This window comes from Sceloporus undulatus, chromosome 1, assembly GCF_019175285.1.
Source record: "Sceloporus undulatus isolate JIND9_A2432 ecotype Alabama chromosome 1, SceUnd_v1.1, whole genome shotgun sequence".
NCBI classification, from domain to species: domain Eukaryota; kingdom Metazoa; phylum Chordata; class Lepidosauria; order Squamata; family Phrynosomatidae; genus Sceloporus; species Sceloporus undulatus.
The window spans coordinates 160,215,044-160,281,121 of NC_056522.1; the positions used below are offsets into that span (position 1 = coordinate 160,215,044).

The 66,078-nt window shown below is 39.9% G+C and overlaps 3 protein-coding genes across 14 annotated transcripts; 2 read left to right on the forward strand and 1 right to left on the reverse strand.

Annotated features, from left to right (window-relative positions):
- The first annotated feature begins 1,325 nt into the window (after window positions 1-1,325).
- On the forward strand, window positions 1,326-20,996 carry NEK3 (NIMA related kinase 3). Of its 9 annotated transcripts, none has more exons than XM_042446764.1 (17): window positions 1,371-1,481; window positions 2,478-2,523; window positions 3,376-3,442; window positions 4,323-4,517; window positions 5,703-5,796; window positions 5,960-6,057; window positions 6,883-6,966; window positions 8,301-8,368; window positions 8,493-8,579; window positions 10,323-10,377; window positions 11,123-11,323; window positions 14,143-14,248; window positions 14,729-14,848; window positions 15,589-15,669; window positions 17,174-17,308; window positions 19,092-19,212; window positions 20,868-20,996. In XM_042446764.1, exons 4-17 carry the CDS (start codon window positions 4,401-4,403, stop codon window positions 20,932-20,934), a joined length of 1,434 nt encoding a protein of 477 aa, XP_042302698.1. In that variant the 5' UTR covers window positions 1,371-1,481; window positions 2,478-2,523; window positions 3,376-3,442; window positions 4,323-4,400; the 3' UTR covers window positions 20,935-20,996. The 9 variants fall into 9 exon arrangements, with proteins under 9 accessions (XP_042302692.1, XP_042302695.1, XP_042302691.1 ...); XM_042446762.1 differs by having other exon boundaries at window positions 1,383-1,472; XM_042446758.1 differs by lacking the exon at window positions 2,478-2,523 and having other exon boundaries at window positions 1,326-1,481.
- A 4,098-nt stretch (window positions 20,997-25,094) lies between these two features.
- On the forward strand, window positions 25,095-52,194 carry NEK5 (NIMA related kinase 5). 4 transcript variants are annotated; one of them, XM_042445586.1, is made up of 24 exons: window positions 25,095-25,222; window positions 26,317-26,388; window positions 26,556-26,695; window positions 27,500-27,596; window positions 29,244-29,341; window positions 29,935-30,018; window positions 30,103-30,173; window positions 30,432-30,518; window positions 31,585-31,639; window positions 32,373-32,573; window positions 33,215-33,281; window positions 34,186-34,322; window positions 35,145-35,341; window positions 36,771-36,837; window positions 37,078-37,197; window positions 37,808-37,891; window positions 39,919-40,026; window positions 40,919-40,999; window positions 42,310-42,381; window positions 43,595-43,715; window positions 45,142-45,264; window positions 49,145-49,282; window positions 49,869-49,980; window positions 51,014-52,194. In XM_042445586.1, exons 3-24 carry the CDS (start codon window positions 26,579-26,581, stop codon window positions 51,234-51,236), a joined length of 2,460 nt encoding a protein of 819 aa, XP_042301520.1. In that variant the 5' UTR covers window positions 25,095-25,222; window positions 26,317-26,388; window positions 26,556-26,578; the 3' UTR covers window positions 51,237-52,194. The 4 variants fall into 4 exon arrangements, 3 of the variants coding, with proteins under 3 accessions (XP_042301520.1, XP_042301521.1, XP_042301522.1); XM_042445587.1 differs by having other exon boundaries at window positions 39,922-40,026; XM_042445588.1 differs by having other exon boundaries at window positions 37,123-37,197.
- A 2-nt stretch (window positions 52,195-52,196) lies between these two features.
- Window positions 52,197-58,569, reverse strand: ALG11 (ALG11 alpha-1,2-mannosyltransferase). The gene is made up of 4 exons (XM_042445589.1): window positions 58,500-58,569; window positions 57,074-57,307; window positions 54,935-55,860; window positions 52,197-52,573 (listed from the first exon to the last, which is right to left on the reverse strand). The coding sequence occupies exons 1-4, from the start codon at window positions 58,526-58,528 to the stop codon at window positions 52,302-52,304; spliced, it is 1,461 nt and encodes a 486-aa protein (XP_042301523.1). The 5' UTR covers window positions 58,529-58,569; the 3' UTR covers window positions 52,197-52,301.
- Window positions 58,570-66,078: the final 7,509 nt, after the last annotated feature.

Here is a 66,078-nt window from a genome sequence, read left to right on the forward strand (position 1 = left end):
AAGTGGAGAGAAGGCCCAAATCATGGATTTTGATGTGATTTGTGCATAGGTTGACAGTCCAATTTATGGGACAGAAGGTTTTAATATCGGGTTAGAAGCAGATAGTCATCAAGCGGAGGAGGAGGAGGAGAATAAAAGGGTGTAAGATCGGGTTAGAAGTGGATGGGGAAAGGGGTACCTGGATTGTCTGGGGAAATGCAAAGAGGAGGATGCAAAAAAGGAAATCACCACACACACAGCTTTCAGGAATCACTGCTGAGGCACGGAGAGTGCTTTTTAAAGGACCTTTATAAGCAATATTACTATTTGTTGTTAACTGCCATCCAGTTGAGCTCAACCCATGGCGACTGTATTGACCCATATATAAGTTGACCCCAGATTTTAGAGTCAAGGTTGGGGCATAACTTTCTTGACTTACAGTCGAGTATATAAGGTAGTGAAAACATATTGTTAATACCAATATTACGACAGTAGTGCTATAATCGGCTCCATTGTTGGGAGCTGCTCAGATTTGCAGCCTAATGCACCATGATCATCAGGGAATTCTGTCACGGCTGGAAGCATCTCTTGCTGTGGTCACTGGCTGGCTGATGTGGCAGCGCCAGCACTGTAATGGGATGTGGAGATGTGGGAAAGACAAGCTCCAGGTTGGGCATTACTAGAAATGGAACTGAAGTTGGAGAACTACCCGTATCACACTGTGTCCATGCTACAACCACATCGGTGTTGTACATTTCTGGGCACTAGGACGTTGTGGAGCTGGGGACAATCAAAATGATCAAGGCAATAGAAATAATGGTCCTCAACCGTTTGGTCTTCCAGATGTTTTAGGCTTCAGCTCCCATAATTTCTGACTGCTTCCAAGTTGAGGCCTCTGGGATTTTGGAGGACAGGAGGTAGTCCAGAGCCTAGGACTTTGCCTAGATGGTTCATAACCATAACCCTCTACTTGGCCATGGAAAAAACACTGGGCCAAGTCACACACAGCAACAAAGTTCTAAGCCTCCTTTTCCTCCCATTAGGAACTGAAGGATTGTCCTTTAGCAGAAAGGCAGGCAAAGTTTATGCCTCCTCCTCATCCTTGCCTATATCCCCTCCTCATAAAGAGCTGTTCTATATAGATAAGACAGTCCTGACTAGTTGCTGTTGATGCACCCTGGTCTCCACCTCAATTTGAATAATAATAATGATAATGATAATAGCAGTCTTGGGGAAGTCAGGCGCCTCAGAAGATGCCCATGGCAAGCAACCCTTTGCAAAATCTTGCCAAGAAACACCCATAAATAAATGATTTGAAGCCACACAACAACAACAATAGCAGCAGTAGAACAAGGAGCCCCTCCTTCCCCGACTGTAGGAGCAGCAGCCAGGAGGAGGAGGAGGAGGGCAGCAGCTGGCCTTCCCTCTCTCTTCCTGCCCGGGTTGCTGCCCCTGCTGCCCGCAGGAAGGGCCGGGAGAGCGCGCTGCTTCAAGTAAGCCAGGTAACAGTGAGGGCCCTGGGGACTCAGGCAGGGAGGGATGGGGGCCCCTGCTGCCTCTGCCTCAGGGCCAAAGACAAGGCACACCCCCTTGTCCCTTTCCCACCCCAGAGAGGCTTTGCTCGCCCCAAGGGTTTTCCCGCCACTCTGGAGACCAGGGTTTGAATCCCGCTTCAGCCCTGAGAAGAACCCACCTGGATTGTGTGTGTGTGTGAGAGAGAGACCTTGGGCCAGAAGTCACACTCTCTCAGCCTCCTCAGGGGAAGGCCATGGCAAAAGCCCTTCTGAAGAAATCTTGACAAGAAAACCCTATTATAGGGTCCGTCTTAAGGCCACCATAAATCAAAAATGAAAGCACACAACATATATATACCTGTGTGTGTGTGTATATATATATATATATATATGTTGTGTATACACATACAACATCATACATATGTACACAGATACATATACACACATATGTTTATGTATATATATGTTTATATGCATGTAATGTATACATACACACAGATATATACACAACACATATATACACACACCTATATAAACGTGTACACATCAATACATATACATAAACATGTTTCTGTATGTAATAATATACATACACATACATATATACAACATACGTACTGTATATATACACACACACATATATAAGTTTGTGTGTATATATATATACACATATATATGTATCTATATATGTTTATATGTAATTCATTTACTATATACACACACATATATAGTGCAGTATGTGGAGAGATCATCTAGCACCTCTGAGACTCACTATACCATGTTGGCTCACACACACACACACATATATGTGTGTGTGTGTGTGTGTCTTGTAGCACCTTTGAGGCTAACTGAAAGAACGAAGTTGGCAGCATGAGCTTTCCTAGACTAAAGTCTACTTCCTCAGATGCATTTGGTGGAGTAGAAAGCCAGGGTCGTGCAGTATTTATTTACTGAAAACCTGCCTACTCCATTCTTGTGTTGCAGATAGTGGCATGCTTGTTAGAGGACTGTAGGAGACATAGTCCAAAAGGTAATTTTTTCAAGTGCTGGGCATCATGCAGAACATGGATCATTTCAGATTGGTGACACTGAAAGTGGTGATCAGAGGGACAAGTAGTTCCCATTATTTTTTCCCTGTTGTTATTATTATATTTATTATTGTTATATTTCTTTATACCCCACCCTTTCCCCAAAACTGAGACTCAGAGCAGCTAGCCCCCTTTCTTTCCAAAATCTGGTATAAGGCCTGTTTCCACTCACCCATCCAGCCCCATGCAATTTGTCCCATTTGTGGTCTTCCCATAATAAACATATACATATTGTGATGCTGTCTTTGTTTATTCTGGCTCTGAGTTCTAGCGGAAGACCCACACAAATGGCCTCCAGAAAGCAGTCTTTAGTTACAGGCCTTTAAACTTTGTACCCATGTGTAATTGTTGAAGGCCTGCAATCGTATGGATGACTTCAGTCATGTGGGTCTGCAGTTTGAACATAGCACCTCACTGCCACAGAGTGCCTGTTTCATCTTAAGGAACTACGTGACTGTCACACCCAGCATAGTTACTGGCCTTTAAACTATACAGACTCATAATGGGTGGAACCACAATATAGTTGCTCCTACTGTACAGTTACAGCATTTTGAACTTACTCGAATATGCTGCCTTTCTGCAGCATAAATAATCCCATAACTCTGAAGCCCATTCCAAGTGCAAATGGACATACCAGAGCTGCATGAATCCATGTAAACATTTCTGCTTGCCTTAGGCAGCAGTGGATCATGCGGGAAATGCATTTTCATAGACTTATGGATGGGAAATGTGTGGTTCCACAGGTGCAGCTTAGCAATATCGGGAAGGTCACACATTCCCTGCTCTTGCTCTAGCCAGGTGTTTGAAGCAGCCAGTGGAACAGATGGACTTATGAAGAAGCACTCTTAAACTGATGGACAGGTGAGTTCGTGACATGAGCTTATACTTAAATTGAGCTGCAAAGAGCAGATTTATTTGTTTGTTGTGTGCCTTCAAGTCATTTCGACTTATGGCAACCTGGGGTTTTCTTGGCAAGATTTATTCACAGAATGGTTTGCCATTGCTTTCCTCTAAAGAGCAAATATTAAAGATCAGATACTCCAATAGTAATAGTAAAGAGCAAATATTCAAGAGCAAATAATGTGACTGGAAAGGCTCCTTGTTTGCCCCTTGGAACTGCAAGTGTGGCTCCTTTCCCGATGGCTGGAGCCTCACTATAGAACTGCATCATGCTACCTTTTGAAAATAAAAGAAGCTCTTTCTTCCCCAAAGACCCACAAGCCAAAGTACTCCTTCATATATAAATTTTCAAGTGGAGTGAGCTTCACTCTGCTGATCTGATGCAACTAATGAGCAGGTGAAATCATCTCCGTAAAAAGAAAGGGGAAAAGAAAGGATCTTCAGACTTGTTATTCATCTGCAGTTTGTTCATGAAATCTTGCTTATCAGTAGGCGTTTTTGCAGGTGCCCTTTATCTCACGTGTTCAACATATTTTAAACTGTTTCAAAATTTTAATACAATTGTCTATTTAATGAGGGAGAGGTTGTACCATACATATTTTTAAGTGTACTGTATTTTATTTTAATCTGTAAAACTGCCTTGGCTTCTATATTAGAAGAAAGGCAGAACAGAAATAAAATGAATGAATGAATAAAATGATGCCTTATTTGCCTGATATTTTTTGGAGGGAGAGAGATTTTAAAAAGGAGTGGGAGGGGGCTGGTAGATGGGTTTTGCTTCAAGAGGAAATGCCCAGCATCATATGACTAAGGTTGTTGCTGTTCTATTACTCTGAATTAGGAAATTCTGGGAAGTAAGAAAGTCCAGCCTACTCAGCTTTGGAGGCATCCCTGTAAACATTAAAGCAGTTTGATAACCATGGAAAAATACAGTGTGCTAAAGATACTTGGAGAAGGATCATATGGGAGAGTTCTTTTGGTCCATCATAGAAACAGAGGTCAGAAATATGCAATGAAAGAAATAAGACTTCCAAAGGTAACTGTTAGTTATCCACATATTTTGAAAGCCTGAAAATAAACTCCTAGTCATTGCCAAAGACCTTTGTGTTGGATCCTTGCAAGAAAAATATAACTGGATGAAATACAAGATGATATTCTGTGTGGAAAAATCCAACATAGTGTGCACAATGGCAAACAACTTTCTCAAAAATTACAGTGTCCTATATGACACAGCATAGTATAATGATTTCACATGCAACTATACAACAGTTGTCCACTCAATACTCCCAGGCTCAGTGTAGGGTTGGACTGGATGGCCCTTGGGGTTTCTTCCAACTGTACGATTCTGTGAACAATCTAATGAGAATCAGCATGGTGTAGTGGTTTGAGTGTTGGACTACAACTTTGGAGAGCAGAATTTGAATCCCCACTCAACAACCTGGTAACCCTGGTTGTGTGTGTGTGTGTGTGTGTGTGTGTGTATACATATATATATGTTGCTCTTGATATCATCTTTTGTTAATCACTTCATATATTCATGTATCCTTTCTTAAGGGCAGACTGCTTTAAAATGTTATGTTGCATACAAAAGACATGTACACGTTTTGAGAGAATTCCATTTGCAGATGTTTCTCGAGTTAGAAAATTACTACCAGGGTTACCAGGTTGTTGACCTAAGACGACATCATGTAATTCTGATGGTATAGCATAAAGCTTCTGCCTATAATTTCATACATATCATATCACAGGGAAAACCATAAGTGGAACATAGGTTGAGGAGCGAGAATTTCTGACAGTAAACACATGGTTTACTGGGGCTCCTTTCACCATGTGTAGATAACTTTCTATAAATTAATTAATTGCTGCCACTTTTCATATATGTTAATGGATGGAAGCCCTCCAGGAAGGAACTTTCTTGCAAGGCAACAATCAATGCAGACAATAATTGAGAATTATTTTGTAATGATTTTAGCGGAGTAGTGTCTGTTCAGATAACTACTGTATATAACAATCTGGTGTCTAGGCTCGCTTAAAGTATTTGGAAGCAAGTCCCAGTGATATCAGAGGTACTTGATTCTACATTTATATGATAAGGACCACAGCCTTAGATGTGGCAGATTTATGCCCTCCTTTAGAGTACGTAAGATAGAAATAATTTGGTCTAATAAACCAGTATTGTACTTGTTTTACTGCAGTAGCTCTATGTTTTTACTGTTTTCAGTCTATCCATGATGCAGAGAAGTCCTGGAATGAATCCATTCTTTTAGCTAAAATGAAACATCCAAATATTGTCACATTTACTGAATCATTTGAAGGCAAGTATAGGTATTTAACATATTTACATAATTCCATTTGTAGAATTCATTCTTTGTGCCTTTTAAAAAAAACTATACTATTTGTGCTGCCTAAATAATAATATACAATAGTAATACATTTAGCATAATCTAAGGAAATGTTCTTAAATTGTCTAAACATTAGATGATGGACATCTGTATATTGTGATGGAATACTGTGATGATGGAGATCTGATGCAAAAGATTAAACTTCAGAAGGGAAAGTTGTTTCTGGAAGATACAGTAAGTACATAATACCTTATAATTGAGTGTGTTTGGGGTATTTGTTTTTAAGCATTTTGTCAGCACATGGTATATTGGGGTACTGTATTTCCTGAACTCACCAGGGCTGAAGCCTTACTTAGGTCCCTCCCCATCCTCCCCCACATGAGTCTGCCTGATGTTGCTACTGCAGCTGTTGCCCCCCTCATTTACAGTCATGTTTCACCCTCTGGAGACCATGGTTCAAGTTCCCACTTGTCCATGGAAACCCACTGGCTGATCCTAAGCAAGATACTCTCATCCTCAGAAGAAAGCAAAGGCAAACCTGTTTGAAGAAATCTTGCTAAGAAAACCCCATGATGGAGTTGCCATAAGTCAGAAATGACTTGAAGGTACACAACAATAGCAATTCTACATACCTGCCTTTGTTGCCCTTCTACCTTTCCCAGCCCTACTAAAGTTGCCCAGCAGCTCCTCTTACCAGCTCCCCCCACCTTCAGCTCTCTCCAGCCCAGCACTGGTTGCTCGGCAGTCCTTCTTAGCAGCCTCTTTTCCCAACCATCATCTTATCTGACCTCTCAAAATTATACCACAAACTTCCCCACCACTTCCTAGCTAGCCTCTTCCACCCCAAACACAGCTATTGTTCAAGTTTACCAGGAAGCAGTAGCCCCCTCCCTCCATGTTTTTGAAGTTTAAACTGGCAGTTGGGCTTTCTCCCAAAGCAACAGCTTTGTCCTGCAGCTGCCTACTGTTACCTTTATTTTTCCCTCATGTAAAGTGTACACGTAAAGTACAAGTAAAGTGCAATTCCATGTGTCATATCTTTTCTTTTCTTCACCACAGATACTAGATTGGTTTACACAGATGTGCCTCGGTGTAAAATACATTCATGACAAACGTGTATTGCACAGAGACATCAAATCCAAGGTGAATGAAATAGATATTTACAGACCTTTACTACAAGAGAACTGCCAGTCCTTTCCTAAAGACACCAACATTTTTCAAAATCCTAAAGCTAGTTCCTTTGTAACATTCTGTTTTGTTTTTCTCTACACATCTCTTTCAACTATTTATATTTTGTCATTCTTCCTTAAAAAACAAACAACACTTCATATGCTAAGACTGCTTGATTCTAAGGGTCCCCACAGTCAGTCAGAGGATAAAAAAACAATATAAATAAAATAAAACTTTTATTTATATCCTGCTTTTTGTCAAGACAATCAAAGCGGCGTACATCATGGACTGCCATGTAATATTTCTTCCCAGAGGATTTGAATTCCACTCCGGTGGCACTGTAACTTTGTAAAATAGAAAGAAGCCCCTGATTCACTTGAGAAATTTCCAGTTAAGCAAAGGTGGGCAACCCGCAATCTGTAAGTAGCACTCAGCGGCTGTCTGTGTAGCTGCCGTAGGTACCCTACCCCACTTATAGTTCCACTCCCCACACTGCTGTTGTTAACACCACCACAAAGAATGTGTAAAGACCATCAACACTGTGTGCCCATGTTTCTCAGCAGAATTGGGCTCTAAATAGCAGAAACAGAATTGCTGGGGATGGAAAGAGGATTTTAATCTCACCCTTGCCTCAGTGGCCTAGATCAAGACTGCTGTAAGGAAGGATGAGGTAGAGAACTCTCTCCTCCCAAAAATCTAGGCTCAGGATATGGATGGGGAAGAAAGTGCGAGGGTGGTGTGCATTAGCTGCCTCTGGCTGTCCAGCAAACATTACCTCTGATTTATAAACTGGGAAATCTCCATTGATGAACATTGGGACATAATGTATTCTATTTTGTGTAAAACAAAAAAGTAACTATGGCCCAGTACATACCATTGAAAAATGGTGGTTTGCTGGCGTCCTATTTCTCTTCAGATGAAAGCCGCAGCCGCCAAACATTTCCATGTTCTTTTTACTGCGCCGGAGTGACATCACAAGTGCACCACTGGCACACTCGCAACATAAGCACTTACGTCACAATGGCAGCACCCATATATATTGATTGGTGCGCGATCCCTAACCCTAGTATCACCGCCGCCACACCACAAAGTGCCCATCTGTATCAGGCCTATATTAGGGAAGCCTGCTAAGTTAATAGCTAATGCATTCTGATGATTGAACTAGACATGATGTAGTAATAGCCACCTTTATTGAGATACAAAATGGGAATGCTGCCTATACAACAGTTGAATGCTGATTAAATAATGCAAAAGTTAATGTGCGGATTTAACTTTTTCCCTGTTTGTATGAACTGTTCTTCTTACAGAACGTATTTCTCACACAACATGGAAAAGTAAAATTGGGAGACTTTGGATCAGCGCTTCTTCTCACTAGGCAAGTAAATCCCATTTGGGAAACAAGATATGTTTTACTGATCAATTAAAAAAAAAACTTGTTAGCTATTTTAGAAATACTGGCCTGTTGTTTCTAATGATACCTGTATTTATTTTTGGACAAGCCCAATGGCGTATGCTTGTTCCTACATGGGAACTCCTTATTACGTGCCTCCAGAAATATGGGAGAACATGCCCTACAACAATAAAAGGTAAGGGTGATACTGAACCAGGAAAAGCATTTGCTATATTCTTATGTGGCATTAGATAAATAATGCAAAAATTAGTCGATGCCAATCTGGACAAGATTATTCAATTTGAAAATTTAGTTCAGCATCTACTATTGTTTTTGCGTTTTTGGCCAAGAAACAACAATCATGGTGACAAAAACAAGACTTTATGAAGGGGAGTAGAGATGTATACACAGAGAAACTCTGTGCTAAGTTCTTAAAACTTGTGTCACACTACTCCTGGTTCTTATCTTGTTTTTGGTGAACCTATCACAGGGTTTTCATGGCAAGATTTTTTCAGAGGAGGGTGGCCGTTGTCTGCCTCTGAGGCTGAGATAATGTGACTTCCCCAAGGTCACCCAAAAGAGTTCCATGGCCGAGCAAGGATTTGAACCCTGGTCTCCAGAGTCCTAGTTGCAACACTCATACTACTAAGCCACACTGGCTCTCTCCTTCTCTCATAGAAAACTCCTGTTGGTAGTCTGGGCACTAGATCTCTGCCTCTGCATAAATGCAACTGTCCGCTTCTTGAAGATGCTTCTCTTTGGGTCTCTGTGTTTCCATCTGATGTATGACAGCAGATTTTGTAAAATGAAGTTGTTAAGGGATGGAGACTTGTCTTTATAGTAGAGGCACTACTACGACTTCTTCCTAAGTCTATGAGGTATCATTTACCATGTGGGAAAATTAATTGAGGGTGTTGTATATTCCGCAGGTATTTAAACCAGTCATTAATAGGAATATAAGTACAAGTTGTTATTGCGTTACCAGCCTGTTTCTTGAAAAATGTAGAGTAGGGGTGGGCAAAATATGGCCCCTGAAGCCCATAGATCCAAATTTTGTTTTGTTGTTGTTTCTTTACCTACTTCCCTCCATGCCCCAAAACAGTAGTTTTGCCTCTCCATGCCCCAAAACCTTTTAAAAAAACCAAATACTAAAACTAAATAAAATGGCTGAAATGGCCAAGAACAAAACTGGAAGTGATATGGCACCGCTTCCAGTCACATGTAGAGGCAAAACAATGGTCACTGCCTGCTCTGCTGATGCCCACCCTGCTATAGAGGTAAATTTATTCTCAGTAATGGGAGAGATATAAATAGTGATTTAGGTGCATGCAGAGGGCTTAACACTCAGTGGCAGTGTTGATATTTTGCTTTGAACAGCTGACCCTTATTCAAAATTGATTTTGAAACTTCCATGAGGGCTAACCTAGGAATTAAAGTACCTAGTCTGTGTGCAGAATCTGTTCTGCATCTAAATTCCTCTAAGATGATGCAGGGTGGAGTTAAAGTGTAATATGGACTGGACCTTCCTTTCTCATCTGAAATCACTTTCTAAAATGTAATTTTTTCAAGGTGAGTCTCTTGAAACTAGAAATAACTTTTGTTGTTGTGTGCGTTCAAGTAATTTCTGACTTATGGCAACAGTAAGGCAAACCTGTCACAGGCTTTGCTTGGCAAGATTTATTCAGAGGGGATTTGTCTTTGTCTTCCTCTGAGGCTGAGAGAGTGTGCCTTGCACAAGATCAGCTGGAATACAATCTGACCATCCTGATTTGTATGATGCAAGCTATTTAAATTATCCAGCTAAATATATAACGTGTGTATAATAACATATAAAGTGCTTTTTACTGTATTCTTCCATTCACAAGATATTTCATTTGTAGCAAAGTGGACAGCATGCTATAGTGTTAAACTAACTCATGTTTCAAACCTGTCTTTCCAGTGATATATGGTCTCTGGGTTGCATTTTATATGAACTATGCACTCTTAAACATCCAGTAAGTACCATTTCATTCTTTTTTCTTTTCATTTCATTTTTTACCTCAAAGAACTGATTCAGGGCCAGTTTCTATATTATGTTCATACCCAGAGGCCAACTCTTGGCATCCCAACTCACTTGTAATATGTAAAAAGCACTGTGGCACAGCTGCTGCAGCATGTGCATCCAGATACATTAGTGTGAAGAAGCTTCATTATTGCACACCTTTCTCTTCAGAATGGTGTATTGCTGCCCCAAAGAACAATACTATATGCACTTGCTCAGACAATGATATTGTATTTTTGATGATTTCTAGGTTGCTTGGTTAATGCTGAACAGAGAGAAAGAACCTCCATACATATGCAGCTACATTTCTTTTTGGGAAATCTGGAGATCCCCCCCCCTCCCCGTCAGCTATAAAAGTTTTTTTAAAACCCAAAGAGCCAATGGGTGACAGTTTTCATGGGAGTGAGACATGGGAGTGGGAATGTACAAAATGCTCTTGCACCAAGAGATGTCATTGCACACAGTTATGTTTTCTAAAACAGCTTTAAGAATTCTGATAGGTGGCAGGATGAGCAATAGACATTGCTGGTCAGAGGTTTCCCACCTGCAGTGTTATACATGCTCCTAGTTCATTTGCATGCATTGGTATAAAGACAGCATTAATTAATTTTTGTACCATACCTAGATCTTTTAGACATTTTAAAAATGAAAACTGTCTCTGCTACCTGTAGTAAGTCATCTGTCTTCTTTCAATTCAGTTCCAGTCCAATAGCTGGAAGAATCTTATACTTAAGATATGTAAAGGATATTACAGTCCACTTCCATCACATTATACGTATGAACTTCAGTATTTGATAAAGCAAATGTTCAGGAAAGATCCCAAGAACCGTCCGTCTGCTAGCACAATTCTTGCCGGAAATTGTTTGGCAAAGCGTATGATACGTTTTTCTTCAGAAGAGGTATTTGCCTACTTTTGATAATTTCTTCACTTTCTGGCCATAAAGTTCAGTGCTTTAAAAATGGTAGCAAACCATGATGTTTTAAATTTATTTGCATAATGAGAACTCTAATGTATGTTCAAATGTAGAATTTCTACTGAGCATTTGGAATATTTTTAGAATAAACCACAACTAGAAATCAATATAACATATATGGCTTCCATCCAATATTGGATATGTTGACTTCCTCTTTGACTGCACTCCATCTCCAGATATGATCCCAAGGGCCTCCCAGTCCTTTGGAGCAGATTTGAGGCGTGTGATGGGGAGCAGCCAAGATAGGTGAAACAGGAATCTTTTTTGCTACTGGTGAATGGACACTGTTGGATATAAACTTTTGTAACAAAAATTTCAGAACAGATTTCAGCATAATTTTCATATAGCCACTGACATCTTCTGATTTTCAGATCGTAGTGATAGATTACAAACTTGATTGGTACATCATATTCTTGAGATTACAAACTTGATTGGTAATATATCATATTCTTGACACTTATGAATAGTAAACCATAATTTCCATTTAAATCATATTTATTTGTGAAATGAATATCCTGAAATGTTTAAATACAAGTGCAGTTGGCCCTTAGTATCTGCAGGGGATCTGTTCCAGACTACTCCCTTCTGCCACAGATACCAAAATCCATGGATGCTCAAGTCCCATTGACCTTAGTGGCAGTGCAGCCATGTGGGCGCACAACCCTTAGGGACAAATGCACTGAAGTCCTCCCTCCCTCCTCCTTCCTCCCCCCATTCTCTCTCTATCTTTCCTTCCTTCCTTCCTTCCTTCCTTCCTCCCTCCCCCTCTGAGGCTTCTTCCCTAGACTTGGCTTTAGGGACAGTTTGGAAGCAGAGACTGGAGTCCCATAGGCCAGAGTGAGCCAGGGCGGGGGCTTGGGTCTTGGAGCCTGGAGGTCCCATCCTGGGTGTTGGGCCTGGAAGGAGGCTCTGAGACCCTGCTCTGGCTCCCTCTGGCTGATGGGGCTCTAGCCTCTGCCTCCAAGCCTGGAGAAGAAGCCTCAGAGGGCAAGGGAGAGGGGAGATAGGAAGGAGGGAGGGAGGGAGGGAAGGAGGGCTTCAGTCCAGTTGTTCTCAAAGGCGGCATGGCTGTGTGCACACACCACCATTGGGAACAATGTGGGCTTGCCTTCCATGGATGCTCAAATTCATAGATGGCAAGTCCATGCATACCGAGGCCCCATTGTATGAATACTATTCTCAAGTAACCAAAATTTGACATAGGTTAGAAATCAGAAACACCAAAAATACAGAATTGTATTTATTTCTATGAGTCTTTAGTTCATATTTCCATAAATGTTTCAAAGTTTTCTAATCTATATAAACAAAAATGTAAATGTTGGTTTGTTCAAAATCTTAAATCTCTGAAAGTTCTTCACCGATTGCTTTGAAATTTTGACACAACGTTCCATTCTAATACACTCATGTTTTTATATACATATACCTACTATTATATAGATGTCACATCTGTGACAGGTAAACATATTTTTAAAAAAAATCAGCGCCATCTGTTAGACGTAACAGCAACCCACGCTATACTAAATATTCGATTGGCGTTTGCAATCATCATTGACAAAGCTCAGGGCCAGTCTTTAGAATTGTGCAGTTTAGATCTAGACACAGCTTGCTTCTCACATGGACAATTATATGTTGTGTGTTCTAGAGTCAGCAGATCTCTATATCTACACAGACAATGGAACAACAAAAAATATTGTATACCCAGAAGCACTGTGAAATTAAATATTTCAGAAACATACGCTTTCTTATTTCTTTCTTTTCCATTTAACCAGACTGAGCCACAGCAACGCGTGGCTGGGTACATCTAGTTCTCACATAAGTTTTCAGATTCCTCCCCATGCACATGACACTGAGAAGTATCCTCATGGATACAAGATTTTTTTTTAAATGCTTACCTGGTTATAATTTTAATAGCGATCCTTTAGTCTTGGAATTATACTGGTGAATATTGACAGTGACCCTATTTATTTATTTTTATAGTATTTATTTAATTTCTATCCCGCCTTTCTCCCCGAAGGGACCCAAAGCAACTCACAATAACAATTCTAAAAACATATTGCCATAAAACAATTAAACAATGTCAGTAGATCAGTAAATGTCATGGACAAGAGTATTTTAGGGTGTAGTTGTTTTGTGATACCTGCCAGATAAAATAAATTTTATTGCCTTGTGATTATTAATAAGAACAGCCTTTTGAATGTTTAATGTGATGTATACACTGTCTTTTCCATTTCCAAGGAGTTTGGATATAGTCCCAGAAACCAGGATTCTTTCCTGGGCTTCACAGCATTAAATATAATTATAGGATAGGTGTAACTCACAAGCCAGGGTGGTATAGTGATTTGAGTGGGGTATAAATATTATTATTATTATTATTATTATTATTATTATTATTATTATCGGAGTACAACTCCGCTCTGGAGCCAAGGGTTCGAATCCCCACTCCATGGAAACCAATTGATTAACCATGGGCAAGACACACCCTCTGACTCTCAGAAAAGGGCAAAGGCAAATCCCTGCTGAATAAATCTTGCAAAGAAATCCCTGTGATAGGTTTGCCTTAGGGTTGCCATAGGTTGGAGACAACTTGAAGGCAAGGCACACAACAAGTTGTAATTCACAAATTTGTCAAAAATATTTGCTCACTGAGTAAAGCATAGCAATACAAAAGTAGCTAGACTTTATATGTTTTGTTACATTATATTTTTGTTCAATAATGTTTTATTCTGTTCCTAAACATTTTAAAGGAGGAAGGAAAATACATCAGGAATGAGAGTAGCTATCCAGAAGCACTAGCTGTTTCCAAGAGTTCCTGTGAAGTGGGATCAGTGAAAACAGCTGTGGATAAAAAAGGTAAAATATCTAGAATTCTGATTTGTCAACTGAGGCAATTTCTGATGAAGTCATTTTTGGGGCTTCCATGAATGCAGGTGATCTATGAATTGCTTCTTTAAAGCTGCAGTTCTGTATACACCAGGGAGAAGCCATAGTAAACTTAAGAGACATTTATTTCTGAGTACAGTGGGCTCTTGGTATCCACTGGAGTTTGATTTCAGGAACCCATGGATACCAAAATCCATGAATGCTCGAGTCCCATTAAATACAGTGGATAGTAAAATGGTGTCCCTTATATAAAATGGCAAAATCAAGGTTTGCTGTTCAGAATTTATATTATTTTGGAATATTTCAAGCCATGGATGGTTGAATCTGTGGATAAGGGGGTCTGTGGAGGGTCGACTGTACATGTGCATGAGACTGAGCTGTCTGATGGAGTACAGAAATGGTTGAAGACACAAGTGAAGTATCATAAAACATATCATAAAACCTCCCCAGGAGCTGATTTACGAAAGCCACAGAGACGACAGTGGGAAACAGGAAGATCCACTACACTGATGAACATCTTGGAAAATGCACCTTTACTTTCTTCTAGTATTACAACCAAGGAAGAAACAAGTAAGAAATTATCTGTTTGTTTATGTCTGTGTATAAAACATATACACTGGTCCCCCGGGTTACGAAATACCCAGGTTACGAAATTTTCGGGATACGAATAAATCCCATAGGGATTTATTGTTTCGGCTTACGAAGGTTTTTTCGGGTTACAAAAAAACCCCGGCGCTGTTTTAAATGGAGCCGCGGCGCAGCCGCGGCTTTTTCCCCATTAGCGCCTATGGGCTATTCGGCTTACGAAGTATCCCGGGTTACGAAAGCGGCGGCGGAACGAATTAATTTCGTAACCCGGGGTACCAGTGTATGTATACACACATACAGGTTATTTGCCTTGGTGTATAATCTCTGTCTAGTTTAGTGTGTAGAAGAAATGCAAAGCTTGCTGGGGGGGGGGTTCCCCAAAAGAGGTTAAACAGGTGGTTAAAAAAAGAAGATTTTTTAAGAGGGAGGCATACCTTGCACCTATATTATCTTTTAGCCACCAGATGATCCCATGACAGTTAAAGTAGTAGCAAACTGCATTAATTTTTTAGTGTGGCAGCAGCCTAAGACTCCCAAAACAGTAGGATAATAATTTGAACCCCTTCTTTATGTATCATGGTTTTGGCTATAAAACAATAAAAAGGTAGAAAAGTAAAAAGAAGTTGCAGAGGTAAACCAGTAAAACAATCTTCTGCTAGGAACCAATTATTTCTGGAAATATTTTTCCATTATTTGTTATTACAGCCAATTATTATTTACAGGCAATTCTGACTCTGATGATTGCAAGATCCGCAGGTCGGCAGTTCGAAGCCCAAGTTCTGTCCCATCACTTCAGTGGGAAGGTAACAGTTTTCTATGTGGTCATGCTGGCCACATGGCCACAGAGTCGTCTTTGACAACACTGGCTTTTTGGCTTAGTAATGGAGATGAGCGCTGCCCCTTGTACTCGGACATGACTTGACAACCTTTTCAAAGGGGAAACCTTTACCTTTACAGGCAGTTATGGCACATTTCAGAATTTACACCCTTTTTCAAAATGGAGTGTTCATTATGGTAAGAAATTAGGCAGCTGTGGGCTGAGAGAAACTATCCTCCAAATTTCAGCTTGGCTTATAATAACTTGCTTCAGTATGACTTTTTCCCGTCTTTCCTACTAGTTGCTGTCCTTCAAAATAAAATTAGGAAAGTTGTGGAGAGAAGGGAAACCAGTTGGTGGGAAGACTGCAGTATATGGATAATATGTGAATCACGCTGCTTGGTCTTTTCTCTCCACATTCTTGGAAAAGCTGGGCCCATGCTGACCTGTGATGACTGAGTTTTGCCCATTTATAGTAATCCACAGTATACACATGGTAGAAATGGCACAGGCAAAGCAATGGGTAAACATTTAGTTTCTCAAGAAATGTTGCCTGATGTAGCTTTGTTCAAATACAAAGGGTTGATAGGTAGGTACAGAGTGAGATGGATTTATTTGGGAGATTTTCCACTATTTCATTAGGTCTTAAATGGGGTTTTAGGTTGGCTGTTCAACGAACAGCAGACATCTCAAAAATGATGTTATGCAAGTTTTTCCCAAACCTGCAAAGGCTAACATAAATAAGTTTGTCAAATTCAATAAAATTTAAATCTGTTGATTCTCAACTTTATGGGATCTATTTTTACACAGAAATGTATTATTTTATTTTTATTACACTGTTTGTTCAAGAAGCTTGAGATGACATGCATAATCCCTACCTTTGTTATTCTCACAATAACTGTGTGAGTCTAAGGAGTCTTAAGTGATAAGAGGTAGTGCCTGAACCACAGTCACTCAGTGGGCTTTGTGGGTGAGTTGAGATTTGAACATAGGTCTCTCTGATCTACTACTTTACTTTCAACCTATTCTTACTAAATCCATTTGTGAAGTACTTTGCAAGAAAAAGGCTCAATTACTGACAGATAGTCCTTTTATTTTACACATACTAAAATAATTATAAGTAGCAGCTCTATGCTTACAGTGCAGTTTTATAAAATGTTCCCAAATAATTATAAACTGTGGCCACAATACCTCACAATAGTAACTGTATTTAAACTCTTGTTAAGCTTTCCTTTGTGTTAGAATATGGCTAGCACCATGTGCAGTAATTTAAAAACTGATTAACTGAGACATAAACATTCATGGAGAGCAGTCATATTTGCACATAAAAAGCTGGGAAAGTAGTAACCTTATACCCAGACCCCAATTATTTTATCTCTGACACAAAATAACATATCCTCTTTGATTTTTTTTCTGAGTGAGTTTTACTTATAATGAATTTGTATGGGTTCCTTTTCTAGCAGTTTAATGTTTGTTGTTTTTGTGATTAGGTGGCTGTGAGAGAAAATATGATGAAAACATTGTGCGTAAGCAGTGGTCTAAGGAACCTCCTGAAACTTTGCTGAACATTCTCCACAATGCTGATATTAGTTTAGCTTTTAAAACATACACAATCTACAAAGCAGGTAAATCACAACATAACAGTACTCTAACACTGAAGACCATCATAGTTCTTTGAATATTGGCAGAACTTTAGATGCAAGACTCTATAGACATACACTGGTTGGTGTGGTTTTTATTTTAACAGCACAGATCATGACTCTGGCAAAAATAGTGGCTGGGTGATTAATCTGGTATTACCTTTTTGGACAATGTCATCAAAATGAATTGTATCCAGGTGATGTTGGTTATTTTGTAAAATAAAGTTTAGATACGATAAAATAACATTAATACTTTTACATAATGTGATATTTATTTTGTTGAAGCCTCTGAGGACACTGTTCCATCATTCACTGTTGTTCTAAATTCAGATAACTATTAAATTAAAAAGAGAAAGAGAAGTGTAATGCAACAATTCCTGAAAAAGAACGGAAAATCTGATACTCTTCACAGCACATCATAGTAGTTTTCCCTGTTTTGGCTGTAGGGTATATCCTCTTCCTTTTTTTTGGGGGGGGGGGGGGTAAACAGAAGTGAGAGTGTCAGGGATATGTGAGAGAGCAACTGGTCATAGTAAAATGTTGGGGGCTGATTATATTACCTTTGGGATACTAAATGTCTGCCAAGATTGTGCCAGCACAGCTCCATGTGTTGGATGTTGTTTCTGTGTGAATATGAGCAATTGAACTCCGTCTGAAATTGAATGAATTTTGTTAATAGAACCTCTAACTTGGGATGCCAATACAATGTAGTGGATATTCCAGGAACAGCACACAGGATTTGTGTTTCTAGCTGAAAGATTTCTTGGTTGCTGTTTCACAACTTAAATAGCTGGAGCAGTTTGTATGAAAGAAGACACTGAAGAAGAAAGTTTGATTTTTTTTTAACAGTCACAACTGTGTTCAGCACGGTTATTTCATTTCAGACTTTGTCTGTATGTTCAGGTATTTTCAATTCATATTCATTCCTCCTATTGTACTTGTGGACATTTGTTTTTTATTGATTTATATGAACTCAGCATTTGCATTACTGCTGCAGACACATTCCAATTCAGTTCAAGCCTTTTAAGCAAAATGAAAGTAATACGAGAGAAGCATCTTCTACCAAAGTGTGCAGATAATTCTTTTTTTTTTTCCCAATTAGGAGCTCAACAGCTTGCTTTCCTCCAAAACTGGCTGCCCCCCTCTAAAAATTACATTTCCCAGCAAGACTTTTCTGTGGGATCACATGCTTTTTTGTCTTTTTTCCTTCCCTCCTCTGTTTCCTGTGACCATAGTTTGCTGTTGAAGTGCTGCATTGATGTTTTGGAGCATTCTAAGATAATGCCAACAAAAGTTTGCTGTAGTTCAGACATAATGGCAAACTATAACTCTAGCAAAACTTAGAAGGGATAGAAAGAACAAACTGATAAGATAAGCATGTGTGCCAGCCCCAGTCCCTAGAGCCCCTGGCAGTTTTGGTTTAATAAGTTTTGCATTTTTTAAAAATGATAAGAAACTGTGTGCGTATTAAAATTAGGCAGGAGTTAAATGAGCCTTTGGATGTGATGGTGGAAATTTAATAGAGAAGATGGAAGTTATATATATTCTGATACTAAGATTAGGGGGGTAGTTCAGAACAAGAGATTTCTAGACACACATACAAGCTTGAACCCCTTCATGGGATGGAAACTTTTACATGAGAAAACAGGAAGTGAAAAATGAGCTGTGCATTTTCCTTATACTTTATACTGATTTTTACACCAAAGTTTAGTTTTCTTATCTTTGAGGATGGGAATCCTGTTTTTATTTCATTTTCTTAATGTTACAGCTTCAGATGACCTACTGAAAGGACCACTTACTGAAGACACAGAAGCATCTGATGAGCCAGATGGGGACATAATTATGGAGGATACAGAGAGACTTGAACCTAGATCAGATGATGAAGACACGTATGTTGACACAGAGTTTATTATTGCAGTTTCTTTTTGTTTTAACACTTTCTTTATATCAAACTTGACTAAGAAGATTACTGCATGCTGCTTTTAAACCACAATTAGACCTGGAAAAAAGCAGCTTTGGCAATACTCATCACATGCTGCTGTCTCTGACCTATGCTGCATCCCTTTTTACTGATGGGAGAAACCCATCAATGAGCATGCAGCCACTCTGTTCCCGAGGTGCGAAACACTGCTGCCAGGCCACATGTGATATTAGAAGTCACATGATGTCAATATTTCCTCCTTTCCCCCTTCCCTCTAGCTATTTCCAAGCAAGCTGATTCCCTTTATTTCATTTTATTTCTATTTTAGTTGTTTTTTTAAAAGATACCAGTCACAATAGCAGAGCTCTGGAATTGTGTGAAATTAAAAACAAAACAAAACTGAAAGGCATGCTGCTGGGTACAAGATAGGGCAGTGAGGCAGAATTAAGAGTCAGAAAGAGAACATGATGGCAGCAGCAGCCTGTTGCAGGATTGCAACCATGTGTGATAATGGTTGCTCAGAAAACCAGGACTTTTTAAAAACTGACATGATTACTACAAGAATGGAGCTTTCTAGTAATCTCTTTACATTAGTATCATATCATATTCAAACATCATTGCCTTACAAAACTGCTACAGTATTTGATGAAGGCCATGTGGAAGAGTTGGTGTGTATGGATTTTCAGATCCCCCTCTCCATAAGCCATTTCCCATTCAATCTAGTGATAAGCGTTTCCTGAAACTTGCAAACAGTATAAAACATCTCATGAGTAATCTTCAATACAGTATCACTTACTGCAATTGGAACATACAATATGGGAAGAGCATCACTAGCGGCATGTAGAAATATATGGGCCATGGAGCGCTGTGGCTGTTAGAGGGACAGTGGTCCATGCAGTTTTTGGAAGCCAAGTGCTTGGTCATCAGTTAGCGGTGGCATTGGTAGAGAATAGTACTAGCCATTTGTAGATTATGCCCTATGACTACAAACAGATGATTAAGAAGAGAATAATAAAGCAGATGTATGATGTAAAAGAATTTCTCTAAGAAGCAATTTAGGTCCAAAACACACTGCAAATATAATCCAGTTTGAGACTGCTTTAACTGCCCTGGCTGAGTGCTAGGGAATCTTGGGAGTTGTGATTTATTGTGGTCCCAGATCTCTCTGATAGAGAAGGCTAAATGTCCCACAAAACAACAGTTCCCAGTATTCCCTAGCATCGAGCCAGGGCAGTTAAAGCAGTCTTAATCCGGATTTAGACCTATGACATTGCTGTTCCTTTCAGATATCTAAAGCACTGCCCCAAGCAGAAAATAATGCCTGGTTCCAAATGTTTGTTAATTTAACTGAGACCTGAGAAAGAGGCAGTGTTTATATACTGACCTGAAGCAGCTATAGGTTGGCTAACTAAAACACTCATTTTGCTTTTATAATGGCTGCACAGCAGAACTAATTTTTCAGAAAGATTATATAGTCTATAGACTCTATAGGATTGCTGGATATTGTAGATATTGGACATTCATCCTAAGAAAGTAGAGGCCTTTCTTGTTCTGTAATTCTAGATTTATTCCCCTCCTCCAAACATTACAGTGAAATCTGACATTTCCACTTTCTTTTTGTAGGGATTTTGAAGCAGAAGATGATCCAGACTGGGTTGCTGAACTGAAAAGGATGACCAAAATGAAATGACTGAATAACTGAACAATTGAACTTTTTTAAAAAAAGTACTGTTGGTTAATCTGTAGTTGATGCAAAAATACAGGAGAATGATTGGAAAGAATATGTCATTCATAACAGTGATTCCAGATGGATTCTTCAGACAGCCAACAATTATATACTGATTAAGCTGATTTCAGGGTTTTTTTTGGCATGAAAAATACAGTATTTTAGGAAAAAATGTGAACAGTTTTCTTAATTTTTTTCCTTAAAAGTACTGAAATGTACATTTCTTACATGAAAAACATACACACAGTAACAACGCAGAAACAGCATATAATAATAGTACTGAAATTACAGTAGCCAGGTGTAGTTGGCACTAAAATAAATTAAACCTGTTTTTCGATTAGATCTATATGATGCTTTTTGAAATACAGAGTTACATTCCTTAAGACTCAAAGACACAGCTGTGTTAATCTAGTTTTGTATGCAAAGAGATGCTGTGGCACCTTTGACACTAACAGAGAAAGAGGTTAGTAGCATTAAGCTTTCTATGGCCCGATCTAGACGGGCCTATAGTGCGCCCTCGTCACGTGCTAGGGGTTGGCCAAGGGTGCACCGCCCATACGTGCCTCACCCCTAGCACGTAACGAGGGAGTCAAAATGGCGGTGCCCTGTACACACAGGTGCCGCCATTTTGATGCGACGGATGCTTAGTGTCCGCATGTCGCACCCCTTGTGACGTGAGTGTGCCATTGGCGCACTGCGGCATCACAAGGGCGCTGCAGAAAGAACCCACTTTTTGCAGGTTCTTTTTGCTGTGCGAGGAAGCTGTGCAGTTTGTCTGCTGCGGCTTCCTTGCGCGGCAAAACAAGGCACCCTTTTGGGCAGTCTGTACCCCGCCATAGACTTGGTCTACTTTCTCAGATGTGTGACACTAATTACTTTTAAATTCTACAGACAGCAGGATTACTGACAATGCAAACTGTTTTAAAATCCATGCATCTGATGAAATAGACTTAAATCTGTGGTCCAGAACACACTGCAGAAATAATTAATACTGCTTTAACTGCCCTGGCTCAATGATAGGGAATTCTGTGAACTGTATGTAGTTTTGGGAGAGCTACCAGAGAGCTTGGGTGCCACAATAAACTACAATTACCAGGATTCCCTAGCACTGAACCAGGGCAGTTAAAGTGGTTTCAAACTGGGTTATTTCTGCTGTGTGTTTTGAACCAAAAAAAGGATTATGCTACCAACTTCTTACTCTTAGTTAGTCTCAAAGGTGCTACAAGGTCCCTTTGCATCCTTCACACTCTTTAATGGTTACTGAGCTTCCACTTGGCCCCAAATCCAGTTTTCTATCAAGTGCAGCCCCCTTAGGATCAAAGTTATATTTTAGGGGGGTTGCTCAGGAATGCCCCTAAATGCACACTGGGGAGTATGGAGGTCATATCTACCGTATTTGGCAGTTCCTGGGCCCACCTGTGTTGTATAAGGTGGCTTCTATGTTTTTACACTGAATTGTTGCAGTTCTTTTGCAGTGATGGTAATTTTGTTAATCTGCACTGAGTTTGTCTGAAAAGGTGAGAGATGAATCTTATATGAGAAACAAAATCCTTCCAGTGTCCCAATAAAACCAAATAAACCCCTTTCCATATGGAACATGGGTCATTTGCATCATTCAGACACTATACTTGCCTATTTTTGCAAAATTTTTGCACCATTTTTTAAAATAAATATTGTAACTTTTATATACTGTTTTGTTTTGTGTGTCCTGTTATTGTTGCATGGTTTTGAAATGGTCAGATGTAATCGGTTTATAAACATTCTTAAATAAATAAAAAACAAAGTAACAGAAAACAGTCTCTTAATGATTGCTAAGAAGAAGACCCCTTAAGGTTGCATCTACACTGCAGAATTAATGCAGTTTGTTGTTGCGTGCCTTCAAGTTGCTCCTGACTTAGAGTGACCCTCTCATGGGGTTTTCTAATTTCAAACGCCCTTAATTTCAATAGGTACGATTTCAAGTTTTGGGGATGCTTGATGTGGGTAAATAAGACATTTGTGAGGAGGCTCTGATTCAGGGTGTCCAGATGTCCTCATCACTAAGGAGGGCAGGGCATCACAAAATGGAGGATATTCAAGAAAATGGAGGGCATTTGTATATTTATTTGGTTTTTATTCTATAAATATAAACCCATTCTTCTCAGTCATGCTCCAAATGGAGGGCATTTTATATTTGTTTATCATATCAATATAAATCCATGCTTCTGAGGATGACTGCCGAGAAAAATGGGAGGACATGACCCAAATACAAGCTGTAAATAAGGAGACCTTGGTCTGGGGAATTTATCATTAGCTCAAACAGAGGAGCGGTCTCTATCCTATGTATACGAAGGTAGCCAAGGTAAATAGGTCAACAGAGACAAGTTTTATGAAAACTGAATACTGTTTATTATTCATTCACACATAAGACAATCATACACTCGCACAATCATCCAAGAACTCAGGAATATAGTAAGTTAGCGTTGGATAGATAACATGAGGCTTTTCTAATGGTTATATTCACCTGTATTGGTGGTGCTCCAGGTCCAGATTGATGAAGACTCAGCAACACGGAGGGGAAGGAAGGAGGGGGAGTGGATTGGAACTATATCAGAACTCAGACTGACATGAAGCCTGTCTGAATTCTAACATGGAACTTCGAACAAAGGAAAAACTGGACTTTTTATAGGTTCCTAGTCACGTAGCCAGTGGAGGCTCTTCTCCTACATCAAAGTAAACCAAATTTACACATCACTTGATCCATAGGCATCCCCAGCCATGGGAAAACTATTGTTGCCGGAATGGCTTGTGTCTGTGAAACATCTCCCAGTCATAAATCTGTCTCCTAGGTGTGAAGGAATCTTTCCTGTTTGCAACTCCTAAGTAAGGCTGCTGCCTACGTGGTCTCTCCGCTTTCAGGTCATGGCAGCCAAAGGACAGCTCCCATAATGCCTTTCCATTAGGGTCATCAGGAGACATACTTCACCCTATGGATGCAGAACTTGCTTGGAGGCCTCTATGATCAAGTGATGCCAGGGAAAAGGGGCCACCTGATTACCTCCACAGATGCATTTTGGGATAGGGATTTTGGGGGTATTTTTATAAAATTCCAGACTTGATAACAAAGCCCCAAACATCCTATTAGAAATGTAAACCCAGGCTTCTGAGTCAGGCTCAAAATGGAGGGCATTTTGGAATCCCTCCTGGACAGAAGGAGGCTGAAAATGGAGGACAGGTCCTAGGGGTAAAAAGGAGGACCTCTGGTCACCCTGTTCCCTCCCCTTTGGCAGAGAGGACAGCTGAGAAAAATGGGAGGACAACCCAAATAAAAGCTCCAAACACTCCTAGAAATGTAAACATGCTTCTGAGTCAGACTCAAAATGGAGGACATTGTGGAATTCCCTCCTGGATGAAAATAAAAGCTCAAAACACTCCTAGAAATGTAAATCCCTGCTTCTGAGGCAGGCTCAAAATGGAGGACATTTTGGATTAATGTCCTCCATTAATTATTTTATTATAGTATGGTTTGGGAGGTGGGATTAATGGGATTAACTGTGTGCTGTATTTTATATTATTTTTGATGTTGTAAGCCGCCTCGATCTTGTGGGAAAGGCGGCATATAAATAAAAATTATTATTATTTATTATTAATTAAAAACACTCCTGGAAATGTAAAACCCTGCTTCTGAGTCATGCTCAAAATGGAGGACATTTTGGAATTCCCTCCTGGGCAGAAAACAAAAACTCAAAACACTCCTATAATATATAAATCCCTGTTGAGTCATGCTCAAAATGGAGGACATTTGGGAATCCTCTCCTGGACAGAAGGCTAGAACCCAGGGCATCATGTTTAATGATGGTTGTATTTTAGTTAAGGGATGAGGGATGGAATTGTAGTGTGTATTCCTTATGTACTGCTTAGGTGTTTTATTTGCTCACGTAACTCATTTATGTATTTTATGTCGTTTTGTAAACTGCTTTGACCTTTTTGGAAAGGCGGTATATAAATACATTTATTATTATTATCATTATTATTATTATCATTCCTTGAGGGGAAAAAGGACATGCCTATTAGTCAATACTTCTGCTCTGAGGTGGATCAGGTCAGCCCTTGAGGCGGGGCCTGAAGGAGGCGGGGCCTCGTGGGGGGGTGTGAATGGAGGAAGAAGGGAGACTTTATTGAACCCGCACCCGAGTCTCCCCACTTGCGACCGTTAGGACCGTTATGTGACCCCGCCCCCTCCCCTTTCAAGTCTGAAAGGGCGCCTTCAGCCGTGAGTGAACGAGGAGGGAGGGGGGAGGAGAGGAGGAGTGAGAGAGAGAGCGCGCGCTTTCCCGTCACCATGGAAACCTGCGCGTGAGGGAGCGCGAGCCAGCGGTTTCTGCTCTAGGCCTCCTTTCCAGGGAAAAGCCCCTGGGCTTTGAAGGGAAGGAGGGGGCGGGGCAACAGGTTCTTTTTATCTTTGGGTGTGACGTCATCCCTGTCTGTTGTGTGGTAAATCTCAGAAGTAAGCCCCCTTCCCCTCCCTCCCTGATGCCCAGTGTGGCTTTGTAAATAGCAACAACAACAACAACAACAACAAGGTGGGATATAAATAATAATAATAATAATTATTATTATTTATATCCCGCCTTTCCAAAAGGATCGAGGCGGGTTACAATAGAATACATACATAAATACATAATACATACATAACTAAATAAAATAAAAATTACACACACACACACACACACACACACATTCACACACACTTATCCCTTTCACCTTAAAACTAAATGCCAACACTATAGAATAAACAAACAAATAAATAAATATAAAATGCCCACCATTTTTCTCGAACTCTCTTCCTACATATGAGAGACTTGCACACTACTCTAGTTTCATGTACGTATTTTGTTTATGTTAGGAGTGAACAATCTGTGGCCTTCCAGATGTTGGACTACAAATCCCATCAGTTCTAGTCTGGTGAGAAATGGTGGAGGCAGGCTTCATCTGACAACATTTTGAAGGCCACACATTGCCTTCACTGTTTTATTTATTTAATCCCCCCCCCCCGCCACCATCATGGAACATAAGGTAATATACGAGAGGTTCCCAAAATATCTCCCATCCATGCAATGACAGATCTGTTTAGTTTCAATAGGTGGCTATATCATATACCCTCAGACAACACCATAAACCATGTGCATGTATGTATTTTTTTAAACTATAGATTAATTAAAGTTGCATGTATGGATCAACAGGATAGGATGGATTATTCTCTGCTTGTGTGTCAAAGGGGTCTTTCTCACACATTGTATGTTGGGATACCATAGTTAAGTGCAAGTTAATTCATTGGAAATAATGACATTCTTATTCTCTCTCTAGTTATGCAGTTATATACAACGTGGTTCTCCACTTGTAATCAAGATGAGCATTGCGCTCTTGTGACTACATTTGGTGAGTACCAATGTTCTTCATTATTTGTGGGGAAGACTTCCGTTTATGTTACACTGGTCAAACTACATTAAGAAAACATCTGAATAATGAATGAATGAATTAGTAATGAACACAAAGATATCACAGGTGTCTCTGTAGATATTCATCACTGTAACCTTATCTTTCAGGTGTTTTTCTAAAATAAAGTACCATGGATCAGTATGAAATAATTAAAATGATTGGGGAGGGATCCTTTGGCAAAGTTTTCTTAGCCCATGGAAAGGAGGATAATCAACTATGTGTTATCAAGGAAATCAGTTTAACAAAGGTAAATTGCCATTGCTTCTCAGTCCTACATTTGCTTGTGTGTTAAAGTACTTGTAGTCTATGATAAAGTGAATCATCTTTGAGTGGCTTAATATAATAAAACCATAAAAATCCAACTATTTAAATATAAATGGGACCTGGTGTAAACCTGTAAGGGTGGTTTAGTCATCCAAATGTTGGTGAAACAACTGCCATAGTCTCAGTCTGAGGACTTCTGGAGGCCCAATGTTCCTCACTGTACTACTTCCCCCAGTTTACTAGTCACAGAAAATAAATTAAACGAATTACATTCCTAGAAAACTAAAGCAAATCCTTCCTTGTTTCTTAGGGATAGAAGTAAGCAATGATAAATTGCAGTTATAGACAAGCTGTGCATATTCTGTTCATAAAATGCCAGTTTTACTGGTGTGTGTTTTGCGGATTAAGTATACTTATACACAGTATATTTTGCTTCCCTGATTCAGGTCTCATGTTGCCTTTTAATTTTTAATTATAAAGCCCCTCCCAAATGTCATTGTATGGTATGGTTTTTCTTCTCGTGTTTTGTGGTTTTGTTATATTTTTGTTATCTGCATGCAAGATACTCTAAAACTATAGAGGGGAACATTTGGCTCTCCAAATGTTGTTATACTGCAACTCCCATCATTCCTTACCATTGGCTATGCTGCTTAGGACTAACAAGAGTTGCGGCTTGGCATCTAGATAGCAAGATCACAAGTTGCTCTCTTCTACTAAAAGATATTTCATTATTTATATATATACTTTTTAAAAAATCAAAATAATCTTGTTTTTAAAACTGAAATAGATGCCAAGAAAAGAGAAAGAATCATCTCAGAAAGAAGTCGCCCTTCTAGCCCGGTTGAAGCACCCTAATATAGTAACCTTCTACACTTCCATTCAAGGTCAGTTTTTATCTTTTGACTGTTCTGTTATTTTGTATGGATTCCTTCATAGATCCTTTGTTTCCCAGGAGTGAAAGGTTAAAATGTCTGGCCTATGTAAATCCAATTAGTTCAGTGGGTCTGCTCCTCCGTGGGGCTAGAAATTGGCTCTAGAACAGTGGTTCTCAACCTTCCTAATGCCACGACCTTTTAATACAGTTCCTCATGTTGTGGTGACTCCCCAGATAGAGGAGCGGTGTCTCAGTTCCTAAGACCATTGGAAATATGTGTTTTCCGATGCTCTTAGGCAACCCTGTGAAAGTGTCATTTGACCCCCAATTTTTTTTAACCTTTCACTCCAGGAGCAGTGATTTTGCTGTTGACATGGTTTAGCCTCCTCTCCAACCAACTTGTGGAGGTAAAAGCACTCTCAGATGTAGCTCATTTCACAGCGTTCTAAGTGGCGTCTTGTAAAGTGATCTCCTTTGCATAAGGTTAAAAGGCACTTCTGATTACCCTGATGCCAGTACCACTAGAGAAGAAGTTGGTGGTGGGTGGACAGATGCAAAAGGACAAAGGTCTTGTACATTCAGTATAGGTGGCAGTTTCTACAGGTGTTCTTTTTTTTAATTTGTATACTTCTATTTAATCTGGCCATCCAATGTGGGTTCAAGAGGTGGACAAACTCAAGTCTTATTTTACTGGAAAGACTGAGCACTTAATCTATTCATTATATAATACATCTCTTAGGTACTGAAGCTCTAAGAGACTGACATTATTCCAAACGGGATAATGATTATATATAATAGACTGCAAACAACTGAGCACTTTTAAATAACAAAATAGAGAAGGTGTTTGAACAATAAGCAATACACCAGATTATGGTTTTGATATGGGCCCGAGACAGATGGGCAAAAAGGCGCGTAGTGGCGCCAATACTAGGGCTCGGTAGTGTGCACCAACCACACACTCCAGAGCCCTAGTTCTTGTGGAGGGCGCCATTGTTATGTGGTGCCATCCACATGGGGTGCGTAATGATGACATGTATGCGCTGCTTTCAAACGATGCGGCATGTGCATGACATATCTGCGGCGCCCCAGGGTGCTTATGGCAGCGCGGAAAGGAGCTCTGAAACATTATTGGCGTGGCAACCAAATGGCCATGCCAACGATGCAGAGAATAAAGGGCCACGGTGGCCTCCCCTATCTCCTCTTTAGCGTCAGGGTACCGTGGGCGCCTAAGGCGCAAGGGCACCCCTTTTCCAGGCATTTTGCCACTTCTTTTTGGCCTGAAAAAATGCTGGATTGGGACTGCAGCGCGAAAAGGGGCAGGCTGTACCGTGCTTAAGTTTACTATTGCTGTACAAGTTGCAGTCAAAGCAGTTAATTGCTATATTACAGGAAAAGAGATTCTACCTAAACATTAAGAGGAACTTCATGACAGTAAGAGTTGTTTGACAGTGGAACACACTCCCTCAGAGAGAGGTAGAGTCTCCTTCTTTGGAGGTTTTTAAACAGGTTAGATGGCCATCTGCCGGGAGTGCTTTGATTGTTTATTTCTGCACAACAGAGGGTTGGACTGGATGGCCCCTTGAGGTCTCTTTCAACTCTATGATTCTATATATATAAATAAAATAATTTATTCAGAAACTGATATGTTTTATTGTAGAAAAAAATAAGTTGTACATTATTATGGAATATTGTGATGGAGGTGACTTAATGAAGAGGATTAAAATGCAACATGGAGTGCTGTTTGAAGAGGACAAGGTAAGTTTTAACTCATTTAACTTTTACTCGTGTCCCTTCAATAAATTAAAACAGAAAGAAAGTGATCTATATCCTAGCTTACATTTTCTTTTATTTAGTGTTCTTGTAGCACATGGTAATGTATATCCTAATAGTATAAATATCATGGATATTGCTACAGTATATATGTGAGCATGTGTGTGCATGTATAATATCTAAATATATAAAGGCAGACATAAATACTTCCTTTCCACTTGCCATCTCCAACCTGGTGTTACCCAATGTTTCTCAAGCTATTTTATGTGGTGGACCAGCAGTTGCTTTTTCAAATCTGCAAGGGAGTGGTGCCATATTTGTGCCATATTATCACTGTATTCCTCTAATGCCCTGGAAACCTGCCACAGACCAACAGCTCATGGCTTGTAGTCCAACACCAGTACATGAACAACCACTTGGAGTACTACGGTGTTAGACTACTATTATAATCCCCAGACAGCATAGAATTATGGAAGATGTTATCTGTCACTTCTGGAGGGGGGCAGAATTTGGTCATTCCTGTCACAATGCCAGTGTTTGTGCTTTACAAAATATTGACATTGTATCTTTGTCTGTAGATCTTGGGATGGTTTGTGCAAATCTCCTTAGGACTGAAGCATATACATGACAGGAAGATTCTGCACAGAGATGTAAAAGCACAGGTAATACTGGGAGATTGTTTTTCACTGCTGAGCCATAAAGTGTGCCTGCTTTTAACCATGGCGTACTGTTTTCTTTGATTGCAGAACATTTTTCTCAGCAATAATGGAATGATAGCAAAACTTGGAGACTTTGGGATTGCGAGAACATTGAGCAAGTAAACATGATTTTGTGGTTTTCCGATGTTAATCACTTTAGTGCTAAGTCAGTATTGTTCCAGACAGTATAGATACTGAAAAGTCTATTCTGTTATATTTTGTTCCTATGAACTCTAAATGATGAATTGAACCATCAGTTCACTATATGTAACTTCAATGGACACTTTTTCTTAATATTTAGTTGCTTCCCCAACTCCAAATTCCCTACTTAATGAGATAAATTTATTGTTCAATTTTATCATCTCGGTTTTCTCTAGCACTATGGAATTTGCACGCACATGTGTAGGAACTCCGTATTATTTATCACCTGAGATCTGTGAGAACAAGCCATATAACAATAAAACGTAAGTGCTATAATGTTCCTGTTTGATATATTTAGATCATATAGTGAAAAGGGCATACACGAATACCTCAGAGCTTCATGACTTAATGTGTCTTAAGGTAGTTCTAATGTTTGTAACACCTTTCTTATATATCACTCTTCTACTTTTAAAATTTCTAGGCAGTTCTATGTTTGTGCTTTGCTCTAGTAATCAGAAAATGGTCATAACCATAAGAGCAATTTTAAAAAGAGCCATCTTTGACAAATCTACACCAACAGACACACAGATTTTAGTAATAAAGACAAAGCACTGTAGAAATTAACTAAATCCTATGAAATTCATGGGGCCACCATAAATCAACAGGTGACTTGAAGGCACAAAACCACAATCTCTTTTATAATTGAAATTCTTTGTTACTCTGTACTGTGGTGGACAATATGCCATTCTCCAGCTGTTGTTGGCTCCAAACTCCCAGCATTCCTCACTGTTGCCTGAGCTGGCAAGGACTATCGGGAACGGGAATTGATGTCCAACAGCCTCTGGAGGGCACAATTTGTTTTTAGTTCAAATAATTCTTTAAAAACATAATTAATCACAATATTGCTATTTTACATCAGCAAATTACTTCCTCTCATTTTACTGATTCCCAGATTAAGCAAACAGATTATATTCTATTATTCCTTTTAATGAAATATATCAATTCAAATAGAATGTTTAGAATTAGTTAATGCTGAATTGAGATGAATGCTTCTGTTGCAGTGGCCTCCAACAGACAGGCCAAAAGGTCCACCGTTGGACCGCATTGGGGGCGTGGAGTTTATATGACACATGTCCCAAACACAGCTGGAAGGCTCCCTGATGCTGCTCCAAGAGAAAGGAACCAGCTCAAAAAGGAGCAGAAATAAACCCAGCTCCTTTTAAGTGACCGGTTCAGGACCACAGCAACAGCCCAGCTTGGGGCCAAGTGCATTGGTTGCCATGGTCCTGGCTCGATCGGCAGCAGTGTGGTCCTGGCGCAGACCATTTTGGCTGTCTGCTTGACTCATTTGCTAAATTCTTTCTACTGATACTCTTCTTTTTTTAATAGAGATATATGGTCACTTGGCTGTGTGTTGTATGAGCTCTGCACTTTAAAGCACCCTGTAAGTACATTGTCAGACTGCATGTTCTTCCATCATTGAATATAATTTTTTTTACTAAGAATACATATTTACTGACAGTTGTTGAAATCATAACTATAAAAGATCTGAGATCTTTAGTGATGGTCTTACTCCCACCCTCATAGATTAGCTTGGTTGGTAAACAAACCAGGGATTTTTCTGTAGCAGCATTTCAGTTGTAGAACTCATCTTTAAGGAAAATTAGGCTGTCTCCATCCTTATTGTGTTTCTAATGGTCAGAACTGTTATTATTTTGTCAGGCTCTCAGTTGGCCCTGACAGGCAAAAATAAAAATCTATTTCAAAATACTTTTAATTAATAAAATCAGTGCAATTTAGCTTTCAATATCAGGTTAGCTAATTTGCAGCTATTTTATAGCTGTATGATAAACAAATATTGTGGACATTCATACTTTGTACAGTATATAGAATTTGAGATTAAAGAATGAAATGGCATCTCACAGGGGGGACAGCCCAGGTACGCATACTTTAAGGTGAAAAGCTAAATCCAGTTGATAGCCCCAAGCAGAGTAGACCCACTGATTCAGTGGGACTTACATGTGTGTTCACAAGTCTCAATTATTCCATTGTTATTGAGGAACAATCGGGTCTAGCTCCAGGACTCCCTAGTTCAATTTACACTCTCTCATAGCACTTTTAAACTTATCTGTTTATGACAGCATTTCACTATTAATGACTTTATTTTTATATGACAGTTTGAAGGCAACAATTTACCCCAGCTTGTGCTAAAGATCTGTAGAGGCCATTTTGTACCAGTATCTACAAAGTATTCATATGACCTAAGAAGTTTAATATCTCATTTGTTTAAAACATCTTCAAGAGATCGCCCTTCTATCAACTCCATTTTAAAAAAGCCATTTTTGGAGAAACAAATAAGGAAATATTTACCCCCTGAGGTGAGTGGCTGCTGTGGCTGAGGGAACTATAAAGTGATTTAATCCAAAGAAGATAAGCCATACGCTTCCCATGGATAAGCCATCTCCCACTTTCTCATAAGAAGATAATGAGAGCCATGTTGGATCAGACCAAAGGGCTACCTAAATACACCATTCTCTTCACATAGTGGTGAACCAGATGTCCCAAAGGAAATCCCACAGCAAGGGACAAGTTCAGCTGCACCTTCCATCTCATCTTTCCCAGCAAATGATATACAGATATCTGATGGTGGAGGAGATATGTAGACATCCTAACTAGTAGCTGCTAGTGGCCTTAATATGCCTGATTTTATTTTATTCCCTTGTTAGATTACCTTATACTAGAAATGTGTCTCCTTGGCTTTGCCCACTGTCGTCACATTTAAGGGATGAGCCCTAAAGAGATGACGACTGAGAGGGCAGAAATTGTCTAGTAAAAAATTCTGCTTTTCTTACTTTTCCCAGGAAAAGATTAAAAACAAGATGTGTGTTCCCTCCTGCCTTGAGCTACCAGAATGTGCTACTGACTTGTATATAATATAGAGTGAGACTCTACCTTGGAGTCACTACTCTTGTTGAAAGCTAGCCCAGACATAGAAGTGATATGTTACATTTGTTTCTAGATCATGGAGGAAGAATTCAGCCACACTGTGCTTCACAGGAAAAGACCATCACCTTCACCGTCTTCAGGCAAGCTATTACATAATAAGGCTTTTTATAAAAGAGAGCATAATACTCCTCTATGTGTGTGTGTCTCTAAATGTTTTAGACTAAAATGTGTTGTGAGATAATTTTACTAGTTTAAGAGATTCTGCATCAGACCTATCATAAAATTCCACTCAACCTGAATTACAATATATCTCTCCTCTTCTCTGCTGTAGGCAGATTGCTTTAATTGGATTTATCTCCAAGGATAAGGAACTTTATTTTATATGCTGTCTGCAACAATCACACTGGAATAAATTGAAGCCTCTGATTCTGTTTTGTAAAGACTAAATATGGATAGAAATGCCATCTTGCTGTTCTGTAAACGATAAACAAGGAAAGAATTGCCACCTTGCTGTCTTCCACTGCTCTCTAAGACAGAACACACATTCTAGTGCTCTGAATATAGGATGAGGGAGCCTATGTACAGTATTGCTCTAACCTGTGTACAACAGTTACATACTATCAGTACACAGAGAGGTTTCATCAGTAGTAGAGACTGAAACAGTGATAAGCTAACATTAGAGATGATAGTCGGGGTTTATTTTCATTGGCATTTGAAGGTTGTTTTAGCTAAAAAGAAACAGATTAAATAAGTAAGCATGAGATACAACAATATTCAACAGTATCCAGATCTGCTGACAGAACAGACATTAGTGGCAGAACAGTTTTCACTTCCTCCCAGCCATTTGTATGGCTTCTGAATCTGCCCTGGAGTCTTGGGAAGCCTCTGGAGTAGATATAGGGGTAGTGAAGGGGAGTGCAGGATGGAGAAGAGGAAGGGGAAATCCTGTTACATAAATAAAACATTATATAACACAATGTTGGATCAAACACATAATATTAATAATAATTATCAGAGCATTGCTTCATTGTATTATTAATTAAGCTCCTAAGGTTCAGAAACCAAGATTCCATGGCCATCATTCTCCAAAAATCAAGATGGAAATGCTTCCCAGAAAGCCAGAATTATTAAATCAAAATGAATGGAAATTTCCTTCAAGAATACAGGATCCTTTTGGCCAGGTAATGGGGGAAAAACTATGTATTTTTAGCAATTGTATGATTTACCAAACAAGGGTCAGACTATGTGATTCACGATTCAGTGTGCCTTTGAGGCCCGTGCTAGAAATCCTCCTCCTCTTCATGGTCTCTTTCTTTCTCTTTAATGTGATGATACACATTAAAGTCTTGGTTGAGGATATTTAACATTTTTTTAAAAAGAGAGAGAATCCTGAGATTTTTTTACAATGTATTTAATATTTACCAAATATTAAGGGTAAATGATTAAAACTTTATTCTGTTATACTACTCTGAATTCAAACCCCATCACAAACATGAAAACCTGTGCTCATTTACAAATTGTTCCCTTTCTTCATAGAAGTTTAGTTAAGAGGAAGAAATAAGTTCACATTAAGAACATCCTAGTTTGGTGTGGGAGACAAGCTTTCAGAAGTTGCAGTGTGGGCCAAGAAGGTTGATGTGTTCATGTGGCATGGGGAAAAAAATAAGAAATTCATAGCGACATAAATACTTGAATGTTCAGGAGGACGTTAAATATACTGTACGCTTTAGCTTCAGCAGAGAATAACTCAGTATGGTGTGTCGTATCTCTCTCTTCTTTAGAAAGGTCAGAATCCACTTTTCGTGGAACTCTCTCTGGCCTCCCATTCAGGTACTAATTGGGCCCATGCTTCCTTAATTTCCACACTGGGGTAACCCTGGATGACTTTCAGTAGTCTATGAAGGGTTATATGAATAATATGATTAACCAAATACATACAAATTTAGATTTAGTGAACTAGATTTGTTTTCTTCATAATTTTCATAAATATGATATGTTTCCAGCTCTGGGGTCCCAAGTTAAAGATGTGCAGGAAGCCAGAACATGCCAGAATATGTGGACGCTATGACCATTATTACGCGAAACTGGAAAACTTGCAGAAAAGACCCTTTGTGCAGGAGGATGGTCCTCGCATTAGCCATAGAATGGACGAGTACTTTAAGGAGAAAGGACAAGAGCCACCACCTCCTCCACCTCATTGGTAGCAATATTTGTCTTGAATTTTAATACTTATATTGATTGCCTATTTATTCTGACACAGGAATTCCTGACTATGTATGATTGAATTAGATTCTGTTTACTCCAGTGCCTTAGCTTCAGGGTTTCAGTAGTATCCCACAAAGACATCTCAGCGTCAGTGGGTTCAGGTATTCTTGTTCAATTTGAGACTCTGCAGTGAAACTGAATATAACAAAGTGAATTTCCAGCAGAGATTGCAAAATGTGTGACAGCAGCCAGACAACTCAGTTTTCAGACAGAAAAATCATAGGCCATTCGTTACCCAAAACAGAGATGCAGCATGAAAAATGTTATACTCCTGATTTAATATTGTGTAGAGCAATCCTATACATGTCTACCTAGATGTAGGGATGAGATGGGAATTTGTCAATTTCCTGAATGGGATTGAAATTTAAGTTCCTGAACCATTTGGGAACAGGTGTGGAAAGAAAAATAAAACCCATGAATTTCCTACAGATCTGCCAGGGCCGTTTTTTCCCACCCAAAGCTTGCATATACTTAATTAAAAATTGCTCAGCTTTTTAAGCTGACATGTACTAGGTGCTATTTTCCCACAGCTTTCCTTCCCTTCTTCCTTTCCAGCCCCAAAGTTGTGCAGAAATCATCAGCTGTGAAAAGATGTTGCAGCTGTCAAACCAGCTGGGAAAGTGTTTGAGAAGAAGGAGGGAAGTTGCCAGAAAGTTGACAGCTCCCATTTGAGATCTGCCATCTCTAGCCAGGATTTCCGTGAAAGCCTGGTGTGAGGGAAAGTTGCGGAGGGAGGAAAGTTGCAGATGTTTGGCAGCGGAAAGATCTAGCTTCTGTTTGTCCCACAGCTTCCCTCCCAGTCAAGCCCCAATCGTTGACAAGAGGTTGTGACAAAAGACATTTTAGCTGTCAGAGCAACTTCCCCCCCTCTGCAACTCCCCCACCCAACCCTGCCAAACAAAAAATCCTAGTTAGAAGCTGCAGTTGTCAAATGAGGGCTGTCAGCTTTCTGGCACATTCCCTCTTCCCCCTAAGCAACAACTACAGTGCCTTTTCAAAGCGATTTCTGCACAACTTTGGGGCAGGGTAGGTGGGTGGAGGGAAAATTGCTGAAAAACAGTACCCAGTACACATCAGCTTAAAAAGCATTTTTGCTTCCTGTCATCTCTCAATTCCCACATCTGACATTGTGTGTGTGTTTGGGGGGGAATGGGGATTATTGAGAATTACTGTACATTCCTACTTAGAGGTAAGCTTCTTCGTGTTAAGTGTTACTTGCATCCAGGTAATTGGTTATAGGATTCTAGCCTTAGTCTAGTGTTCATTTTAGGTAAAATTTACTGTGGGAAATTAGCAGTGAAACTTAAAATGCCACACCTATCTCCTATTTGAGTTTTCACTTGATTTTATATTGTACATCTTAGGCCTGCAGAATACCTTCAAAGACGATACAATGCCCAGCAGTACAAGTTAAAAGTACAGAAACAACTTGTAAGCATTTTTTTCCATATAAATGAAATGACAAAGTAGAGCATAAAACAACTGCTATTGTGTTGTTATCTGAAAAATACAAAAGAGCATTTTTTTAAAAAATGTATTAATATGAAAAAAACACTCAGAGTCTAATCTATGCATTTTATTTTTCTGTTTGGTAGGGTGGGTTCAGAAAGAAAGTAACATTTATGTGCAAGTGCTATGCATGTATTTTTCAGTTGTTTCACATATCAATAGGGGTTGCGCCCATCTTCTGCTGATCTCCCTTATGGTCACATGCAGAATCAGGAGATGAAAGAAGAACAGCTCAGAGCCTGTCAAAAAGCTCTTGCACAAAAAAATGAAATGAAAGAAAAGGTAAGAAGGATAACATTGTGAGGATGATAATTTGCCCTGTGTAGTACAGTCGGACCTTCTTATACATGGATTTTTTTATACATGGATTCAAGCATACACTGTTTGAAAATGTTTTTAAAAAGTATAAATTTCAAGTATTGAACCTTGATTTTCCATTTTTTATACGGGACACCATTTTGCTATGTCATTATATTTAATGGGACTTGAGCATCCACGGATTTTGTTATCCATGGGGATCTTGGAACCAAACCTCAGCGTATAACAAGGGTCCACTTTACTAGTATTCCACTTGGGTATGAATTGAAGAAACCATACACAAAGTCACTTTGTTTGTAGTAGTCACTGCTTCATTGTCATCATGATCCAGCCCCAGCCCCTTCCCATATCCCAGTGTTCTCTCTCTTTATGTGGGTATTTACATATTAAATCAGGCTACATACTTATGTATAGCCTTACTTGGGAGCATAAGCTCCCTTGAACTCAATGGGACCTATTTCTGAGTAGGTATGCATAGGAGTTTGATGTTAATGTATATGTTGCCAGTGCAGTACAAGTTGCTTCTAAAAGTGCCTGTGTTTTAAAATGTTTAAAATCTAGTAATGTTTAACAGGAATACTTAGAACAGCTGCAGAAAATTCGACAGGAGTATCGCAGTGAAATGAATGAAATTAGACTTAAAGCAGAAGCACTAGAGGTAAATGTCCATGCATTACACATGGTGCACAGTTTTCCACATCAATCTTTCTTGTGTTTTTAGTGGATAGATTTTAAATTGTCCTTAATTATTTTGATCATTCAGTTATATTTTAACTATAAAGTTTTGCACGTTTGTACTCATATGTGTGTATCTATATTGGTTTTAATTTTTAATAAATAAATTTTGTTAAGTTGTCTTGAGTCCCAGCTCTGGGGTAAAGAAGGGTGGGGGAGTATAAATAAGAGAAAGAGGAGGAGAAGGAAAATATAGAAAGAAGAATGACAGAGAATTTAGATGGTATTCAAACAGGTCAGGATAATTAATTTTTAAAAAGATATTAGTCATTTCCTGTAGTTTTGTTGATGAAGCTCATCTTGATTTAATTATTATTCTAGAAGCTGGGGTGTGGGAGAGAGAAAGAGACAGACTTGAACTGTCTTTCTCTGAACTGAATAGAAAACCTTTTTTGAGCAGTGATCATGCATTCTCCCCCTTTTATTGTTGTATAGGCATAACAAGAATTTGCGGTGACAAAGTATTAATTACTTTGTGCAAATAATAACGAAGTTGTCCTAATATGTGCAAACAGTTCTACAAATATACTTCAGTTGCTTCTTCCAACAACAGTTTATTGTGATCTCTCTATTAGAATCACGCTGAGGAGCTAGTTTTTAGGTTGCACTAGCATTTTAGGTAGAAGGGGGTTGGAAGACATTGAGTTGAATCTGCAAATAAAGTTATTCCAAGAATACACCCACTTATTGAAGAGGAGGGAGTCACCAACTCCCCTTTCTGTCCACAGCTCACAATGGTGTTTATCAGACGAGCTCTTAAAGAGGTACTATTCCAGTGTGACTCCTCTAGCTGCCTCCTGTTGCATGCTGGGATTGGCAGTTTTAAGGAGGGGTATTTAGAATTCTCAGGCAGAGAAGTTCAGCTCCTTAAAACTGCCAATCCCAGCATGCAACAGGAGGCTGCTAGAGGAGTCACACTGGAATAGTACCTCTTTAAGAGCATAGTGTGATAAACATCAATGTCACCTTTCTGGCTTTTCTAGCGGAACATTCAGTCCTCTGGAACAGATTTTCAGGGACCTGGGGAAGACCACTGTTCCCCTTTTGTAAACCAATGAAAAAGTCCTGTTGGATCAAAAGCATCCTACTAGCAAAAAGAGCCCTTCCATTCACAGGATAATTGTGATAGTTCCAAACCACTGTTTACATAAGTGGCAATGTTGTGGCCTTTGGACCTTGTACAGCCCACCAAAGCCCCAACCACACATCTCTGAAAAAACTAGCACCCAAATGGACAGTCACTCTTTCCTGAAACCTCCAACAGGCATGATTCTCCTATTTAATTCTAATTGGGAGTCCATCACATTTGTGGACCCAGGAAATTAACTTCCAGTTATTTCCAGTTTGGGGGAATAAAGAGGATGGATATGGTCCCTGGGTATTTAGGGATTGTGGAAAATTATATATATCTGAAGAGAGCAAGTTTGTGCCTGAATTAGAAGCAAATCAAGAAATCTGATTAAGCTCTACCAGAATTAGACGAATGTTTTCAATATTTAGTTAATTAGTGCAAATAATTTTCATTTTGTCATTATACAGGAAATGTGTGTTCAAGCTGGTGAGAATGTCTTGGGAAAATAATTAAAATACAGGGTAGCTGTGTTGACTACATGACAAATTCCTAAAACTATATTGTGGTAATATATTTATTAGGCTAACTAAAACGGGATAAAATTCTCTAAGCAAACTTCGAAAAAGAAATCTGTGGTTCTGGAGAATTTTAGGATTTTTGATTGACCTACTAATTGACTTCTTGCCACAATATGGACTTGAGAGAACATTTCACTTTCACTGTTTCAGCAATGTACTTTTATTTTAAAATTCTGAATTCTATAGATTTGAGTAATATGAAGGATGCAGAAGGAAAGGAGTTGTAAAAATTGCCTATGCATTCATCTGCTGAAACTAGGATTTAGTAAATTCACTTTTATTATTGTTGCTGTCTTAAAGAAGAATAAAAATATAAAAGACAAGACCTACCTTGTGAAACAGAGGAACTCTGGGGACCTTCCTATTTACAATGATGATATCTCTGAAGGAAAAGATGAAGCATTCCAGGTAGTAACAGTTGTATATCGTGCAAACTTATGGTACGAAATATTAGTTGAAATGTCAACTCTATGAATACATAATTTTACCTTAGAAAAAAGTAATGTTATTGTTGTACTTTAACAGATATGGGATTTGGGGTTTTTATCCAGCTGTTTCCACCCATGACCAAAAAGGGCACCATTGATGAAACAGATCTCTTCCACACAAATGCTCAAATTGGCTCTAAAAGAATGGGGAGCTGTCCAGAGCAGATTTGGAGGGGGAGTTGGGGGCTTCAGGAAGGAACAAAAGGGTAAATCCCCTTGCACAACCATAAGCTCACTTGAATAATGCTGGCTGGAGATCAGCTCACTCCAAAACTTTAAAATCTACTGTTGAGTTAGTTTAACCTAAATTTTGTAAATGCCCTTACAGTCAGCCCTCCACATTTGCAGCTTTGACTTTTGCAGATTTCATTATTTGTGGGTTTGAATAATATGTTCTCTCTATCGGTCTCTAGAAATTCTGCTAGAAGTTGACCATATAGCTGCGTTGAAGCATCTAAAGATTCCTAGCAAAAACACTTCTCTAAACATTTGTCCAGCATGATTCTGTGGTCAAATTCTGGCAAATGTTGACCATAGAATTCTGCTGGAAGACCTAGAGATTCCTAGAGAGGTATTCTCTCATGTGAAAAAAGTACTGTTTATTTATTTGCAATTTTTTCACTTTCATGGGGGTCCTCTAACTCCAGTGAATGTGGAGGCCCACTATACTTCATTCTGAGTCAGCAATAAGACTGAGGTCTTGATTGCTATCTTTATTAAAAAAACAAAACAAAATGCAAGTCTACTATGCTATTGATTGGATGCATATGAACAGGTAATAACAATACTGTATCTCTTTTTTTCTCATACAGGATATTGAGCAAAATTTGAAACAGATTGGATTCCATAACTGGCAGGAGAGAAATGCCTTTGAAATAAAGCACAAAGCAAAGGTTGAAGAGCTATATATTTTATTTCCACTCTTTTCCTATTTATATTATTTCTGACAACCTTTTAAAAAAATATTGATGGATCTGAAACTGGGGTTTCAGGCAGCGCTTTGGCAGTCAGTATTTGCCAGAGAATGAACTCTAGTTCTAACTAAAATCTGTCAGTAAGTACAGTGCACCTGTGTCATACGCGCGCATTATACACTGCTTTCAGCATAAACTGAAAGCAGTGTTGCTTCTTCTGGCATTGTGCACCAGAAGAAACAATGGGGTGTGTGCTCATGGCGCGCGCGCACCGCCGCCCACCACCATGAGCATGAGCCCCATTGTAATGGGGTTCGAGCATATGCGTTTTTTGTTTTATATGTGTGGGGGGTCCGGAACGAATCCCCCGTGTAAAACAAGGGCGCGCTGTATGAAAAACAAAACAATGGTCCACTGACTGGAAATGCTCAATGTACATTCAAGTCCCCAAGAAAGGGTACACCAGGGATTGCAGTAACCACAGGACCTTTGCATTAACTTCCCATGAATGCAAAGTGATGCTCATAATTCTGCAACTTTTACATGGAGCATATATGGAGCAAGAAATGCCATATGTCCAGGCTGGGTTCAGGAAAGAAATAGACACTCAAGGATGTGGTGGCTTAGTGGTTAAGATGCCAATTCTAATGATTGGAAGATCGGAACGTTGGCAGTTTGAGATCTAAGTGCTGCATGATGGGGTGAGCTCCCATCACTTAGTCCCAGTTTCTGCCTAGCAGTTTGAAAGCATGCAAATACAAGTAAATAGGTACCACTTCGGTAGGCAGGTAGCAGTGTTCGGTGCAGTCATGCTGGCCATATGATCATCACAGTAATCCTTGGACAACTCTGGCTCTTCGGCTTAGTAACGGATGAGCATCACCCCCTACAGTCGCTTACGACTAGACATTCTTGTCAAGGGACTACCTTTACCTTTATACACAAGGAAGCCATGGCCCTGACTCTGCAAGACCTGAGCAGGATTGTTGATGGCAGAGAGACTTAAGAGGTCTCTCATTCATAGGCTCATAATCAGTCAAGGTTTTGCACATTCCTCCTTTCATTTGCAGCTTCATGGTGCCTTTCATGGCATTCCAAAATTTTCTTGCAGCTCTCTAGTTGAGATTTGACACAAAGAGCTGAAGGCTGAAGATGTAAAGAAGAATGAACAAAAATCCCCCCCCCCCAATCCTTTTCCTCATGGAAGCTTTTCCTCGATTAAAGCGTTTTTCATAATAAAGAGGACAGGATTAATTACTATACAGAACTTGTTGTTTTTTTCCCTTCAGGGAGGTGTAAAGTTTCAGATTGACCTAAAAGCTGATTTCCCAGATGTAAGCAACATCCAAGAAGAGAAAGAGGTATAACAACTTTAGACTGCTGATGTATGATTTAGTGATTTATTGGAACTACATGAGCATCAAGCTGTGTACTGAGTACCTTTGCCTACAAAAGCACTTCTGGTCCCTTCAGGGAAGGAAACCAATCTAGATATGTCCCTCATTGGGACAAGTGGAGTAGCTTGTATGCACAGAAAATGTTTGTGCTAATTGGCATATGTGAGTCCCAAAATTAGAATGTAAGGTTATGGCTTCTATTCTTCTGATATAACTTTTCAAAGTGATGGCTATAAACTCATCATGCCTTGATTACTTCTTGTTTAGACAACTGTAATGCACTGTACATGGGGCTGCCTTTACAAACTGCTTGGAAACTTCAGCAGGTCCAAAATGCGACAGCTGGAATGCTTACTGGGACCAGTTTTAGGGAGCACATAATTTCTTTGTTGAAATCGCTTCACTGGCTACCAGTTCATTTCTGGGCACAGTTCAAAGTGCTGGTCATGACCTCAAAGCCCTGTACAACTTGAGTCCAGACTTATTGAAAGAGTGCATCTTCTCATACAAATCTGCGAGAACTTTAAGATCAGGGAAAGATTTTCTCTCAGTCCTGCCACCATCACAGTCTTACTTGGTGAGGATACAAGCGAGAGCCTTCTCTGTGACTGCTCCCACCATTGGGAACTCCCTTTCATGGGAGGCTAGACTGGTGCCCTCCCTGTCTACCTTTCGCCAGCAGTCAAAGACCTTTTAATGTGTAAGCAGGGGAGCTTCTTATTGATATGTTTTATTTATCTTTTAAAATTTTGTAGGCCTCATAAAATGATTTTATACTGTTTTATGTAATGATTTTAATTGTTTAAATTTTTTATTGCAAAGGGGTTTTTTAACCCTCTCTCTGGGAGCTGTCTTGAGTCTCACTCTAGGAGAAAGGTGGTATACAAATGAAATTAAAAGTAATAATAAATAAAAGTCATTCCTTGTGGGAGATTTTCTTTCTTCTGAAATAATGTTTGGAACTTGATAGAGTTGATAAAGAGAGTTCAAGCAGGTAAAGAGTGCAGGCACAGGTTTTGGTGAAATGCACGTCTACAATCCAATCCAAAATAGAAGTTTGGCGTTTATCATGTTTGTGCACTGCTTTTACCTTGCTTATTTTGTCTAAACGAAACGTCTTAAATAATCTGAATCAGTTGAGTAAATTCTTACTGGGTTACCTTTTGTTTGATTTCAGGATGATAAACTTAATGACACTTTGACTTTTGAAGATGGAGAAAAGCTTAAGAAAAATCTGAAAAACAACTATGATAATATCATAGACAAAGCATTGGAAGAATTATGCTGTTGGAAAATGGGTATTCTTTTTGAAATCACTAGACTTGTTTGCATGTTATTCTTAATTATTAATATTAATTACTGATTGCATTTCAAGTGTTCCATTTAAGGCTCATATTATATAAACCGTATTGTTGAGAGTTTGTTCATACAACTGTGTTTGTTTTCTACTTTCACCATAAAATGATTCCTAGCTGCTTTGTCACCAAGGTATATTTTTAAAAGCTCTGTTGAACTATTGGAGTGCTAGAAAGGTCCATAACAAAAAGGGTTCTGCCCAGAACTTCTGTTTTTGTATTGTATTAAAGAATTTCTGTTTACAATTATAAAACATCAACATGTGGGTGCCTAATAGAAACAAAAAAGGAAAACAACCTGGAGAGAAAAAACAACAACAATAACTTAGAACAGAACCTTTGAAATAAGAGGTTGTTCAAATTCAAAAGTCAGAATAGATTTCTGCAAAATCTAGTCTGGGAATTCATTGGTCAATGAATAAGTGTAAGAATAAGTGAAGGGGGAGGAAAATAGAATTTCAGGTGTGTTTTTAATTGCCTATATTGCTTTCTTGGAAGCATTATATTTTTAATGATTTAGCCAGGAGGCAAAAGTTTCTGTTTCCATATTCATAATATTTTCTGTTTAGATAAATTGGTACTGTTTGCCATCTGTTTATATCCACATTTAGTTCTGGGATAGTATTCCCTAAATAGATTCACTTCCAGATTTCTTACCTTGTAATGACAGAGTTTTAGTTGCTTCAAGAATTGTTGCTCTTGCTCTTTCTTTTTCTTTCTGAGGGTAAGCAATTTCTTTCATGAAGTTCCCTTAATTTCTCATAAGAGAGCAGAAGGAATGTGCAGAGTACCATTAGTCTCTTGTGAGTAAGGCAGTTTATGTTGAAAAGGTCCTGGTTCCAAGTTAAATATGTTAGGAAGCGGACAGGGGTCATCAGTGAGAGAATAGCTGCATCCTTTATCTTCTCAGTAAGAGAGGAGGAAAGAATAATGTCAGTTCTTTAGTAGTAGTTCTAAATAAATAAATAATAAAGTTTATTTTCAAAGAGTATTTATGCAGAATTTCATCTTGAAATATCTTCTAAATTTTTTTTATTTATAATTTTTATTGAGTTTTCTGTTCATACAAAGCTGAGTATATTGATATTGCATTGAAATGATCCAACAAATCATATTTTCCATATTCGAATATTCCATATTCAGAAAAAGTAAGGAAAGAGAAAGGAAAAAAAAATTTTTTTTTTTTACTGTTTTCCATTTGCACACATATCTTAGATTTTACAAAGAGAAAGAAAAATATCTTCTAAAATTCACCTACTGGAAAAACAGTTATATGACCTGGCAGTGGCCCTTTATGTATAATAGTGAGCATCAGAATTGCAACCATGTTTTTTAAAACTATTGAATATCATCTCTTCTTGCCTGTTAGATTGTGACAGTGAAGATGTTGCCACAGTAAACAGAAAACACTGGAAAGCTTCAGCCCCACAGACTATCCTGAACCTTCTTGAAAATGCAGATATAACCTCTGTATGCCCTACGATGGAAGAAGGTGATCTTTGTGAAATTTTTACCATTCTTATATTGAGTAAAGATTGTTCCTGGCTACCCTGTATGCATGTTAATGTACTTTAAGATGTGCAATGAAGTGAATATTTCAGAATGGCACTGCACTTTGATCTGAAACATTGGCCTGTTACAGACTGCCAAAATAAAGCTGCTTTGGATCTCTTTGGAGGTATGCTATTTAAATGATGCATGGGTCCTAAGAGTCCGGAGGTCGCGCCAAAGCCACACTCCATTCCTAAGCACTGGAGTGCAGCTTTGGTGCAGCTTCTGGATTCTTAGGATGCATGCATCATTTAAACAGCATACCTCCAAAGAGACCCGAAGCAGCTTTATTTTGGCAGTCTGTAACAGGTCATTGGTTCCTAAAATGTGAATTAGACATCCCTATAAATTATGGACACATGCAAAGAAAGAGGATATACAGACTGTTTCCTTCCCACGTCCTATCTGTTTTTGGCTTGATCAAAACTGGTTGCATGAAGAATAATATAATTTAGAAATGGCAATTTTTAAACGAAGTCTTACCATCTGTAATGGGCTGTGGTCCCGTTTCCTGCTCTTGAGTCAAAGCAGGAACCCCTGAATTATTTTGCTACCACGATTGGGAATTACTGAGGGGCTTTATCTTGCACTTTTCCCACATTTGACTCTGCAGAGATTATCCCTCCCTCTCCTGTCAGATGAGAATCCTACATGCATACATGTGCACATACTGAGCAAAGGCATGTGAAGAGAGTGTAGAAAAAAAGAGATCTTACAAGAAAAGCTTTTATTCTAAGCAAGCAATCTTACATTAGCAAAAGGGTATCTTATACTGTATATGAAGGCACCTTCCTTCATGTGTTACTTAGGAGTGGTTACAAAGTTACAAAACCAGCCTAAGTCATATTCAGCTGATGTTAGAAAGAAAGATAAGCCCTAATGCAACTAGCTGAACATTCCTATTCTACTCATGATATGAATGTTATTTTGGGTCTTGGATGATCATAGGAAACTGAGTCTCTATAGTCTACACCAGTGTCTGAGGCAGGCAGCACCTCTCCATCCATCCCAAAGGCCGGTTACAGACCGGCACTTTAGTGCGTGACGAGCACGCACTAGGGTTACAAAAGGGCGGTGCTTCCGCACCGCCCTAACCCTAGTGCGTGCTCGTCATGCACTAAACAGCGGCGGCCCTTCCATACGGCCGCGGCCGTGAGGACATCACGGCCGCGCCGCCTCTAGACGGGGCGGCACGGACGTGACGTCCTCAATCCGCGGCAGGGCGCCTAGGGCGCCCTTGAACCATGAAGGAAGCTGCCGTTTCGGAGCTCCTTCCTGGTCCGCGGCGCCGCTTGCTTCGCTGGGCGCAGCCTTCAGACGGCTGCGCCCAGCAAAGCAAGGGAGAAAGGGGCCAAGCAGGCCCTTCTCCCCCTCCCCCCGCCGCCGCGGGGTGTCCTGGGGCTTGGAAGCCCCAAGGACACCCCTTTTCAGGCGCGGGAAGCGGCGGTGTTTTGCGCTGCTTCCCCACAGCCGAAAAGCGGTAGATCAGGGCCTCAGTGGCTGCCGTTCGGGCAGCTCAGGCCCCGATCCGGCGGGGAAGGGGCGGGTGCAGCCCGACTCAAAGAGGCGGTCTGTACCCGCCAAAGTCTCTGTGGTCATCCCCCTCTACAATGCCTTGTGACACCCCAGGTTTTTATAGTCTGTCAGTTGGAATCATCTCTAAGTTTCTACACTTACTCCCATAATGGTCATCTTCATTGGGCAATTGCCTCTCGTAATCTCTGTTGCTTCTGCATCATGCTTATCCCCAATAAATGTAACCTAAAACCATCACAACTTTAGCCTTTTGTTTACCTGAGGAAAGACCAAGCCCTCAGGTTTGCTGCCCAGATAATGGGAGAGCCCACTATCACATCAACCATGGTACTGTACTTTTACTAGACCAATTAATCTGTCGGTGTAAGCAGTTCTTACAACCATTAAAGCTGACTACTACAAGATGGTTATACCTTACACTACATGCATCCAGTTGCCACAAGATCAGCAGGCTTTGATTCCTAATAAAAGCTGTGCCAAGTATTCAACCAACAATTGTTTCCTTTGAGAGATGGTTTAATAATAATTATAGTAAGTGGATTATGACCACTTTTAAGTGGGTAGAATTCAGAGATGTAGTTAGTTTGTTAGTCTGGAATATCAGTATGCAAAGGGATCTTGTAGCACCTTTGAGACTAAAGGCTGAAACAGATGGCCACAAAGGGTTGGCTTGAAGCCACCCCTGCAGAAGATGCTTTGGGCCTGCGGCAACTACACCTCGGTCCGGAAGGTGCCCTCTACTGCTGGCCCAAATAGGAGCTGAAAATATCTGCTCATTTTTGGGCTGGTTTTGGGTTGCATTAAGCGAACCCGGTGCAACCCCTGGGGAGCTTCCTGCCATGCTCCCAGAGTGGATTGAAGCTGCCCCTATCTGATCGGCTGTTTTGCCCCAGGGTGACTTCTAGGTGGCTTGGGGCCATGCATCGTCAAAACGGCACGCTCCCAAGTCTCCTGGACTGGAAGCTGGCTTTTCCAGCTGGAATGTTTGGGCCCTAACTAAGCAAAAGAGGTTATAGCAAAAGCCTTCATAGATTTGGTCTGAGGAAGTAGACCAAAGTCTACAAAGGTTTAGCCTACAACTTCTTTCACTCAGTCCCAAGATTTCTTTGTACTTTTAAGTAGTTTATCCATCTTATAGAGAAGGGTTATCCTACAAATAAGGAGTTACCATACATATCTGTTCTCCTACATTCTCTTATAAATGCCCCTGGGACAGTGCTAGAACTCCAGACTGGTAGGTTTGTTCACCATACATTTTGGGGCTCAAGTGCAGGGTATAATGTTGCAATTGCTAAGCCAACTAGAAAAAATTGGCTAGCTTTGCTCTGTTTAATGCAGTGCTGGGAACACAAACTGTCCAATCTAAAGATAATTGCTTTTAGAGGCCTAGAGCATGATGAGTTTTGTTTCTCAAAAGTATGCAGGGTGAGAACTAGGAGGCACCTACTGATGTACCACTTTCAGGTGTACCTATCTTACAAATCCCTATTACAAGGATGGGAAGAAAATACAGAAAAAAATCATTAAATCAAGGCTGAAAGTTTTACACTACTGTTTTACAGCCTCTCCGAAAGGACTTCTTACCTGTCTTCATAGATTACGCATTCAGCTAGGAATAGTTTTGTGAAGTTGATCATAAATCATACTTTGCATTTCTTAATGCAGAGATGGGCAATTTATGGTTTTCTGACAACCATAAGCCCAAGCCAGTGTAGTGAGGAATGTTGAGCACTACAGTCCATCGACATATGAAGGGTCACATCCGTGCCTTTAATGATTCAAAGGGTCTACACTGTAGAACTAACGCAGTTTGACTCCACTTTATGTGCTGTACCTCTGTCTTATGGAACCCTGGGATTTGTCATTTACAAAGTCTTTAGTCTTCTCTGCTAGAGTGATGGTGTCTCACAAAACTGCACATCCCAGGATTTTGTGGAATGGAGCCATAGCAGTTAAAGAGGTTTCAAATGGCATTATTTCTACAGTGCAGATGCATCCTAAGACTTGTGGGTTTTCCCCCCCTAGTGAAGACATATCTTAAATTGTTGTAATCCTACCTTTTGGAGATTCTGCCATCATAAAGCATATTTTTTGTTGTCATTGACTGAAAATGTAGAATTTCCCCTCCCAAATAACATTTTCTGAAAGAGTAATTATTGCAGAAGCAAGAGAAGTAGGAGAAAATAGTGGCAGCAGAGAGGAGTATTTTTTGTGAAATATGCTACCATCTAATTTACATGAATATTGTGCCAATCGACAGTGAGTGAGTGTATCTTATTTCTTAGTTGATCAGGTAATCACACTGCCTTTGGAACTCCCTGAAAACAGGAGAAAATGGAGCCAAGAATCACCTGGGACACTAATGAATATGTTAGCAGAAGCAGAATGTTCCAATGATACTTTGTTCCAAGCGAAAGAGCAATGTAAGTTATTCGTTGCACATTTGCTGCTTAATAATCACTTTTGAGACTTATTTTGTATTTATTACAGTTGCACAGCAAACTTAGTAACTTTTCTAAATCAAACAGGGTTAAATCCAATTATTAGTCCCATTTAAATCACTTTCATTCAATGAGTTTACTTGAGATGAAGCACTGGATTTGATCTAGGATGGAAGGAGTGGGGAGGAATCATGCATCCCTTTAGATATTGATGGACTGAAACTCCCATCACTTCTCAATATTGACTAAGCTGGGTCAGGTTTATGGAAGGGGCAGTCCAACAGCATTTGGGGGCTGCTATTCCTACTCCTGATCTGTAGTAACTAAGAGAAAGGAATCCATTAGTGTTGCGGCTGATCCAGGTATGTCACTCCTTAACTTTTGAAAAATTCACCATAGGTCATCTGTGAATGGGCATAAAGGCAAATAAACTAGATGGTCACACACTTTCTACCTCACTCCTTTGGACAGGATTTTGTGAAATTTTATAAATGTATACTCTTAAGTTCACAGTACTTAGTGTTAAAACCAAAATTAAACCAATTAGCTAAAATATTTTCCTTCCCAGCTGAGACAATAAATCCACTGAATTCACAAATCGATGGAACTGATGTGGCAGTGGCTTCTGCTGTTGAAGAGGATGAAACCAGACTTGATTCCAGATCTGATGATGATGACACGTAAGTCATTCACATCTATCCATCCATCTTCAACTTATTTGACAGTGCCAGGTTAGCAAATCAAGTCTCTTGTTTTGCAACAGTATTTTTCGACTATTAACACATCAAACCTTTTTATAGTTCTAGAGGCCCAGGTTGAGGAGAATCGGCAAACGTACTCATTAGATAGTGGAGAAAGAACAGTGCAAATGCACGTGACTGGGATGAAGTTTGGTTTACATGGAGTAAAAACAGTCATGTAATAATTTTAGCATCTAACTTAATAATAAATGTGTTAAGAGGATTTACGGATGATACAGTTAGCATGCATTAAATAGCAAGCTGGATGAAGCAACAGTATTACAGCATGCTAAATATTGTAAAGGTCTTCTTGATCACTGGTCTAATAAAAAGATGGGATATACATTTTAAAAATAAAAATAGTCTCAATTGCAACAAATTTGGTTGTGTGCACATGAATGAAGAGCAGAAATTAATTTTGTACTGTTCTTTGCCATTTCAAATGTTGTGTCCTCCCAGACCACATGCTCACTAGTTTTATGCATTGGTTGAGAGTGCATAGAAGTGATTTATATAAACAGGTGCCTCCATATTGGTAATCATTTGTTTTCTCATTATGGCAGTAGGTGAAGAATGTGTGTCAGTTGCCACAGGAATTGGGGTACACATTCTCTTTATAGTTTCTAAAGGTATATCCATGTTATTAAGTTGAAGCAGAGAAAATGAGAGTTCTGTGAACACTCAAAGACTACCAGTTTTATTATAGCACAAACTGTTGTGGATTACAGCCCACAGCTCACAGTTCAATAAATTCGTTGGCTTTTAAGGTTCACAAGATGCTGTTTCTGTTCATACAGCAGTTTCAGGCAGTCCTACCCAAGTGATGAGAGTGGTAGTGACTCTGTAGTTTTGCAAGGAAACTGTGAAGTATGAACCAACCTTTCAGAATAATTTTTATGGATATCTTACCCAGTATGAGAATTGAATGTTAATTATGCTAATGAGAATCAATCTTCTCTCATTAATTGTATAGAAACTTTGAAGAATCTGAAGATGAACTGAGGGATGAGCTGGTGGAATCCCTGGAAAAAGTGGTAACCTCTTTAGAAGAGGAGATCTCGAAAGCTCCAGTTGAATCAACAAATGAAAATCAAGTGAAAAAGGAAAATGAAGTACATAGTGAACTTAGAAGTCCTAATCTAAGCCTGGAAGATAACAACTTGGCTAGAGACAAACAGGAAGGAGCGATCAGTTAAAACATTTTAGTTAATACTTTAAGAAATGATAACAGGTAGTGTCCATGTTAAAGGGTTAGCATTTAGGGAGTGCCTCTTTGTAGAATTGTCATTTCTACAGTTAATCAGAGATAAAAGGCACTCAACAGCGGAGAACATATGATCCAATAATGTAGCTACTTCACCATTTTGAACTCAGTATTGATCAAAATGGGTAACGGCCCTGTCTCTGGGCTAAATCCAAAGTATATTCATTAAGTGTTGAGTGAGGGAGTTCCATCTAGTGTGAAAATATAAGCACTTTCTCTTCATGCCGTCTTTATCTTAATCAGCAGGCTAGAGATCTGGCAGCATAGCCGTGTGATGTTCCCTTAAGCTGGCATAGTTATTTGTTCCAATTTCTAACCCCAAGGATCTTCTGATAAATGGGCAATGAAGATGGATAACTTTTCAGTAACTATCCCAAGTGCAGTAAACACATCTAGATTGCCCCATGCTTTTTATGCCTTCCATCACGTGTGTGCGTCCGATAGAAGCCTACCATCACAACAGTTTACTTGTTTCCTATTTCTCACGGTGATGCCCTTAACAGATGTATCATTATCAACATAGGTCTTGCTCTTACTAAAATGATGAACATCAGACTGGAAGTGAGGCTAATACTGTTCAATAATAACCTTCCTTCCCTCGCTCACCAAAAATCAACTGAACACAAAGATGTTAAGAAACTTCATAGCATAGTTTTCTCTCTGAAGAGTAGTATGCCTGCAATGATAAAGCTATTAGATGCAGATTCAAGCCCAGGTGCCTTTGAACATCACTTGAAATTCTAAGCTTGCTCTAGTTTCATATATGAACAAGCAGAGCTGTTGAATGTATTCAGAAATGTATTATTGGCAAATTCTGCTGAGTCTGTGTTTCTTATTTAATTTTTGTAAAATAAAATATGAATGTGGGAAGGAATCTCACTAGAAGTGTTTCTCAGGATTTGGATACTTTATTGTACAGCATAAATAAATTAGAAAAATATACAAGTATATTACCATAGCGACTCAAGTCTGTCCAGATATCACATATAAAAACATTTTATTTAAATAATTGCTCCACAGATAATAGGAATGTGTCTTCAAATTCATGGTCAGCAAATCTCTTCACAGACTGACGAGCATTTTGTCTGATCTCTAGCCTTTTTGCAGGGGACAATGAAAAGATATGAACCATGGTATCCGCATAATCATCTTCATTTTCTGCTAGAAATCCAGTAACATTTCCTTCATAGGGCACCACAATATCCAGCTTGGGACCTCCAGAATTGTGAGCAAGGATAATTGTTCCAGCTGCCATACATTCAACAATTCCTAAAAGAAATATAAAACAAACCATTAACTACAGTTCCTTTAGTTTTCTACATGACTATGAGTTCTAATTTTACAATAAATGTGAAAGCATGGGCACAACACTTTTAAGACTCCATGAGCAGTTTCATTCATAGAAAGGCCATTGCCAGTTGCAGAAGGAAGCATAGTTTGAAAATCTGCTCCAGATGAACTCCAGAGAACTCTTTAGACCACTATTGGAAGAGAAACTGATTAAAAAAACACACACACACACACAGAAAACACCTCTGTCATCAAACCCATAAAAACATATGTTTTATGGAACAGCCTCTACTAGCAAAGAGATGAATGCAAACATCAATGAAAATTAGGAAGCATGCCCAGATCACGTAGCTGAAGACCTGTGAAACACACATTCCAGTTTATTTCTGTACTGGCTAGAAGTGGATGATCTGCTGCTTCTACAGCCACAAAGCAAAATTATCTATCTGTAGAGAAGACTAGTGAGGCAAAGCCATGCTAAGGACAGTGATACTCAAACTTTTTACCCTTGGGAATCCCCTTTATATCTACATGCAGATGCTGTGCACCCCGACATAGTATATTAATATTATTTTGTTTATTTAGTGTGCGTATTCATGTATATTCATATTTAACTTTTTATGAGGAAATAACATTGTTCAAATTTAAACAGATTTAAGTAAATATTTAACTCAATGCATGTGTCAACTTTACACATAAAAAGTTTGGGGGGAGGAGGAAGAGGAATCAGAGTTTCCAAGTCTTACACATTCCCCGGGGGTCCAGCCCCACCATTTGAGAACCACTGCTTAAGGCCATTCAATCCTGCAGTATATTAGTCATCTACTATTGTAGAAACTTTTCCAACCAGTAACCAATTTTCAGGAGAGCCTTGTAGTGATTGTATTTTGCATGCTGGTTAGTGTTCAGTAAGCGCTGGCAATTACAGAGGGACAGGGAGGCTATGAAAGCTCGTTTGCTGGGAGTTTCCCTGACTCAAAATCTTATGCAAAGGTATGCTTCTCCCTCAGTAGTTGCCTTTTAAACCTTTGAAAGTTTATTGTTTAGAAAACAACAAAAAGTGATGTAAGCCACACAAATTAACACCACAATGCAATGAATATAGTGTAGGTAGAACAAAAGCTGTTCATGACAGTACAATCAAAGGTTTGGCAGATGTCCTTTGTACAGTAGACCCGCCGTTCCGGACTCCCCTGCGTAAGAGGAATCGAGCGTATGCTCAAATTCCATTCAAAATAATGGAGTGCGCTCCCATGGCACACCATGAAGCGCATGTCATGGGCCCATGCCCCATTGTTTTCATTGGGGCTTGTCTTCCGCGTGAACTCAAGTCCGCGTAAGGCAAGCCCGCATAAGGGATGGGCCAGCTGTACTTGCTTTTCCTCCAGTGTTCAATCAGATTCAGTTTTCTCCTTCTCCAAAATGCAACTTGCAACTACACTGAGAGGAATCGCAACTAAGCAATGGTGGCAGCAGATGGAACTCAGCTGGGCTTTTCATTCTCTGGGATTGATGTTTCAATTCACCTTAAGGGAAAGCAAGTCAGGCCAGGCACTACGCAGTTGCTGGAAGGTATCTCACATTCTCTTTAGGTCAAGATGGGCGAAGTGCACCCTCCAAGCTACAGGTAGCCCAGACATTCACACACACATGCACCCTGCCTTTTTCTACAAAATAGGGTGAATTGCTTCTCCTAGAAATTTCCAGGATTACCAAGTGACCTTTTAAATAGACTGAATTCCACCCAACTGTTTAACTGAAAATACTATTATTTCAGAAATAGAAGTAGCAAGCTGTGTGAAGTTTGAAGAGTCCTGGAGGAAAAATTGCCCCACTGGACTTGCCAAAGTTGCCATTCCACTCCCAACCTTCCGAATGCCGTGACCCTTTAATACACTTCCTCATGTTGTGGTGACCCAAACCCATGAAATTATTTCCATTGCTACTTCATAACTGTAATTAAATAGGTGTTTTCTAATGGTCTTAGGCGACCCCCATGAAAGGGTCATTCAACCCCCAAAGGGGTCCCGACCCACAGGCTAGGAACCACTGTGCTACAGAAAATGAAAGAATGTATTGTTTGCTTGCTCCATTACGCTACCAACAGCTTACCTTATGGTGGGCCAGCCCTGATTGTGAAAATTCAATAGTGGAACAGAGACATAATTCAGTAGCAACTTATCACTGCACGAGTCTGACAGGATAACTAATGAGAATGCTTGCCTAGCATTTTGTGAACCGAACACGCAAAACAGAGCACCACTATTGGCCCTCACATTCAACACCGGGATCTCCCAAAACCCCCACAGATCAAACATAACCTCAAGGTTATATGCTTACCAATTCCAAAGTGTTCATTCCACATAGTGTGAAGTCCAATGGTGGCATCTGCTAGATGCTTCTTTAGCTCTTCAAAGGGAATGTTTACTTTGAATTCCACTCTATTTTCAATGCCCAGCTCTTGACAGAGCTTTTTAAGTCCAACTACACGCTGGTCATCTTCATAGTTACGACAGCCTCCAATCAGAATGAGCTTTGGATGTAGTTGCTGGCCTGCAATCTTTGTCAAAAATTTAGCAAAGGCTCTGATTTGCAGACTGTGGTCTTTCTCTGGCCTGAACTGGCTTACAGAAACAATAGTTCGCTCCGAAGTGTTATTTTCTTCATGCAACGGAATATCCAGGAAAGTCTGAACGTCACAAGGTGGATACACAATGCTTGTGCGATCACTGCACCGCCAAAGGGACAGGATGTGATTGAGAGTCCATGAAGAATTAACCATGACAACATCACTGCAAGAACCCACTAGCCCGTATATGGAAGCAAAAATGTAGTAATATGCAAGTTTCAGCTTACTTAGCAGAGGGTTTGTTGTAATGATGGCTGCATTGTTAAAGCGAGCATTCTGATTCCTAACCACAGAAAGCATGTCAGTGCTGATTGTGGGATAGTGGACATAGCAACCTATCCGGCAACCTCCTAAATATTTGAAGAGAGGAATTGTAAAGGCATAACCCATGGAGTCTATGTAAACATCGGGAACACACTTCGTAAGAGCTTCCCAGCCAAGAAACAACGATCCTAAACTCTGACCCAGCAGAGTGAAATGGGGGTAAAGGGAAGCTTCCACCAGGTAGCGCCTTCTCAAGAATACAAACTTCACGGGTTGATTTAATCTGATGTTGAACCGTCTGTGAGCACCTTCCAGGATGCTGTCAGCTGTGGCAGTGTCACCAGTATAGATAACATAGGAAACATCTTTGTACCTGGAAAATAAAACGCAATTTATTCTTCAGACCTTTTTCTAGGGGGGAAAAACACAACCACTCTCTATCTGTTTTAGCATTTTGGTCAGTTTTAAGTATCTCTCTGAAATTGGCTCTTAGGGCTACACAATGATGTGGAAGACTGGAAAAGCTATCTCAAAGGCTTTTGCTGTTAACTCTGATCTCCACAAAAGGGATACAAAAGAACAATCAAATCTGCCAGTGAAAATGCTGAAAGAGAATAAAGTGGTTAACATATTCCCTAATGACCATATGTTAAATGTGAGGAATGAATCAGTCAAAATCTTTCTCCCTCATTCAAGAATTTCAGTACAAAGACTTTGGGTTCCAGGGAAAACTTCTGAGGCAAGTATACTGTGTGTTACATGACCTCCAGGCTTGTAAAAAGGCATCTCCTGAGTTTAAAATGACCTGGGAGAGGTAAAAATGTGGCAAAATTGCCTCAGTGCCCCCTAGAGCACATTTGGGGGCATCTGGCAGAAACAATATGATTGTTTTTCACTGAGGTGCAGCAGTCAACATGGGTTTCTAAGATCTTTTTGATGGCCAATATGTGTGCCTGTGTCTTCAAGTCACTGTCAATGTATGGCAGCCCCGTGGATTTCATAGATTTTTTAAGGTAAGGAATACTCAGAGGTCATTTTGGCACTTACTTCCTCTGAAATATAGCCTACAGCACCTAGTCCTTGTTGGCAGTCTCCCATTTTAGCTTCTAAGATCCGATAAGATCTGGTGCCTTTAAGGCTATTTAGGTCCTTTGTGCAACCAATGAAGCTCCCTAATTCCAAACAGTAGCCCTGATATAACTCTTAAGAGTTCTTCCTGGCTTCCTCCTCAGGATTCGTAGATGGCTGGATAAGCCATATTATTCTTGTAGATGACTGGATAAGATAGTCTTCAGTGAACTGTGGCAACTACAGAGGAACTGGGAGGCATATTTGGTTTGTAAAAAGACACAAGGGAAAAAAAATAAGACTGACTCCAGAGACATCCCTCAACTAAAGTAGTCAGACATCTGAGCAATAAGCAGCTCAGAGCCACTGTTGCCACTGCAACTATTTGTACCTCCACGGTTGGTATAACTTGAGGAGCATCCTCTTAACCCAGTTTGTCATTTTCATCAACAGCCTCCAAGGCAAACATGCATACAAATATAGGCACATAACTGCTCAAAAGTAAAACATGCGCTTACCTTTTTTGCAGTGCCCTTAGAGCACACCATAACACTCGCTCCCCTCCACCACCTGCGTTGCAATACGGGTGAAAAAACGCAACCACAAATGGCCTCTTCCCATCTTTCTCAGGTGGAATTAGCTGCTTTTTTCTTTGTTGGAAAAACCGCCGCAGGCCACACAACAGCACAAACAGACACAGACATAACACCCCGATTAGCATCAATGCAGGGATCGCCAATGAGTACAGCAATCTGAAACAAGAAGGTGAAAGTTTGAGTACAGCAACAATTCTGAAAGCTAGAAACACAGCAACAGAAGCAATGCTATAAAGGACTTTGCATGCAAAAGGAGTGATGTAGAAATGACTGCTTATATGTATGATTGTGCTGCTGGAGACTAACATGCCAGCATTCACTTTTTTGGTGACCTATGAATTAACTCTGTGAAGTTGAAGGCTTTCATGGCCGGCATCCATAGTTTTTTGGGCTAAGTGGCCATGTTCTAGAAGAGTTTCTTCCTGACGTTTCGCCAGCATCTGTGGCTGGCATCTTCAGAGAAACTCAGAGTCATCTGCACATTTTTGTCATCAAGGCAAATACACTCAGGTTATTAGTATGAGTAACAATAAAAAACCCTCCAAAGTTCAATCAGTGCACCATGAATTTAAAATGCGGACTGGGTTTTATTTAGTATCTTCTCCAGTAGCCAATATCCAAAATGACAAAAATACAGGTTGAGTATCCCTGATCCAAAATGCTTTGGATGTTGAAATATTTGCATGTACATAATGAGATCTCTTGGAGATGAGACCCAAGTCTAAACACCAAATTCATTTAAGTTTTATATACACCTTTTACAAAGAGCGTGAAGGTAATTTTATACAGCATTTTACATACTTTTGTGCATAGAACAAAGCTTAAACAAGGCTTCTGCCTCGTTGGTCTAGTGGTTTGAGTGTTGGACTTCCACTCTGAGGACCAGGGTTCAGTCCCCAGCTCAGCCACCAAAACCCACTGGGAGACCTTGGGCAAGAAGTCACACTCTCTCAGCCTCAGAGGAAGGCAATGGCAAACCCCCTCTCAACAAATATTGCCAAGAAAACCCACATCATAGGTTCGCATATATGTGTGTGTGTATATATGTATGTATATATATATATGTGTGTGTGTGTATATGTATATGTGTGTTTGTGTGTGTGTGTGTGTATGTGTGTATATATATATATATATATACACGTGTTTGTGTATATATCTATGTATGTATGCGTGTATATATATCTATGTGTGTATATATATACATATATATATATGTATATCTGTTTATATATGTGTGTGCATGTACATATGTATATGTGTCTGTATACCTCTAAATCTATATCTATATAGATCCCCTGCGGGGGGGGGAGAGAGAGAGAGGGGAGTCCGGCAGAGGAGCTGTGCCCACCTGAGAATCGCCTCCACCGCCGCCGCCATCTTGGAACCCAGTGCCTCCTTCCTGCACCGGAAGCCCTCTCCGTCCGTCCCTCCCCCGGAAGTGGTCGTTACCACATCGACAACTCCGCCACCTCCCAAGCGCCCTCTCCGTCTATTCAAATGCCCGCTTCAGTCACTTCCCAGAGACGCTAAAGAAGCCTTCGCCCGCCGCCTGACAGCCCTTAGAGCTCGCATCACAGTGGAGATGGTGTTCTCTACACTTTCGTAGCTCTATGGCGGCGGTGTCCGCAAAATGTGTTTGGACTTCATCTCCCAGAAGCCTCAGCCACGTTGGCCAATGGTGTGGGTTTCTGGGAGCTGAAGTCCAGAAGCCCTTAAAGAGAACAGTCTAGGGACCGCTGCTCTAGCTTTCTTCCTTTGAGTAGCTCCAACAAAGTTTCTATATCTATGACTTCCGGTGGGATCATAGAGTTGTTCCGGAAGTGGCTGTTCAGCCAATGGGTGGCCAGAGTTGGCATCCATTGAGCCAATCAGTGGCAGGAGCTAAGATTTAAAAGGGTATGGGAGGAGAAGGATCCCTGCTGTGGCCCAAAGGCACCAGGGGACCATTGTCTGATCTTGGAAGCTAAGCAGGGTCAGCCCTGGTTAGTATTTGGATGGGAGACCGCCATTGAATATCACATGCTCTAGGCTGTATTTCAGAGGAAGGGACATATTCCTTGCCTAAGCAATGGATCGAACCAGGGACAATGGCTTCCTGGCTCACTGCACTCATTTCAACACTACCTGACCCCATCCTCAGGGGGCTGCCCTATATCCCTCTATTCTCCCCACCTGCAGCCTAGTTTCCAGGGCCAAACTGGTCTTGTTGCCGCTTCAGTTCCATACACTAAGGATTTATAATTTGAATTGGCATCCTCACATACCAGTGGCATATATGGTTCTGTCCCTGGCTTCCATTCCACCAAATGCATCTGAGGAAGTAGACTTCGAATCTACGAAAGCTCATGCTGCCAACTTCTTTCTTTCAGTGAGTCTCAACTGATTCCACAGACTAACATGGCTATATCCTTGAACTGAACCTTGCCTAACAATCATAGAACCATAGAGTTGGAAGAGATCTCAAGGGCCATCCAGTCCAACCCATTTCCATGCAGGAACACAATATCAAAGCATACACAAAAAAAGCCTTTGAAATCCAGGGGGTTGTGATAAATAAGTGTGGTGTAGTGGTTTCAGTCTTGGACTGTGACTCTGGAGAGCATGGTTCGATTCCCAGCATGGCCTTGAAACCCACTGGGTGACCTTGGGCAAGTCACACTATCTCAACCTCAGAGGAAAGGCAATGGCAAACCTCCTCTGAGCAAATCTTGCCAAGAAAACCCCATGGTAGGGTCACCTTAGGTGATAAGCTACAAATGTCTTGAAGGTACACAACAACACCATAAGTCAACAAACAACGACAACAAAGATCAACTTCAGATGAAGTTGACTTCAAAGCAACCCACTGGTAATTTATGCCTTTCAGACTAAAAGGTATTTTAGCATGGGCTAGAAATGTGCTTCCTCAGATACTGTTGTTGCGTGTCTTCAGGTTGTGTCCAGCTTATGGAAACCAAATCTGTCATGGGATTTTCTCCACAAGATTTATCCAGAGGGGGTTTGCTTTTCCCTTCTTCTGAGGCTGAGAGAGTGTGACTTGCCCAGTGGGTTTACATGAACCCACTTTTACATTTACATTTCAGCCATTTTGCCTTCTCTATCAGAGATTTCTGGTGCCACAATAAACCAGTTCCCAGGATTCCATAGCATTGAGCCGGGGCAGTCAAAACAGTCTCAAACTGGATTATTTCCGCAGTGTGCTTTGGGCCAATGTAAGGGTTACTTTTGAAATTAACATGTTGTTTAAAGGGGTTGTTGTTTGAGTTGTATGTCCTTTGCAGTTTAGGCAGAGGGTAATATATTGAATATCAAAAATATTTTGTAGTTTTGAATGCATTTCTGTTGGCTGATTGTTTATATATAATCTCAGCACATTTTTAAACTGTCCATCCTGGTGAGTTAGCTGCTTTGAGGACCAGTGGGCTTTAAAACATACCTGTTGACATACAAATCCTGCTCCCACTTAGTGAGCCTTCCTCAGGGATGTCTGAGGCCTCTTAGGCATTTGAGTAAGAGCAAATAGCTTCCAGGGAAATCAAGGAAAAATACTAGCTTCTCCTATAAATAAAGGAGGGGATAATTAGAGAGAGGAGGTGATAAAACGCCTTTTGTTAGGTCAGTGGAACAGGACAGACACTATTGCTCTTAGTCTGGACTGGAGAAGGAAAAATACAACACATGTTCCTATGTTCCTCTCTTGATTGCCAACAAAAGGAGAAAATAATACAATGGTCGAGGTTTGTTATGTCCGGATACTTTATTTAATATTTTGCTTGGAAGCTGCAAATTACATTTATTTATTTTTTTAATGTGTTTGAATATAAATTCTAAATTATGAGTATTGTGATTAATTGTAAAGATGCAAAGATCCAGTTTGGAAAAGTCCCTATCTCAAGGGAAATTTTGCAGCCTGAAATAATATAGGGAAACAATGGGGGAAAGAGTGTCAGGAGTGAAGGGAAAAGTAAACAAGGGGGGGGATATTAAACTATTTCCATTTCACATACTTAGGATAGTAGTTGAATTTTGAGGAATGCCTTGACAAGAGGGAAGGAATTAGTTCCTATGGAAAGGAAGAGCAGCAAGAAAGGGCAGAAGGGCTGTACAAACAGGTTTTCAGACAACCGAGGGAGGTAGAATTGGATGTTTCAAGATATAAATGAGACAGCAAGAGGCAAGACTATAGAGGGTTTTGAAGACAAATACTGCAGAAATAATCCAGTTTGACACCACTTTAACTGACATGGCTCTATTCTATGGAATTCTGGAAAATGTAGTTTTCAGAGCTATTTAGCTTTCTTTGTCAGATAGTTATAGTGCCACAACAAACTACAGTTCCCATAATCTCATAGCACTGAGGCATGGAAATTAAAGTGGTGTCAAACTGCATTATTTCTGTAGTGTAGATGTGGCCAAAAGATCCTTAGGCCCCATTCACACTATGGAAATAACCTGGTGTGAAACTGGGTTATTTCTATGACATTCCCATTGGTCCCAAATGCACCGAGCACTGTTTGCAGAGGGGGCACAAAAACCCACTTACCCAAATGTATTTGACACTGGGTCCTTAAGTGTGTCTTTTTTTAAGGTCGGGAGCGATCCAGATTTTCGGTAGTGTGAGTAATCTACCGAATTGATCCGGATCGTGGGGATGGAGGTGCCTCCATGTTGAAATGAAGTGGCACATGTCTGAATGCCAGAAAGGATTTAAATGCCTCGAAGAGATTTGGTCCCATAATGGGACATCAATCCTGTATTGCATCACCACGGAGATGTGCCACAATCTGCTCTTGGTCTTTTGCATCCATCTTTTGCTTCCAGTTATGTAGCCTATTTTATTTATATCACCATCAGGTGATGTCGATGTATACAGGTGTTTCTTTGGTGGCTTGAAGCTGCTTCATTCCTTGATCCCAGGGCAAATTCTCCTACAGATTTTCCTTTAATATACTGCTCTGTTTCCATGTTTTGCATTCCAGTCGCCTGTGATTAATAACAAGTCCTTCTTGGGTGCTTGATCAATTTCTTCTTGGACTCCAGAATACTGTAGTATTTTTCAATTTCTTCTTCTTCTGCCTCTATAGATGGAGCATAAACTTAGATTATGGTTATATTTCTGGGTTTCCCTAAAGTCTTATTGATATCATTTAGTTTGACTATGCATTCTATCCCTTTTGTTACATCTCTCCTCACTATTAATGCCACCCCATTTCTTCTTTGATTTTAATTTCCACAGTAAAACACTGTGCAATTATCTGACGCAGAATATCCATTGTAGTTCACTCACTCCAAGTATTGTAATGGTTATACATTTCTTTTCTTGTTTTACTATGTGTAGCTTCCCTTGATTAATGTTTCTCACATTCCACGGTCCTATAATGTGCTTTATAATAAGCACACAAATACAACAGGCTTGGGTACATGTGCTCATTGATTCTTAGTTGCCTGGTTTTAGTGGCTACTGGCTAGCAGCACTAGTAATTATGGCAGTTTGAACCAGTCCATATTCTAAACCAGAGGAAAAAGGAGAGAGAAAAATCTTAGTACAGCAAATGCACTTCTTTGAAACATCAGGCAGCAATAGTCTGCATTTGCTCAAGAAGACCATGCATTTTAAATGGTCAAAGGACAGGAGTAAGCAGACAGGAAGCTTGAAGGAGTCTGCTCATATGGAACAAAGAAAACATGCATTTTAATCACTTGTGCTTCGTGGGCAAAACATATGCAGCCAATTTCATGCAATAAACCTCTTGGTAAGTAATAAATTAGATTAATTGGGGAAAAGTACATTCATATGACCATCATGTGGCCTTTAATTCCTGAGTGGTCATTGCCTTTTGGCTTTTTCTCATGGTATGCATGATGCAGTTCTGGCAACTTTAGAACTATAGGAGAGTGAACTTTTAGTTTCCAGAATGCATAGAATTGTATTTGACAAAAGAAGCATGAGATTATTAACGTACACAGTAAGTGTCAATATTTATATACTGCACATGATTAGATATCTTATAAAGTAGAATCTATATTTCCTGGCATACTGATTAAGCTGTGGTATCTAAGCATTGATATTGTAATCTTGTGTGTCAGTGAGTGTGTGTTTTGCAATGTCTTACGAAGCTAGTGGGATTTACGTCTCAGTAAATATGCAGAGGATCAGATTGCAAGTCTTGGTTTAAAAGATAATGGAGCTATTTCAGCAATGCTGGATGTTGAGGATTATGTTTATAATAATTATGTTCATAAAAGATGGGTAACTAAAAAGCTAAGGGAATAATTGTTTCATAATGTAGATAACATAATGAAAACACATCTTATATGTGTCATATTAGATTGGACAAAGAGAACAGAATGAAAATGAGATCAATTTTGTAAAAATGAGTGAAATGTGAAGATATGCCATGTGAAAATGTGAAATGTGAAAATATCCCATTTTAAATCATATGTATTCTGCCTTTCCTCCAAAAACTTCTGTTAGAAGTGATGGAATTATTAAACTTGTCCTTTATTGTAAAGGCCTTGTGAGGTAGTTTAGGCTGAAGGAGAGTACTAAACTTCATGGCTGAAGATATGAACCCAAGTCTCCTTGATGAACATTATTGCCAAGTGCAAACATACCTTGCCGATGTCCCTCAGTGTGTTTTTATTGAGTATACTATTAGGGTTTAAGAAAAGGACAGAGTGCTGTTTCTCTTCTACAAATATGTAAGCATGAATGAATGTAGAATAAATTTGCTAGAATGAGGCATGACAGCCAAGATGGTTGTAGGGCATTTTAATCCAGGCCATCTCTTTCTTGTCAGCATCACATCTGCATGTTTTTACTCATAAATACTGTACGTTTTTTCCACAAAGCCAGAGTGGTTTGAGTGTTGGACCATGACTCTGGAGACCAGGGTTCAAATTCTCATGCTGCAATGAGTGACTTTGGGCAAGTTACAGTCTCTCAGCCTCAGAGGAAGGCAAAGGTAAATCCTCTCTGCACAAATTTTGCTAAGAAAACCCCATGATAGGATTGCCAAAAGCCAGAAATGACTTGAAGGCACACAACAACAACATTCGGTCCCCTTTCCACAATTTTGTGAGCTGAAGATTTGAAAGAAAATGGTTTTTTTCTGTTAAAGTTTGTTTGGTGGTAGTAGTTTCCGCCTTTGCATATAGAATGAAGTCTGTTCTACAATAAAATAACAACAATAATGATCTGTCCTAGGGCAGATTTAGTTTGTACTGGATAACACTACCTCAGTTTTGCCATCCCCTTAATGGCCAACTAAAGTGCCATTTCCTTGCTCCACTTCCATCAGCTCTCACATTTTTGACAGATGTTAATTTCATCATAATTATGCTCTAGTTGGCTGTAAGTTTCAAGGAGTTTATCACACAGAGATTTTTAGAGCTTTTGCAGCTCAGTTCCGACGTGAGTGCGGGTCCAGCGATTTGGATTCACGTCATAACGTGAATGTGTTTTCAGATGCAATTCCTTTCTATGGGAGCTCCTTTCGTAGGGCTTCCGCAGTGATTCCAAAGTGACCCCTCATTTTGGTGAAATTGGAAAAAAGGGGAATTCACAGAATTCGCTTTGAAGCTCACTTTGATTTCACTTTGAATTGGTCTGGTGTGGAAAACCACTCTGATGTCGCCCCCCTTGGCCCCCTGCGTCCTGCTCCTGCATCGCCATCTCGACCCCTCTGCCAACCTGCCACCTAACCCATCATCCCCTGACTGCTCCTGCATCCCCATCTCACCCCCTCTGCCACCTATCCCATCATTCCCTGCCGCTCCTGCTTGGAATCAAACTGACTTCGCTTCCCCCTCAATTTGGAAGGGCAATGGAAAGGCAACCAGGTGTGGTAAAGCATCACGTTTTAATGTGAATTCACATTGCTAGACAGGAGTGACTCTGGATCTGGTGTGAAAAAACATCACTTTTCGCATTGCTAGAACAGGAGTGACTGCGGACCTGAGCTGCAAACCCCCCCATGTGTGATAAGGGCCAAGAACACACACAAGTAGCATTTGTCCATGGCCACCAATACCTGAATCCATGTGCATATGTTGCAGAACTTCTTGATCGGCCTTAAGTTTCCAGACTTGTTAAAAATCCACTTTTATGTGCTGAAACATAGAATATATTAAATGTACTTGATTTAGTTCCCTTATGCTTAGGTTTAGCTATAGTAAAGTAATGGTAAAGGTAGTCCCTTGACATGAATGTCTAGTCGTAACTGACTATAGGAGGTGGTGCTCATCTCCGTTACAAAGCCAAGGAGCCAGCATTGTCTGAGGACTGTTCTGTTGGTCATGTGGCCAGCATGACTGCATTGAACACTGGTACCTATTTATCTACTTGTATTTGCATGCTTTTGAACTGCTAGGTTGGCAGGAGCTGGGGGACCATCATGCAGCACTCGGTCCTTGAACTGCCAGCCTTCCATAGTTCCAGGAGGATTTAAGTCCCACCCGTTGTTTTATTAGTCTGTTTTCATCCTCAAAAAGAGGGGTGAGAAAATTTTGGTTCTCCAGATGTTTTGAATTTCATCTTCCAGAAGTCCCATTCAACATGGTCAAGATAAGAGATGATGGAATTTGTGGTGTGAAAGCATTGGGAGGGGCAAAATTTCCACGCAGCTATAAACAGCTGGCTGTATTTTTGTTGGTTACTTTTGGGCTGGCAGCCCAACATGACCAAAGGAACATGGTTGCTGTTAGCTGCCCTTGAGTCAACCTTGACTCATGGCAGGCCAGTGGATGTGACATCTCCAAGCCACCTTATCCTCCACTGCTCTGCTTAGGTCTTGTAGATTCAGGCCTGTGACCTCCCAAATTGAGGGAGGTCAGTCTTCCTCTTTTCCTCCTACCTTCTGTCTGACCTTTGGCAGATCATGGGAATTACAACCCAACAACATCTGGGAAGCCAGTTTCCCAACCAA

Coding starts and splice junctions, on each gene's coding strand:
- ALG11 (XM_042445589.1), bottom strand. CDS start 58,528: ATGGCGGCGGCGGTGGAGGCGATTCTCAG. Junction 55,861..57,073: donor CTAAGGGCACTGCAAAAAAG/GTAAGCGCATGT, acceptor TTTATTTTCCAG/GTACAAAGATGTTTCCTATG. Junction 52,574..54,934: donor GAATGAACACTTTGGAATTG/GTAAGCATATAA, acceptor TATTTCTTTTAG/GAATTGTTGAATGTATGGCA.
- NEK3 (XM_042446758.1), top strand. CDS start 4,401: ATGGAAAAATACAGTGTGCTAAAGATACTTGGAGAAGGATCATATGGG. Junction 6,058..6,882: donor AGTTGTTTCTGGAAGATACA/GTAAGTACATAA, acceptor TCTTCACCACAG/ATACTAGATTGGTTTACACA. Junction 6,967..8,300: donor ACAGAGACATCAAATCCAAG/GTGAATGAAATA, acceptor TTCTTCTTACAG/AACGTATTTCTCACACAACA.
- NEK5 (XM_042445586.1), top strand. CDS start 26,579: ATGGATCAGTATGAAATAATTAAAATGATTGGGGAGGGATCCTTTGGC. Junction 34,323..35,144: donor TACAGGATCCTTTTGGCCAG/GTAATGGGGGAA, acceptor ATATGTTTCCAG/CTCTGGGGTCCCAAGTTAAA. Junction 42,382..43,594: donor ACATCCAAGAAGAGAAAGAG/GTATAACAACTT, acceptor GTTTGATTTCAG/GATGATAAACTTAATGACAC.